This window comes from Lathyrus oleraceus, chromosome 2 (assembly GCF_024323335.1).
Source record: "Lathyrus oleraceus cultivar Zhongwan6 chromosome 2, CAAS_Psat_ZW6_1.0, whole genome shotgun sequence".
Lineage (NCBI taxonomy): Eukaryota > Viridiplantae > Streptophyta > Magnoliopsida > Fabales > Fabaceae > Lathyrus > Lathyrus oleraceus.
The window spans coordinates 389,023,210-389,095,298 of NC_066580.1; positions in this window are offsets into that span (position 1 = coordinate 389,023,210).

A 72,089-nucleotide genomic window follows, 5' to 3' on the forward strand; every position below is an offset into this window, starting at 1 on the left:
GAAAGATGAAAAGGGAAAATTAGGGGCTTGGCTTCTTGAGAAAATATGGCAATTAATGTGGAGTGGAAAAGGCAGGAAAAATATTGTCCTCCCAATGAAAAGAAAAAGCCACATTAATAATGAATCATCTCCTAGTATTGGAAATAGCATCCATTTGATTAGCACGCCCTGCCTGAATACAATTTTTTCTATCTTCATCATTCTACTCAGAGAACCTCTGCTAGGGCAAAAAAACTCTTCTCAGAAGTTCAACAACATGTCTCAACATCCATCAACATCCAGCTCAAAACCCTTTGATATAAGAACTTCCTCCATGGAAAGCTTAGATGAAGATCTGATTGACTTAACCCCTCTGCGCATGATACCAGGTGACGTTTCTGGCTCCCCTTCCATGGCCGAAGCTAAGCAAGGTAGCACTCCAGAAAAATCTCTTGATAAAAAGGACATGCACTCTACTGATCACATCATAAGAAACCTAGTTACTGAGATACTGAATGAAGAGCATGGAGTCAAGGACATTTTTACCCCTCTGTCCAGAAGGGACCCCTCTCCTGAGGAGGAAACCCAAGCTGAAAAAGATGATGACTCATCTAAAACAGAGAAGGAAGTAGCTGCTGAAGGACTATGTTCTCTTAAAAGAAACTTACCTAGCATGTCCCCTAATACTGCTCAGGACATTGAGGAAGAAAGGTCTGAGGAAGAAGATGACACGTTGGTCAATCTTGTGAAAACAAGTGTAGCAAAAAGACTGAGAAAAAGGAAGAGTATTGTTGAGATAAGAACAGATAGGAAAGAGAAAAGGGTTGCTGGTATAGGTCCCTCCAAAGCTTGGAGTAAAGTAGAGGTCAGGAAGAAGAAAGAAAGTGAGAGTTCTGAATCTGATGAGAATGTCGAAGACGATGTCCCAGACATCTCCTTTGACAAAAGAAAGGCTGTAAAGAAGTCTTCCAACAGAATTGCTGCTGAGCACCTAGACAAATGGAGGTTTGTCACTTAGAGAAGGGTTGCAGTTGAAAGAGAATTGGGGAAAGAAACTGTTGAAGTGAAGGAAGTAATGGAGTTAATCAAGGCAGTTGGTCTTATGAAAACTGTGACTGCTCTGCCTCAATGCTATGAGGGGTTAGTCAAAGAATTTATTGTAAACATTCCTGAGGAAAGTTATGAGGTCTGCAAAGTGGTTGTTAGGGGTAAGTGTGTAAAACTTTCACCAACCATCATCAACAGATTCCTAGGGAGAGGAACAAATGGAGGGGTAGATCTAGAGACCACAGATAATGAGATTTGTAGGATGATCACAGCTGGGCAGGTTAAGGAATGGCCTAGTAGGAAACACCTTTCAGCTAGTAACTGTCAAGTATGCCATCTTACACAAGATTGGTTCAGCAAATTGGATACCTACTAATCACATATCTACCATCTCCATTGCTCTTGGGAGGATCATTCATGCCATTGGAACTAAGATGAATTATGACTTTGGAAAGTTTATGTTTGATCAAACCATCAGACATGCCTCCACCAACACTATAAAGTTGCTTATTGCATTCCCTTCCATCATCTGTGGCATCATCCTGAATCAACAACCAGGATTTCTAAGTGCTAGTGATATTCCAAGCAGGAGGAAGACCCCTCTATCAATTCACTATAAGCTTTCTGAGGGTAGTCATGTCAATGATGTTGTCATGACATCTACAAGAAGGGAACCTGCATCTCAAGGGAACCTAATTGACCAACTAAGAGAAACCTGCAGGGAATTGGAGAATGGTATAAATGTGGCCAAAGCAAGAAAAGAAGCTTTGGAAGCTCTTATTTATAGCCTGGAAAAGGAGGAGATAGAAAAAGCTGGTAAGAACTCAGAGGCAAAAGCACAGTCCTGTACCAACTCTGAAAGCTCTGATGGCTCTGAAGATGAAGAAGAAGGCGAAGATGATACTTCTTTCTCTGATTGATGGTTCCTCCTCTTGTTTGTTAAAGAATGAAGACGGTGAAGCTGGTGGGTCTGATGTTCTGGGAGATGTTTTGCTGCTGCTGCAATATGGAGTTATTTGTTTTTGTATTTTGTGGCAGTCCTCTTGACGCCTGTTATGGGCTCTTAATGAGTTCCTTGGATTTGTTCATTATTCTAGCTATCACAGCTGTATTTAATGAGGTTGTGTACTTCCTGAATATTATGTTTTAACATGCTTAATGTTATATCATCAGTTTTAACTTTCTCTGCTAGGCTAATAGACATTTATTTTGTCTAATTGGTCGCCTTTGGTCAATTTTGACTAAAAAGGGGGAGAAGTGCTTGATATGGAAGTTGGATGTGGCTGAAGTACAACTATTATTGAAAGAGGTGCACAGGTGCTGATGTTGAAGCAGATGTCAGTATAACATTCTGGATGGTACAGGTGTTGGAGTTACAGTAGCTGTTATATTTGATGCATGCACAGATTTAGGGGGAGAAGAAGTACCCTGGTGCATTGTGCATTTGTGTGTCTTACTAGTTGCATCCATAACTAGTAATTTTGTTGATTGTTGCACAGATTGAGGGGGAGGAGAAGTACCCTTGTGCATGTGTGTATTACTAGTAGCCATAGCTACTAATTGTTTTGCTTCTACTGCTAATTAAACTACTGTTATATGGTTTAAACTGCTGATAGTTTGCCTTGTGAACAAAAAGGACAGATATATGTTTTAGCCAAAATTTGCCAAAGGGGGAGTTTGTTGATTCTAAGTGTTGGCAGCAATTTTGGTAAAACAAAGAGTGTTCACAAGATGTCTTGTGTAATATCTTAACATAAGATATCCTATGTACCTGCTGGAGTTAAAGAACATATGCAAGCAGGATTGTTTCAGAATGCCACATAAAATGACAAGGCTTCTGATATTGGTTGTACCTGCTGGAGCTTAACTGGAAGACATGTTCATGCAGGATTGTTTCAGATGACATACACAATGTCATGGTATCTGATATGGCTGTACATGCTTTAAAAGGAAATTGGATTATGCAGGATTTTTCCAGATGTCAGACCCGATGTCATGACATCCTGTACACAGAACATTCAGTATGAATGTTTGGTGTTTAGTGATTGCACAATTAATGGCAATCATTGGTTGATTGAAGATATGGCTAGCTGGCGCATTCTATCAGGGATTTCAACCAGATTTACTTATTTTCCAGGGAGATCTATACAGGTGTTATAGAAAGATTTGATTGGAAAATATATTTAGGGTTTTCAAGATGTCCAATGTTTCTATAAAAAGGGACTCAGAAAACCTGATTGTACACACAACCAAGACTGAGTGAAATTTAGAGAGAGAGCTAGGGTTTGTGTCTGTAGGTCATTCAAGTCATCCATTGATGATTGAATTGGACTGATTTGTCTTCTTGATCAAAGCTTTGAAGCAAGATCAAGAGTGTGTCTTCTTGATTGAAACTGTGAAGTAAAATCAAGAGTTTGTAATTGAAAAGTATTTTCTTTTCACAAGGAATTGTTGTTTAAGATCACGGGTTTGTGATTGTAAGGGAAGTGAGTGGGTTCTCATATCTAAGAGTGCTTAGGTAGAAATTGCACGGATAGAGATTAGGTGAGAAAGACTGTAACTTGGTGAAGTGTACGGATAGTCTTTGAACTAATTCTATTATAGTGAATTTCCTTCCTGGCTTGGTAGCCCCCAGACGTAGGTGAGTTGCACCGAACTGGGTTAACAATTTCTTGTGTGATTTACTTTACAATTCTGTTTAATTATCCATTGTGTATTAACAGATATTAGTGTCGTAACATCACCTTCGACATCTTATATCTGATACCAGAATTTCAATACTAGTTATACAATTTATACCATTCTATTTTAAACCTTTTATATAAGTTATACCAAACATTGAGATCACAAACAAAACTTGTTCATTAACATTTAAAAAGCACATAGCTTTGTTATTAACAAACATACAAAACAACATACTTGCAACAAAACATAAATTTGTTCTAACAAACATAGAAATAACAAAATGTGTGTTCTAACATACATAATTCACACAATATTAATCATAAATAAACTAAATTGTCTTCTTTTTTGGGGTAGTCCTCTTTGTGGAATTATCCTCCTCGTAATTAGTCCATCTGCATTCCTTGCTACACTTAATATGGTAGTGGGACCTGGGGATACACATGTTATTGGTGCCCTTCTGACATTCAAATTCTATGCTCTTCCTTGACTTGCTTGAGTATTTTGAATTCCTTGTATTTTATCTTCAAATTCTCCTTCGCCCTCTTCTCCTACTAGAGGTTTGGGACCATTTAAAACATTTGTATGCTCAAGCTAATTTTGCAAAATGGTATCAACTGGAGAATGATATTAGAGCTCTCAAACATAATAATATGACCATTCAGGAATTTTATTTAGCGATGACTAATTTTTGGGATCAATTGGCTCTTATGGAATCGACTGAATTGAAAGTGGTCAAAACGTACATTGATCAAAGAGAAGAGTAATGATTGGTTCAGTTTCTGATGGCACTTAGGGATAATTTTGAGGGCCTTCATGGGGGTGTTTTGCATTGTAATCCTCTTCTCAGTGTCGATTAAGTTTTTAATGAATTATTAGCAGAAGAAATTAGACTCAAGTTCCACTCTAACTTGATTCCAAATAAAGGAGTTCTCTCCACTCCTCAATTTGTTTTTGCTACTCCATTTCACAAAGGAAAACCTCAAGATAGGGTTAGGATTGATATTGATGAATTTTATTTTTGTAAGGAGAAAGGTCACTGCAAAGCACAATGTCTCGGGTCGAAAGCAAGTAAGAAAAATTTCAAAAGTCCATCATCCAATATTGTTGCTACTGCTTCCTCTACCATTGGCTCTGGTTCCGATCATGTATATTCATCTGAGACTACTTCTCAAATATATGATATTGAAGACGAACTCCAAAAGATTCTTTCCACTCAGTCATGTGCCATGTCTGACTCCTTTATTAAAGTTTGAACTCTTCTTATTTGTCAGGTATATCTCCTTCCATGTGGATTCTAGACTCAGTAGCATCACACTATATGTCATATGATACTAAATCATTATTTCTGGGAATACTTCACCATCTATGTTAGTTATGACTGCAGATGACACTCATATGCCATTAGCAGACATTGGTTGTGTCTCCACACCAAATTTGTCATTTTCTGATGTTTATTATATTCCTAACCTCACTTAGAGTCTTGCTTCTGTTAATCAATTGTGTGATTCTGGTTGCTCAGTTATGTTTTCTTCCACTTCTTGTTATGTGCAGGATCCTCATTCCGGGAGTTTGATTGGGATAAGCCGTAGACAAGTGGGACTTTATGTTTTAGATGAGTTGAGAGTTCCAGATACTGCATCGTCAACCTCTAGTTCCACAACTAATTTATTATCCTCTTTTCGTTTTCTTTGTCTTCTAGTTTTTATTTATGGCATTACCGTCTTGGACATGTCTCTGTTTCTAGATTAAAGTATTTGGCTTCTACTGGAGCTTTAGGAAAGTTACAAACCAGTGATATTTAAGATTTTTGTGGTTGTAAACTTGCTAAATTTTCAACTTTACCATTTTGTAAAAGTGTTTCCATTTTGTATGCACCATTTGAATTAGTTCACTATGATGTATGAGTTCCATCACAGCTTCTTACTGAGGGTGGATCTAGATATTATATTTTGTTTATTGATGACTATACTCGTTATTGTTGGGTTTATCTTATAAAAAATGATTCTGAATTTTTTGACATTTACTGTATCTTTCAAGCTATGGTTAAGACTCAACATAATGTTGTTATGAAGTTCTTAAATTGTGACTTAGGTGGTGAATATACATCTAATAAATTCTCTTAATTGCTTACTTTTTATGGTACAAATCATCAAACATCTTGTACTGATACTCCTCAACATAATGGAGTTTCTGAAAGAAAACATTGTCACATTATTGAGACTGCTCGTTCCCTTTTGTTGTTTGCTTCGAATCCTAGTGAATTTTGGGGTGAAGAAGTTCTTACTGCTATTCATGTTTTTAATAGAATCTCATTGTCTATCACATCAGATTTGTCTCCCTTTGAAAAATTGTATAATTATTTCCCAGATTATTCCAAATTGAAAGTGTTTGGTTCTACTTGTTTTATTCTTCGCCTACAAGTATAATGTAGTAAGTTATCTTCTCGTTCTACTATATGTATTTTTCTTGGTTATGGAGATATTCAAAAGGGTTATCGTTGTTATGATCCCAGTGCAAAGAAATTATATGTTTATTGTCATGTTGTGTTTCTTGAACGAATTATGTTTTACTCTCTTTCTTCTAATTATCATATTACTAGCAGTTCAAAACTCACCCATATTGATCCTTTTGGTCATAATGATAATGTTGCTAGTGATTATAATTTTGAGAACTGCAGGACTGATACTACTTCTACTCTATATATTGACATCCCTTTTGTCCCCACAGCTACCCAAGATCCTTCTGCGATTGTTGATCCTCCGCCTCCCCGTTATCCCTCTCGTGACCGTAAGTCTACTCAATTGCCTGATTTTGTCTATTACACTTACTCTACTTATTTTTCTTCTTTTCTAACCTTTATCCACAGTTTATCTGAGCCCTCTTCCTATAAAGAGGCTATTCTTGACCCTCTTTTGCAGCAGGCTATGACAGAAGAACTTTCTGCTTCGCATAAAACAAATACTTAGGAATTAGTACCTTTTCCTCTTGGAAAATGTGCTATTGTGTCTTGTTGGATATACAAGATCAAAACTAAGCCCGATGGGTCAGTTGAGCGCTATAAAGAATTTCTTGTTGCTAAGGGATTCTCTTAGCAATATGGTATGGATTATGAAGAAACTTTTTCTCCTGTTGCTAACATAACTACTACACGCACTCTAATTGCAGTTGCATCTGTTCGTCAATGGCATATTTCTCAAATGGATGTTAAAAATGCTTTTCTAAATGGTGGTCTTCAAGAGGAATTTTATACGGTACCCACATAAGGTGTCTCACATATTCAAGGGGAAATGTGTAAGTTAAAGAAATCTCTATATGGTCTGATACAAGCTCCACGAGCTTGGTTTCAGAAGTTTACCACTATGATTACATCTATTGGCTTTCAATCTAGTGTTCGTGATTCTGCGTTGTTTTTCAAGACCACTTGTCATGATAGTATTTTACTCTCATTATATGTTGATGATATGATTATTACAGGTGATGATATGGATGGAATTAATAATTTGAAATTATAGTTATCCAAATAGTTTGAGATGAAGGACTTAGGAACTCTTTGTTACTTCTTGGGCATTGAACATGCTTACTCTCCTAGAGGCTATCTTCTCTCTCAATCTAAGTATATTTCCAACATTCTTGAACAAACTCGCCTTTTTGATACCAGAGTAACAAATAGTCCTCTTGAGTTGAATGTGAAATATGCTCCATCTGATGGTGTTCCTCGGACAGATCCCATCTTATGTCATACTTTGGTTGGTAGCATGATGTACCTTAAAATTTCTATACCAGATATTGCTCATGTTGTTCATATTGTTAGTTAGTTTGTTGTCTCTCCTACTATAGTGCATTGTAGTTGTTCTTCTCATATGTTGTCATCTTCGAGGAACACAGTTTTAGATCCTTCTATTTCCCTTATCGTCCTCATTGGAACTGTGTGCTTACTCTGATGCTGATTGGGCTGGAGACCCCACAAATTGTAAGTCTACCACATGGTTTTGTATCTTTCTTGGAGACTCTCTTATTCATTGGAAGAGTAAGAAACAAGATATTGTCTCTCATTCTTCTACAGAAGATGAGTATCATGCTATGGCATCCACCACTATTGAAATAGTTTGATCGCATTGGTTACTTTCTGATATAAGTGTCATTCTTTTTGAACCAAATCCCATGTATTGTGATAACAAGAGTGTCACTCAAATTTCCCACAACTCGGTCTTTCACGAACATACCAAACACATTGAGATTGATTGTCACTTCACTCATCATCATCTTCAGCATGGGACAATTACTCTACTGTTTGTCTTCTCCGCTTTATAGGTTGCTGATTTATTTGCTAAGATGCATTCTATTAAACAATTTCGTTTTTTGATTGACAAACTCTCGATGCTTCCTACTAATGCATCTTGAGTTTGAGGGGATATATTATATATTATTATTATTATTATTATTATTATTATTATTATTATTATATTGTTTTATTGTATCTTTGTAAGGGAACTTTGGTATTTTCCTAGCATATAATATTATACTTTGGAGTAACCCTTATTATCTAGTTTTTTCTCATTCTATTGAAAACTTAAGCCAAAGAGTCTTTTTCCTTCTCTATGTTTCTATGTGTTCACTATTGTTAACATGAGACACCTTTGTTTGGTGGAGGAACAAGATGGGATTTTCCGTTCAAAGTTGTTACCAGGTTGTTGTTGTTGTTGATTATGGTTTGCAGGTTGAAGATAGCTTAATTCAAATGTTGAACAAACTTTGAATCACAAATGCTCCGAGGAAAATTCTGATTTTCAGCCGGAGGTTGCTATTGAATCGGTTACCAACTAGAGTATCATCGGCTAGAAGAGGAATCATCTTTGGAACTCATAGTATGGTATGTCCCTTATGTTTGGTTGAAGACGAGTCTTTTGCTCATCTATTTGTTAATTGTAGGAAGGTGTTATTAGTATGGGAAAATATATTTTTATGATTGGATATTTCATGTCAAAATCAGTTGGATGTTTCAAACACAAACTTTAGTTGCTTCTTGTCTTCCATAAAAGGTATGGTGAACAAACAACTTTGACTTCTTGTTTGGTTGGCGGTTTGTTGGTCAATTTGGATTAGCATAAATGAAATGGTTTTTAAGGGTGCTTCTTGTTAGAACAAGATTTGGTTCTGCATCTATACCTTGAGTTTTTATGATAACAATGTAGTATTTGTGTGAGAACAATTTTGGTACCCTAATGGTTTATTATTGTGTAGCTTTAACAACTAGTTATGATTCTGATTTTATGACGTGCAATGTCATCAGCTTCTGAAAAATTGTTCCAAATTCCGCTTATGCACTAATCACTCATGAAAAGTTCCAAAAGACACTAGTTTATTGCTGCAATGTTCTTTTTGCCTCTGCGCTGATTCACTCCTGAGAAGTTCTGGAAAGACGCTATGTTATTGCTGCAATGTTCTCTCCGCTTTTGCTTCTGGATGTGACTCCTATTCTCAAGCTTCTGAAGAATGGCAAGCTTCTGAAGTTTTGTTACTTAACTGAAGACTCTTGATATCTCAAGCAAGATACTGACATGGTCAAGGTTCTGACTGAAGATTCTGAAGTTTTGTTATTTAGATGAAGACTTTGAAGATCTCAAGCCAGGCGCTAACATGGTCAAGGTTCTGATTGAAGATTTTGATTTCAACTTTGTGTTTCTTGTTTTCATGCTTCATCAACTTTTCATCAAAAGTCAATGAATTTGAAGATAAGATCAAAGTGGAAACATGATCAAATAGTACACGGTACAAATCAAATATTCCTTCCACTCCCTGAAATCATGGGCGAAGGATAATATTATTCTTCACACATGTCACTAATCCGTTAGTGGACAAATTCATTTTTGGTATCCCCAAATTATCCTCCAATGGTACCTTTCTTATGCTATATAAGTAGGACTTGGAGACTTGAAGAAATATGCTACAACAATTTGACAAGTCTGTTTCTACGTGAAAAGATATCTACTTTGTGCATAGTTTTTCTTTAAGTGTTTGTATTTCATTTGTGTAAAATCAGCTTGTGTAAAAGTAACTTGTAACACAAAAAGCTTTATTCAAACTTATTTGTTTGTATTTCCTTAAGGAGACTAGGTTTTAGTCGGATCCTTGAGAGGACAAAGAAAGTTGTTCTTTGTGATTTCCCTTAAGGAGACTAGGTTATAGTCGGATCCTTGAGAAGACAAAGAAATTTATTCTTTGTGATTTTTCTGTAATCTGTTTGATTATAGTAGATTCAGTCCTTGTCTATAAGGCGAAATCACCTTGGCGGATGGACTGGAGTAGCTTTGATTTCAAGCGAACCAGGGTAAAAATCCTTTATTATTTCTCTTTTTGTTCTCTTGTTTGTGTGGAGTTTTTGAGGTTGTAAAAAGATTTTGTTTTTAAAACCCAATTCAAACCCCCCTTTCTTATGTTTTTCACACCTTCAATTGGCATCAGAGCTCCAGTTCTGATTGTGATAAAGTTTTATCAACACTTCATCGTATTCAGTACCAAACCATTATGTGTGAGAAACAATGGCCGCTTCTAATAACAAAATTTTCGTTGCTAAAAATAATGAGAGAGATCACTATAGCACTAACCACCATGTTTTAATGGTGAAAGATTTCATTATTGGAAAGATAGAATCAAAAGTTTCTTTGTTGGATATGATGTTGATCTCTGGGATCTTGTACTCGATGGCTACGTTCACCCAGTAAATGCTCAAGGAAACAATATAGCAAGAAGTGATATGAAAAATCAACAAATGAAGGATTTCAAGAATCATCATAAGGCTAGAACGATATTGCTTAATGCTATCTCTTATACTGAGTATGAGAAGATAACAAACAGAGATTCTGCTAAGTCTATCTTTGATTCTTTGAGAATGACTCATGAAGGTAATGCTCAAGTTAAGGAGATAATGGTTTTCCCTTAATACATAAATATGAGGCATTCAGAATGGAAGACGATGAAATCGTTGAGACTATGTTCTCAAGATTTGAAATGCTAGTCGCAGGACTCAAGGTTCTAGACAAAAGGTATTCTATGGTTGACCATGTCAAGAAAATCATCAGAAGTCTCCCAAAAAATGGAGACCTATGGAAACTGCCTTGAAGTTGGAAAAGGACTTGAACAACATTAGTTTTAAATAACTTGTTAGTTCTTTGAGAAGCCATGAAATAGAACTCGAGGAAGATGAACCTCAAAAGCAAGGTAAATTTATTGCCTTGAAGTCCAAGCCTGAGAAGACAAGGGCTTATAAAGCTGAGGAAGAATAAGAATATTTTGATGAAGACTCAGAAGATGATGATGACTTGTCTTTGGTTTCCAAGAGGGTCAACAGACTGTGGAGGCACAGGCAAAATGGTCAAGGAAATTTCAAAGAAGCTAGAAGGACTATTGGTCGTTATGATTCTTCATCTAGACCAAATAAGCAAGGTTCTGGTAAAGAGGTTATCCGCTACGAGTGCAAGGAGCCAGGCCACTATAAGAACGAGTGTCCTAAGCTGAAGAAGGACAAGAGGAACAAGAAAAAGCTTTCTAAAAGCAAGAAGGGGATGATGGCTACATGGGACGACTCAGAATCAAAATAAGAAGATTCTGATGAGGAACATGCCAACGTTGCATTGATGGAAACTACAGTTGATCCAGAAGGTTCTGAAGAACTAGAAGACAATATATTATCAAAATCAGAATCAAACTCCGATTTTAAAGAGGTATTTTCTAAACTATCTCGTTTTGATTTAGAGTTGTGTCTTTCTAAAATGCTGGAAAATTGCCAAAGTCTTTAGAGTAGGTACAAGGACCTTAAACAAGTCCTAGTAGTTGCTTTTGAAACTCGTTATGAGCTTGAGAATGATATTTCCTTAAACGAAAAAATATTTTCTTTAGAAACTAACAACTCTGCTTTGAAAAGAAAATTTTCAAAATTGAAGGAAGAAATAGTCTCAGAAGCCTCTGGTACTAATTGTATCATCAGATATGATAGAGCATTCCAGTACTTTTAGGATAAAAGCATAGATAGAAGCAAAATGGCTTCCATGATCTATGGAGTTAGCAGAAATGGCAAGAAAAGTCTAGGTTGTACAGAAACTGGAAAACCTGACGAAAGTCAGAAGGTAAAACTGAAACCACTCTATGAGCATTTTGTTCCTGCTAGAACTGAGATTGATTGTTCTGCATAGACACAGAAGAAGAACTTAGTTCTGAAACCTAAGTATCATGAAAAATTCCCCTTGATTATCCAGCTGCACAAAAACCCAAGGTTATAAAAAAATCTGGGAGAACTAACAAAAGAGGACACAGAAAGTGGGTGTCGCATCGCGCGAAAAACCGGCGGGAAAAGAAGACACAACAGAGCCGCCACCGTGCGTTATTTATCCCAAAAGAGGGAAAGGAAACGCTCGAAGTAAACCTGGAAAAGAACATGGTCTCGCGACCAAAGAGAATGGGTTCGGGAGTCGGTTATGCGAAGGGAAGGTATTAGCACCCCTACGCATCCGTAGTACTCTACGGGATCCACGCACAAAAGGAAGGAATATTGGTTGCTAAAACACTGCTCATAAACATCTACACACACTGGCTGAAAGAAACGCAAGAGACTGACTGAAACTGAACTCGGCAGGATGTCACATCCTGGGCCTACTTAGTCTGTCAGGCATAGACATCAGAGTCCAAGTAGTTCGGACTGGGGAAACGACACATGCTCGCTAGGATATCGCATCCTATGCATACGTATCTTCTCGGACGAGAGAAGAATCAGAGCATTCGTAGCTCGGCTGACACGCACACAAACAAACACAAATAGGCAAACGTGGAGCCCGACTGCCAATCACCGGACTTATGTCAGCATCCGAACCTAAACACACGCAAAGAGGCAAACATGGAGCCCAAATGCCAATCACTGGACTTACATTGACATCCGAACCTAAACAACACAACAGATAGATAGGGAGTCTGGGACTCGAGCCTGTAACTGTCAAACACACACAAACAAGACAGACAGCAAATGCTAAGGAGTCAGGGACTCGAGCCTAGCAAAGGTCAGACAGCACACACAAAAAGAAAAAAAAAGGGCGCCCGGAGAGATCAGCTCAATCTCCTGCCTACATACTTCATCTGGTATGAAGATCAGGGCGATGTAGTTCCCCTACGCAGGGAAAAAGGAGTAGCCTAACCAGATAACAGAGGGAGACACAACTCTAGGGAGACTACGACTCGAGCCTAGATGTTGTCATGCAAAATCAACCCTAAGTTATGGTTTCTAGCTAAATGGCACAAGGGCCAACCTATCCTAAGTATGGCTCACACAGGAAGCAAGCCACACACACTTAACTTGCACAGGAAGCAAGTCAAACTATCCTAACTTGCACAGGAAGCAAGTCAAACTATCCTAACTTGCACAGGAAGCAAGTCAAACTATCCTAACTTGCACAGGAAGCAAGTCAAACTATCCTAACTTGCACAGGAAGCAAGTCAAACAATCCTACAAGCACAGATAGCACACGCTATACACAAACAAGTGGCTCAAACAAGGGTTAGGTTTTAGTCAAGGGGTCATATCAACCTCGACAAACAAACCTCTGGAATGGGGTGAATGTGCTCTTAACCTTGCCATTGAGGGGCTAAGGTGAGGCAGATGAAAGGATGAAGTGAGGATGAGACCTCACAGCTCACATCCCTGGCCTGGGAGAGCTCAAGGCAAGAATGTGTGGGTTCAGAAAGTGGGAACCCTTCTACACATTTAAAACTGACTCAACTGTACAATTGTACAAGATCTTGGGTTTGTATCCGCAATGCATCAACACAGTGGTGTGAGCAAAGCAGATGACACACTGAATAGTGGGGGATAGATTGCATATCCCTACCTTCCACCAATTGCCTCTTCACTTAGGAGGACTTTGACTCTATGCAAGGACAAAAGTAAACAATCACAAACATTGCCTCTTAAGGAGGACTTCAGACAGTTGCCTGGCCAAGTAACAGGCCAGGTCTTCCAGACTACATGAAGTAAAGGAGGCATACCTCAATGCAAATTGCTTATACAAGCAAAGCAAAGCAAAAAGTTCACAAGGAACTAAGCAACTAAAGCACCTGAAACAGTCAAGCATATGTTAGTATGCGACTTCAAACAAAACAAACAGAAACAGAAACCAACAGTCAATTGGAGGCACATGGATGTGCAAGGCACAAGGCCTATGGCATGTGAGCCAAGCCACCTACAAAACAAAGAGGTTAGGCAATGATACTTGAGTAAGCTCAATCAAAAGAATTGGTCTTAATGGCCATTTGATGGTCAACCTGAAAACATAAGCTCAAAGGTGAGTAGCAGGACCACTAGGGCAAGCCTAGGGTCAAAAGTGAAAGAAAAAGTCAAGGCAGCAAGGAAAAGTAAACTCAAAGTCAAAGTCAACCAATTAGAAAGCAATTACAATTGGACCCACATTTATATCATGCATCATGGTCATTTCATAAGCCAAAGAAGTCAAAATATGGCAAAGAAAGCATACAAAAAGTCAACAGCAAGACTTCATTCAAAAGTCAACTCAAGCATTTTCCAAAAATCACCCAATAAATCATGATCAAACCTAACACATAGCATGGTAAGCATGTCAAATTTCATCCCATTTGGATGAGAGGAAGGCAGTCAATGAAAATCATGAAGTCAAACCAAATTCAAGCATGCACAAAGAAAGTCAACAAGCATGGGTCAACTTCAAAAAATCATATCAAATTGAAAACAGATGAGAAATGAATGAGATTAACACCAATGCCAAGCTTGAGATGTCTAGTCATCACATATCAAATTTCATGTCCATCTAATAAAGTATGAGAATTTCACAAATGAAATGGGAACATGTGTCACACAAAGTCAACTATTGACTAGGCAGGGAAGAAAAATCTCAAACAAATGGAAAATAGTTTAATTAAATCCAAGAAAATTCACAAGTCAACTAGACATACAATAGTAGGTTCATGCAAAAAATCAAGTCATTTGGATGTAAGGAAACATGTGAACAAAATTAGGGAAAATGCATGATCATGGTATGGCACCAAATGTAACACATGACTTCAAAAAATCATAACCAGCGAACCACAAATGGGAAATCCACAAACTTTATACCAAAATGAAGGTGAACATGTCTAGTTTCATCACAAAAAATTTCAAGCTCATTGGATGCAACATGAGTATTTCACAATTGAAATGGCAAGATGTATCATTTTTGTCACATTTCACAAACCCTAGAGCCATTTAATATCCACCCAAGCAAAAAATTAATAAAATTCCTGATAAAATAGAGGACATGCTTGTGAACATGATGAAAAAAGTTTCATAATTTTTGGATGAATAATGAATCAAATATGAATTATGGAAGTGGAGGAACAATTGGATGAAAACATGAACAAAAGCAATGGTCAACAAGGGTCAGCATGGCAATTTTGTAATTATGTATACCACTTAATAAAACACAGCGTTTTGGCAAGGGAAATGGAATAATGTGATTGGTTCTGGGGCGCGGGTACAGTAACAAGGCATGGAGGTTCAAAATTTCTGGGCAAAATCTCCCTAGGGTTTGAATGAACAGTGCTTCATCCCTAATTTGAGCTTTCACAATTTTCTCCAGAATTTAAAATTGGCCATACCAATGTGTTCATCAATCATCATACAACAACATTCAAGCATTGATTTTCAATAATTCGAGCTAGGCAAAGAGCAATGAATGAGACAAGTTTGGATCATCAATGTTCATTTCAAGACATCTTCATAATAACTCAACCATTTCCAAAACTAAGGCCATCATTAAACTCAGCAATGAAAGACCTATTCAAAACATGTGTCAATTTAAAAAAGGGTGGAAGTTGAAAAACTCACCAATTTGGAAGAGCAGTTATGTTGCTGATGCTTTTGATGGAATTGAAGTGAAATAAATGAAGTTCCAACTATGCCTTGATGAGGGAGGGAGATGCTTTGGCCAATGCTTCCAAGTGTGAAAGATGTGATTGCAATGGTTCACAATGTTGCCTTGATGATGCTAATGTGTTTTTGTTATATGGTTGATGACTATCTCAAGCCAGGCCAGGTCAGGTTTTTGTTCTGCTTGAGTTTCCCTTTTGACAGGTTGGAAGAATGCAAGTGGTTTTCTTGCTGCAGGGTGTTTCAGCACAAAATGCAAAGCTCAGGTTTTTTTTCTCTTGTAAAATGCCAAATGAGGTCTTTTGATGTGCAGTCAGGCAAGGTTCCCTTGCTGTTGGATGCTTGGCTGTAGTAATCCTCATGTGACAGTACAAATTGCCATGGAGGTATGGTGAAAACAGTTGCCAAGTGAAAAATGAATGAATGAATGCCAAGTGAAAAATGAATGAATCCTCTCTGGTTTTTTGCTGCAATATGACAAAAGCAATGAAGGTTATTGCTGGTTCACAATGCTGAGTGGAATGTGAAAAGTTGGTATTGTTGGCTAGTTCATGTTATGCTAGTCGTGGCAAGGCAATTGTGATTCAAAAGATGACAGCAGGTGAGGTTTTGGGTTGTATCCAAGTCAAGCCATGCTGTTGGGTACTGCTCTATGGTATGGCAGGTTTGGTTGCTTTGCCTTGGGACAGGAGAAATGAGATGCAAGATGAGGGTGAGTGCAGTTGGTCATGTTGGCTTGTGGCAGGTTTGTGAAGAAATGGCCAAGGATTTTCTGGTTGGAAGTTCAGTGAAGGTTCTTTTTGTGGTATGCTAGGTTTGAATTACTTGGAAACTTGGGCAGAAAATGCAAGGCAAGGGCAAGGTGGCTGTATTGGCAAGACAGTTTTTTGAACAGGCAAGGCAAATAGGTTTGAGAATGCTACTCAGGTTCAGCATGAGTGAATGAGGTTAGGTCCTGTCATGTTGGTTTGGTTGGCTCATGACAGAAAATGAGGGAGGGGTCTGATGTTAGGTCATAGCCAAGTTTTTGTTGACAGCCAGTTTGAAGAATCCCAAGGCCAAGTGAGAGCAAGGTGAAATGAAGGATTGGTTGGTCTGCTCCTTTTTTCACAAAGATCAAAATGCCATGCTTTTCTTCTGCTGCAGGGTATGGTGACAGGGAATTCTGAGGAGAAAAATGCCAATGGTGTTTGCTGCAGGATGTTGACTTTTGATGCTGCAGGATTTTGACAGTGTGGCTCCTTTTCACTGTTTGGCCAAAAGGTTTGTGGCTTGTTGGCTATGTTGGCAAAGCTTGGAAATGATGCAGAATAGAGATGACAAAACTATCATGGCTGGCAAGGCAGTGTTTAGAGTTAGGCAGGATGTTAACACACAAGGCAAGGCAAGGTTTAGGTAGGCTTTTTTGAGAGTGAATGAAGAGTGTTTGGTCTGTTTTGAGGTTATTCAGTTTTTTGACAGCCAAAGCCTAATGCCAAAAATCTTGTGATGCTGCTGTTACTTCTGCTGTTGGCTCTTAGCAGTTTTTTTGTATTCTTTGGAAGTTTTGATCACCTCCTTGTCTAAAATGGCCCAGGATGCGTTTCCACCACCTGCTGTGTAGAGGTATAGTCCTTTTGAATTGTACAGCAGGATGAGGTGTGAGAGGGTATGGTCCTTTACTGCTACTTGTTCACTTTCTTTGACAGAAAAAGTGAAGTCCAATTTCGCTGCTAGGCCAAAATGGTTTTTGTGTGATGCTCTTACTGTTGGTTGTGTTGGCAGACTTTTTAGGAGAAAGAACCAAAAAATGCCAAGGGTTGTTCTTGTTCTATGTGTGTGTGTATGACAGAAAATGATGGATGAAGTAATCTGCCATGTGGCAGCACAAGTATGGTATGGAAGTATTGTTTTGAGAAATTGCCAAGGCTTTCTATCTCCTGCTGCAGTATCGTGTGCTTGTGTGTTGCAGATTAGCAGGGCCAGGTTTTATGAAATGGCAAGGATGAGATCTTTTTGAGAATGAGTGGAAAGTGTTTTGTCTGCTAATGGTTTTTTGGACAGAAGAAAAATAATCAGATGCAAAATGTTAGTTTTGTGCTTTTGTTGCAAAGTCTTTTTTTGAATCCGTATGCCTTCCCCTCTCTTGCCTTGGCCAAGTGGTTTTTTGTGTTTGTGCTACTGCTGTCATGACAGAAAAAAATGGCCTCAATTCTGCTGCAGTACATGGCATGGTATTGGTTGTCCTTTGCACAGCAGGGTGATCCTTTGAGAGAGAGTGTGGTCTGCTGTTATATGTGTATCCAAACCATGATAAAATGTTGCACACCATTGCCACTAGGTCTGCTGCTGTAAGTACAAGGTATGGTGTTGGTCATCCTTTAAGTGCACAGCATGGTGTGTTTTGAGCCAATTGTCAAGAGTGTTTGGTCTGTTGCTATGTGTGTCCAAACAGAAAATGATGGCCCCCAAAAATTCTGCTATGTGAGAGTAGTACAAGGCAAGGTTGCAAGAGGTATGGTTCATGAATTGGACATGTCCTTTTGCCAAAACTCAAGTGAGCAAGCATGGCTATGTGTACTTGTTGGTTGTTTGGCTGCATAATGAGTTTATAATTGACAGTAAAATGGCCTTCTAATCTTCTGTTTTGAGAGTACAAACCATGGTATGGTGGATGCATAAACAAGTATGGTGCAAGTATGGTCAAAGGGTACTTTTCTTGTAATTCAAGCAACCAAACAAGATTCACATGTTCTGCATAATTTGGCTTTGCAAACACACTTAAAATGATATTTATGAGCTGTTCCAATTGGCCAAATGTTGAAAAAATGCTTGAGTCAAAAAGTCAACCCTTGGTCAAACTTTGAATTTAAATGAAAAAGGTCCAAAAATGCCATTTTGATTGGTAAGGTTTCAGGTCATGAAATTTATATTTTTGGAAAGAGGATGAAAAATGTGGTTTGTAGGAAAAAACCCCACCAAATTTGGCCAAACGGTTTGGGAGATATGGCCCTTTGAAGTTCAAGATTTTCTAAAATCGATTCGATCATAACTTGCCAACCATACATGGGAATTGAGAGTTCTAGGACTTTTTGGAAATGGGAGAACAAGATCTTCAACTTTCATGTTGGGCAAAAATTCATTTGAGGCTTGTATCATGATGTAAGTTTGAGGATCAAAACTTTCCATTTATGGCAAGTTTCAGTTACAGGCCCAGTTTCCGTTTTGGGAAATTCATGATCTGGCTTCAAATTCTTCCATGATGGTGTTTGGCATGATATATGATGACTATTTGGACATGAATGAACTCCCACAAACCAATTCCAATCATCAAATCTCTGATTAAATGGACAGTTGACCAACAGTTGACTATTAGGGTTTTTGTCTGATTATGCATTGACTGATGAATTCCAAACCCTAATTCCTTGAGAATTTGACTTCAAATGATGTCCCAAGTTGTATGAACTCTTGACTATTGACCATGGTGCCCAAATTCCACAAGAATGACCACCATCCACTACTTTGACTGACAGTTGACTTTCCTAGGGTTTTTGACTGTCTGTGCATGAACTGATGACCTCTGAGCCTTCAACCCTTGACCAAAATACTTCAAATAGACCTCTAAGCCATGTGAACTTGTTGGACAAACCTCAAGGCCTTGATTCAATGAGAAATTCCCTTGCTTGCTTGGTTGACTGATCAGGAGATTAGTTTGACCTAATTCTTGATTGCTTACTCTTGAGGCAACTGAGGGACAATGCAATGCTATGCAATGGACCATGATATGCCATGACCTAATGTGAAAATGTATGCATGATGATAGGTGCAAATTTGAGGTGCTACAGCTGCCCCTATTCAATCAGCTGGGAACCCGAATGGATGATAGCAACGGCTGTCAGACTTTCAGGGTAAACAGGGATTGAATACCAAAGAACCGTAGAATTTGCACAATACAGGGATCCACCAATGGAAACGTCCACTGGGATTTGATTTATTGCTGGGTATATATTTGTTTTTTTTGGTTTTCAAAGGGTATGGCCACATCCAGACATCACAACGATGGTGAATGGGAACAACAAATCACAACTAGATGCCAACGGACAACTAGGAAAAACTCGACGTTTATCGGGACCAACGGAGAGGTAACCAGACGCTATTGAATAACTGGGAGGGATACAACCATACGTCAACGGACGAAATGGGAAAAACTCAACGTTTACCAAGACCAACGGAGAGGTAACCAAACATTAATGAATGACTAGAAGAGATACAACCATACGTCAACGGACGAAATGGGAAAAACTCAACGTTTACCAAGACCAACGGAGAGGTAACCAACTGGGGACGACCAGGAAAAACTCGACGTTTATCGAAACCAACGGAGAGGTAACCAGACATTAATGAATGACTGGGGGGACTCGACCAGACATCAACGGATGAATGGGAGAAAACTCGACGTTTACCAAGACCAACGGAGAGGTAACCAACTGGGGACGACCAGGAAAAACTCGACGTTTATCGAAACCAACGGAGAGGTAACCAGACATTAATGAATGACTGGGGGGACTCGACCAGACATCAACGGATGAATGGGAGAAAACTCGACGTTTACAGACATCGGAAGATGATGTTTACAGACACCAAAAAGATCGACCAGACATTTACAGATGAATGGGAAAACTCGACGTTTACAGACATCGAAAGATGATGTTTACAGACACCAAAAAGATCGACCAGACATTTACAGATGAATGGGAATACTCGACGTTTACAGACATCGAAAGATGATGTTTACAGACACCAAAAGGATCGACCAGACATTTACAGATGAATGGGAATAAGAGAAACACAACCAGACGTCGACGGACGACTGGGAAAAACTCATCGTTTACCAGGACCAACGGAGAGGTAAATCTGCATGGAGAGGGGTACAACTAGACATCATTGGATAACTAGGAAAAACTCGACGTTTATCGAAACCAACGGAGAGGTAACTCTGCATGGAGAGGGGTACAACTAGACATCATTGGATAACTAGGAAAAACTCGACGTTTATCGAAACCAACGGAGAGGTAACTCTACTGGGGAGAGTGAACACAACCAAATCATCAACGGATGATTGGGAAAAACTCGACGTTTATCGACACCAACGGAGAGGAGAAAACTTCTTCGGTCTGAATACCGGAAAATTGGCCTTGTGCCATGAGTACATCGACCTGATCGTCGGAAACTCCTTCGGTCTGAATACCGGGAAATTATAAGTACATATTATCTATAGCCGTCAACACGTAGATAATACACTCGCACGGAAGATTATCCATAACCGGGTTGTAGGTTGTTAAATGAATAATCGACCGAAAAGGAAGGCATCTGGGTACCAGACTAGGTATGCAAAAGATGACCAATCAAAAGGGGATAAGGTTGCTAACTTGGAGCAAGTATCCAAAAGGAAAGTGAAGACCCAATGGGGACAATCCTGCTTGATCAAGGCAAGTATCCAGAGGGGAAAGAATATCAATATCACAAACCGGATACCGATGACTGTAAAGAGGGAATTACATCTACCGGTTTGTAGGCAGAAAACCACGGAAAAGTAACCAGTCATCATCGGGATGAGCACAAAGGGTTAATTCCAACACGGGGATGAAAGTGGGATTTTACAACTACCAGCTAGTAGGTAGAAAACCACAAAGATAGGACTTACAGCTACCAGTTTGGTGGTAGAGGCCAACAAATTCCGCTGAGGATGAAATGAATGAGTGCCGGTTAGTGAGCGACTATTCATTTATGCCCCAGGGCAACACAAGAGATAGTCAACAAGAAGCCAATTTAGGATCGATCCAAAAGGCAGACTGAATCAAGACTCATCCTAATGAGGAACGAACTCAATAGGGAAAACCCATCCCATTAGGGAGGGAACGGAAGCAACAGTCATCCACGAGGATGTATCTCAGTGGGGAAATGGTAGGAAAAGATTGACACTTTCTGCTTAAGGGGTAGACTCTACATGGAGAGATCAGACACACCCATATCTGCTTAAGGAAAAAAGATCCAAGCTGGCAAGACACTAACAATCGGGGAGTAACACTGCTGGGGATACCCACTCGACTGAGGAATCACTCGTTGGGAAAAACACCAACCTTTCAACCATGCTGATGAACCCAATTCTGAAACCGATCCAAGCGATGCTAAACTCTTTCCAACAACCCAAACTCGGCTGGTCACCACGGCCTAGGGCTAATGGATATGCTTGCAATGTTGATGCATGAGTTTTTTCCTTGCTTTACACAATGCCCCATGATTATGGAAATGTTATGTACTAATGATGCGATATGCTATGCTTATCTAAATGATGAATGCATAAACACACGTCTCCTTCAGAGACAACACCGGGAAACTCCAGGAACCGTGCTGGGGATCCTATAACCATGTCGACTTCCATCCTGCTGGGGAAAGACAAACTTTTGCTGGGGAAGAACCATCAACACAACCTCTGCTGGGAAGACAACTTCAGACTTGGAAAACAGTCACAACTCCGCTGGGGATGCCGATATCAGTCTACTACAGAAACCCGTCCAATCCACTGGTAGGATGAACTCTGCTGGAGAAATAAATGCTAATCCATTAGGGACGACCCAACCAATCCATATGTAGGAGAATCACTGCTGGAGATGTATTTCATGAGGCCCGCTCCACTCGGGGAACTTGCCGAGGAAAAAACACACCATTCTGCTGAGGAGAACGATCCTAGTGGAGAGATCAACCATAGTGGTGAGAGTAACAACTCTGTTGAGGATGATAACACGTCATATCATACTGGAGATGAATTCCCACAAACCTGCTTGGGATAGGCACTCACGGCCATGCTGGAGATAATAGCATCACAAAACCAATTGTTGGGGGACACACCAACGGTCTACAGATAAACTCCACTGGGGTGCTCCCGAGAAAAATAACCGTCAGGCGCTCAGCGGGGATTCTCAACTGGGGAAATCTGCAAGCATAGGCCTGCTGGGGAGAAGCAATCCTTAGATCTGCCGGGGAAAGAAGGTACCGTCCACAGGTATCTCTGCAGGGGAAAATAATTCTGATAGCTTCAATACTGGCTTGGGCTGGGGACGTGACAACCTTCAGGCTTGCTGAGGAGACAACGATCTCGAATCTGCCAGGGAGATCACACTCTTAATCCTCTGGGGAGATACAGCCTGTTTGACGGGGACGTCGGTCAACTCGTCGAACACTGGTGTCCATCATCCACCCATAGTGTTGACCTTTCCATTTTTAAGAACTCCCAGACTCTTCTGGACTTTTCTGCTCCATCATCTTGTATTCCCAACTCGTTCGTACTTCACGGAGGTTGAACTCTTGGGATTTATACATACTTTCCAATCATCAGACTTTGAAGAGTCTTCTTGATTAACTTTCCAGGTTCGTTGTCGTAATCCTTCACCGTCTTCTCACGGTTCATCTATCCCTTGCCCCTGGTTGGACTCTGAGGGGATCTCTTGTCAAAAAGATTCATATTACAACTGGCAAATGAATGAAGATGTCTAACAGCACCTGCACAAGAGATCGTCAGATACAAACGTGCCCCAGGTGTCCTGATATTTCAATACTTAGGTCACTCAGACTTCCAAGTAAGATTTCCAGATTTTAATCTCACGAGCATGCATCAAAAGGGACCCCTATGTTTCAAAATGCAAATATTCTTATCAAAATAAACGGATGTTTTCGTAATCAAAACAGTAATGACACAAAAACAAAATTTATTTGACCGAACCCACGCTTTACTGGAATAAAAGATGGCTCACAATTGAGCAACACACAGGAAGCAAACCCTGGAAAGAGGTGATTGCATATAAAAGAAAAAATCTATCCTAGTGGCAACGTGAAACTGCGATCTCATCGGGTTCCAACTCAGTTACACCTCATATGTCCTCAGGACTTTCCGCACCTCCTGTCTTCTGAACATGACGCTTCCGATCGCTCTCTGTCGGAGATTATCCAAGTCATCATGAGCACAAATGATTATGCTGGACGCGGTTGTTCGTTTCAATCCCTCTTTTGCCTGGACCGCCCTTTCGGGTTTCAGTCCACCGGGATACCCTTTTTTGCCCAAGTCGCCCTTGCGGGTTTTCAACTTGCCGGGTGTACATTTCTTTTCTTTTATTATCCCTAACTTTTTCCCGAACCTTTCTCTTTTTTCTTGGTTCGCCGGGATGCCCATTTTTTGCCTGGACTCTTTATTCTCTTTTTTTTTGTCCAGCGGGTTTCTTTCACGAAGTATTTTCTAACTGCGTCCGCATTCACAGGGAATGGAAAATCGTCGTCATCCGTGGTCATTAACAACAAGGTTCTGTCAGATGGGACCCTCTTGACCACGAACGGACATTCATAATTGTTTGTCCATTTGCCCCACAATCGTCTTGAGAAGGAAGGATCCTTTTCAACCAATTCTTCCGCGTGGCACGCGCGAGGTCACACTTCTTGGTTAACAACATGCTTCGTTCACTGGGTACAACCGCCCCATGCCAGGTAACTGTCAACGCTTTTTCCTCAATTGGACTTGACATGTCATTCTGAGTCCTTATCCATTCAGTCTTCTCTGATTTCTCATATATCTGTGAGGAAGTCACTGCCCCAAGTAGATGCACATCCCAAGATTCAATATCCAAGATACAGACTTTATGTTCAGCCACCATTGTTGGTGCAACCAACTGGGATTCGGGGAGCACTACCTCATTCACTTTACTTCCCCATCAGACATCGGAATCCGTTCGGATTCAGGGCCAGGCCCCTCCTCCGGGATCGGTCACTCTCAATCTTTCGATTTGAGTACCTCGAGATGTCCTCATCAGGGACCTCAAACTTCCTTGGTTGATAACCTTTCCATGGGTTGCTACTAGCTTCTCAAACACATATCTGATCAGATCCATTTTGGACATCCACAAAGTGGTATGAATCAACATACACTGTCTCAGTCGGCGAGCAGCCTATGCCAAAGTACATCAAGTTTTTCGAACAGCGGGTGTATGGTTTCACAGTCGATAAACTCTTTGCTTAGGTAAATTGCATACTCTTTTCGACAAGACTTAGTCATGCTGACTCAATACGCACCTCGTTGACCCCTCGAGGGTTATCAAGTACCGGATTAACAGTTATCTCTTTCACTGAGGTATCAAAATCAGAGGTTCCTGCAATTTATCTTTTCTTTTTTCTTTTTTTTTATTTTTTTTTTATTTTTTTTATTTTTTAGGAGGATTGACCTCGATTCCTCTGATTCGCTCACAACAAGCCTCGGTAGCTTGATGGACAACACTCCATAAGTGCACTGCTTCAGACTCAACAGTATGAGTTATCTAAAACGGTCAAACAACTTGCCCCAAGTCTACCGGATGCCCCTGTTCTGCTTGGGACTTTGCCATCATGTCATCAACATGGCTTTTGCTTTCACGATGAATCATCTCATGAAACAAAGTCACCGTAGACCTCTGATACGTGGCACTGGCTTCACGTGACGGAACGACATCAACTTAGAACAAGAAGGTGCCCCTTGTGTGATGGACCTGATTTACTTCATATCATCTGGAAATAATTCAATCTGGTCTTGGCCAAGAAGCCATCCATGAAGATAAACACTGAGACCTGAGCCATATGACCAACCAATACCTCATTGTGATGTACCGGGAATCCATCTTTCTGATAGTCCATTCACACCTTCTCTCTTTCTCATCCTTTGTCGGCCTCAGCTTTTGCTTTCTAACCTCGGCGGAGTTTGGAGTAACAATCTTGAATCGCTCCTCGTGCGGTTGAATCACCTTCTCCTCTTGTTTCAATGACCTGGCTAATTCCAGCAAATCACAATCTTCTTCGCCCTTTTCCTTTGGCATGATAGGTCGAATTGTCGAAGTCATACAGAGGTGTAACCGAATCGTTATCGGTGAGATCAGGAGAGTAATCACTTTGGAACGAGACAAAATCAAAAGGAAAGAGAATGAAAAAACGTTGCCATTTTTATTTGTTTTTTTTTCTTAAAATTGCAAAATTAAATGAAAAACAGGGAACACCGCTTTTAACTACAAAAACATCCATTCATTACTGATGCAAAATGTTGCATAATGAAACACATGAGATGGCCCTTACAATGGACCATTGCGTTTTGGGCAAAACGTATGGCTTTCATGCAAACAAAAATTGAAAAACAGAAATACTACTCTTCTGAATGAGTGACAGTGATGCTTTTGGAGGCCTTCCAGTTGCCTGGTACGCACGACTGTATCCACGCCTCAAGCTCGCGGTTGCTGTCGACATCTTCAACCACTGAACGGGCATGACCAGGATCCAACATTCCGGCACTGACGAAGGCGTATAGTGGACGACATCCTCTGTCTGGTCTGGACGACTCTAAATCTGGATGATAACCGACTCCAAACATGTCTGCTTTTGCCACGATGTCAATGATACTCCCCCAGCCTTGGGCCTCTTTGTTCTTTACCACTTCCAGAGCTTGTTTATAAGAAGAAATGGACAGCTTCTTCTTTTTCTCAGCGACAAAGGCATTCTCGACCTGGATGGTTTCAACTGCTAGACTGGGTGCTTTGCATCTTACATTATCCCCTTCTACCTTCTTCATCCTCTGGGTCGGGTCCTTTATCAACATACACTCTTCTGTAGTGACAGTTGCACAAGTATTATCAGCAGCAGGTAAGGCTCCATCCTGTAGCAGAAGTTTTGGAAACATAGCCTTTGGATCTTTTAGCTGACCCTCTTCAATCATTTCTACTCCTTTCTTGGCCTTCTTCACCATCTTGACTTTTACAGGACCCCTTCTGGGCGCAGGGCTGACATCCCCCTTCATAATCTGGGCCAAGTTAATGGTCTCGGAGTCCACCATGTCCTGGATGACATGCTTAAAAGCTCTACAGCCCTCAATGTTGTGTCCGGGTGCCCCAGAGTGAAACTCGCACTTGGCATTCTCATCATAGTTTGGTGGCCTCTTCTGCCGTTCTATGGGAATCAATATCCTCGGCCGTACTAAAGCAAGATCCATCAACCTTTGGAACAGAAGGGCGTAAGTCACGGGTGGTTCCTCAAACTGACGATCCTCTTTCTTCTTCTTCACCTGGCTTTCAGCTCCTGGTGTCTTCTGCTGAGGTGGCAGTTGTTGCTGTTGAGCAGGTGATTTGCTGACAGGAGTGGATACGGTGGCAGCGTAAGGATGATAACGATCTTTGCTACGTTCTTTCTTTGCAGGCACACCAACTGGCTCAACCTTCTTCTTGAATGGACCACTGTCGGAGGGTTTCTCTGCTACAGTACCAGAAGGTTTGTTCACTTCGGAGGACGGAGCCTTCCCCTGAACCTTTTCCATTATCAACCGTTTCTCGATCCTTTCCAATCTTTCAGACATGGCTTTCTGTCCCAAGGCAAGCCCTTGCACAACACTGAACAACTCCCTCATCATCTCTTTCAGCTCAAAGATGCCGGCGTTGAGAAGATCCATCAGCTTGGATTTGTTGACCCTCAGCAGGTTATCTGAACAGACGAGCTATGCGTACCGGTTGGATACTGAAACCTACAAAACAGCAAATGGGTTAGTATGACTCACACATGCAATGTTTGTCCGTACCAGGGATATTCAGTCCTCTTTTTTTTCGGTTTCATTGAGACAGATAAAATTTCATCAACAAAACTTTTTAACATCCGGATGTCTCTCAACCTGAGTCTTAGTTGAAAAATAATGGACCCTGAGTACGGACAGACATGAGTTGAATGCAGATGAATGCGAAATGATATGACGCAAATGCATGAATGCAGGCCTTTGTGCCACCAAGTCATCTGAAAGCCCAACATTTCTCTGAACCAGTCATATCTGTGGGATCAAGTCACCATAAATCCGACTTGGGGGGTTCCGAAATAAACGGAACCGGGGGCTATATCACTATCTTCACAGGAACAACCACTGAACGGGTGACAAACGGATCCTCTGAACAAGTACTTTCAATTCAGCCCCGGGGATCCGAAATAAACGGAACCCGCTGATAAACCATGGACAGAGCTCTGGCGTCCCAGAAATAAATGTCCACAATCCATAGTCACCATCAGTACCAAGAGTCACCAACAAGTCACCAACAAATCAGCAACTGTACCTGTAATGATCAAACCCTCCCCACTCACGGGTGTCGTCTAGGCCAGGGTAAGGTCGAGAGAAACGCAGCATAAATAACCTTTCGCAGAATATCATCCTGTGCACACCCGATGTATGCACCGATAATATCCCACCAGGGTCTGAACTGCTCGTGATATCAATGTTCCGCTAAGTGGCGCCATACCACCCGCTTCCCATGAATCACTCTATTCCTAGGTTTCCTAGATTTCACTCATAGCCTGGGTATTGGGCCTTTTACCTCAAGTAACTCCCACCCCCAAACAGAGAAACACAGACAGCACAGCAGATGAATATGAATGAAATGCAAACATTAATGCAAATAATAAATGCAAACAATAAATGCACATATATACAATGAATGCAATAAATAAAGCACAAAGCAACCAAAACCCTAACCTAGAGAGCGCTAGGAGAGACTCGCTTAGGGAAGATGGACCAGCATAGGTCAACTTCTCTATATATCCCCAGCAGAGTCGCCAGCTGTCGCATCGCGCGAAAAACCGGCGGGAAAAGAAGACACAACAGAGCCGCCACCGTGCGTTATTTATCCCAAAAGAGGGAAAGGAAACGCTCGAAGTAAACCTGGAAAAGAACATGGTCTCGCGACCAAAGAGAATGGGTTCGGGAGTCGGTTATGCGAAGGGAAGGTATTAGCACCCCTACGCATCCGTAGTACTCTACGGGATCCACGCACAAAAGGAAGGAATATTGGTTGCTAAAACACTGCTCATAAACATCTACACACACTGGCTGAAAGAAACGCAAGAGACTGACTGAAACTGAACTCGGCAGGATGTCACATCCTGGGCCTACTTAGTCTGTCAGGCATAGACATCAGAGTCCAAGTAGTTCGGACTGGGGAAACGACACATGCTCGCTAGGATATCGCATCCTATGCATACGTATCTTCTCGGACGAGAGAAGAATCAGAGCATTCGTAGCTCGGCTGACACGCACACAAACAAACACAAATAGGCAAACGTGGAGCCCGACTGCCAATCACCGGACTTATGTCAGCATCCGAACCTAAACACACGCAAAGAGGCAAACATGGAGCCCAAATGCCAATCACTGGACTTACATTGACATCCGAACCTAAACAACACAACAGATAGATAGGGAGTCTGGGACTCGAGCCTGTAACTGTCAAACACACACAAACAAGACAGACAGCAAATGCTAAGGAGTCAGGGACTCGAGCCTAGCAAAGGTCAGACAGCACACACAAAAAGAAAAAAAAAGGGCGCCCGGAGAGATCAGCTCAATCTCCTGCCTACATACTTCATCTGGTATGAAGATCAGGGCGATGTAGTTCCCCTACGCAGGGAAAAAGGAGTAGCCTAACCAGATAACAGAGGGAGACACAACTCTAGGGAGACTACGACTCGAGCCTAGATGTTGTCATGCAAAATCAACCCTAAGTTATGGTTTCTAGCTAAATGGCACAAGGGCCAACCTATCCTAAGTATGGCTCACACAGGAAGCAAGCCACACACACTTAACTTGCACAGGAAGCAAGTCAAACTATCCTAACTTGCACAGGAAGCAAGTCAAACTATCCTAACTTGCACAGGAAGCAAGTCAAACTATCCTAACTTGCACAGGAAGCAAGTCAAACTATCCTAACTTGCACAGGAAGCAAGTCAAACTATCCTAACTTGCACAGGAAGCAAGTCAAACAATCCTACAAGCACAGATAGCACACGCTATACACAAACAAGTGGCTCAAACAAGGGTTAGGTTTTAGTCAAGGGGTCATATCAACCTCGACAAACAAACCTCTGGAATGGGGTGAATGTGCTCTTAACCTTGCCATTGAGGGGCTAAGGTGAAGCAGATGAAAGGATGAAGTGAGGATGAGACCTCACAGCTCACATCCCTGGCCTGGGAGAGCTCAAGGCAAGAATGTGTGGGTTCAGAAAGTGGGAACCCTTCTACACATTTAAAACTGACTCAACTGTACAATTGTACAAGATCTTGGGTTTGTATCCGCAATGCATCAACACAGTGGTGTGAGCAAAGCAGATGACACACTGAATAGTGGGGGATAGATTGCATATCCCTACCTTCCACCAATTGCCTCTTCACTTAGGAGGACTTTGACTCTATGCAAGGACAAAAGTAAACAATCACAAACATTGCCTCTTAAGGAGGACTTCAGACAGTTGCCTGGCCAAGTAACAGGCCAGGTCTTCCAGACTACATGAAGTAAAGGAGGCATACCTCAATGCAAATTGCTTATACAAGCAAAGCAAAGCAAAAAGTTCACAAGGAACTAAGCAACTAAAGCACCTGAAACAGTCAAGCAGATGTTAGTATGCGACTTCAAACAAAACAAACAGAAACAGAAACCAACAGTCAATTGGAGGCACATGGATGTGCAAGGCACAAGGCCTATAGCATGTGAGCCAAGCCACCTACAAAACAAAGAGGTTAGGCAATGATACTTGAGTAAGCTCAATCAAAAGAATTGGTCTTAATGGCCATTTGATGGTCAACCTGAAAACATAAGCTCAAAGGTGAGTAGCAGGACCACTAGGGCAAGCCTAGGGTCAAAAGTGAAAGAAAAAGTCAAGGCAGCAAGGAAAAGTAAACTCAAAGTCAAAGTCAACCAATTAGAAAGCAATTACAATTGGACCCACATTTATATCATGCATCATGGTCATTTCATAAGCCAAAGAAGTCAAAATATGGCAAAGAAAGCATACAAAAAGTCAACAGCAAGACTTCATTCAAAAGTCAACTCAAGCATTTTCCAAAAATCACCCAATAAATCATGATCAAACCTAACACATAGCATGGTAAGCATGTCAAATTTCATCCCATTTGGATGAGAGGAAGGCAGTCAATGAAAATCATGAAGTCAAACCAAATTCAAGCATGCACAAAGAAAGTCAACAAGCATGGGTCAACTTCAAAAAATCATATCAAATTGAAAACAGATGAGAAATGAATGAGATTAACACCAATGCCAAGCTTGAGATGTCTAGTCATCACATATCAAATTTCATGTCCATCTAATAAAGTATGAGAATTTCACAAATGAAATGGGAACATGTGTCACACAAAGTCAACTATTGACTAGGCAGGGAAGAAAAATCTCAAACAAATGGAAAATAGTTTAATTAAATCCAAGAAAATTCACAAGTCAACTAGACATACAATAGTAGGTTCATGCAAAAAATCAAGTCATTTGGATGTAAGGAAACATGTGAACAAAATTAGGGAAAATGCATGATCATGGTATGGCACCAAATGTAACACATGACTTCAAAAAATCATAACCAGCGAACCACAAATGGGAAATCCACAAACTTTATACCAAAATGAAGGTGAACATGTCTAGTTTCATCACAAAAAATTTCAAGCTCATTGGATGCAACATGAGTATTTCACAATTGAAATGGCAAGATGTATCATTTTTGTCACATTTCACAAACCCTAGAGCCATTTAATATCCACCCAAGCAAAAAATTAATAAAATTCCTGATAAAATAGAGGACATGCTTGTGAACATGATGAAAAAAGTTTCATAATTTTTGGATGAATAATGAATCAAATATGAATTATGGAAGTGGAGGAACAATTGGATGAAAACATGAACAAAAGCAATGGTCAACAAGGGTCAGCATGGCAATTTTGTAATTATGTATACCACTTAATAAAACACAGCGTTTTGGCAAGGGAAATGGAATAATGTGATTGGTTCTGGGGCGCGGGTACAGTAACAAGGCATGGAGGTTCAAAATTTCTGGGCAAAATCTCCCTAGGGTTTGAATGAACAGTGCTTCATCCCTAATTTGAGCTTTCACAATTTTCTCCAGAATTTAAAATTGGCCATACCAATGTGTTCATCAATCATCATACAACAACATTCAAGCATTGATTTTCAATAATTCGAGCTAGGCAAAGAGCAATGAATGAGACAAGTTTGGATCATCAATGTTCATTTCAAGACATCTTCATAATAACTCAACCATTTCCAAAACTAAGGCCATCATTAAACTCAGCAATGAAAGACCTATTCAAAACATGTGTCAATTTAAAAAAGGGTGGAAGTTGAAAAACTCACCAATTTGGAAGAGCAGTTATGTTGCTGATGCTTTTGATGGAATTGAAGTGAAATAAATGAAGTTCCAACTATGCCTTGATGAGGGAGGGAGATGCTTTGGCCAATGCTTCCAAGTGTGAAAGATGTGATTGCAATGGTTCACAATGTTGCCTTGATGATGCTAATGTGTTTTTGTTATATGGTTGATGACTATCTCAAGCCAGGCCAGGTCAGGTTTTTGTTCTGCTTGAGTTTCCCTTTTGACAGGTTGGAAGAATGCAAGTGGTTTTCTTGCTGCAGGGTGTTTCAGCACAAAATGCAAAGCTCAGGTTTTTTTTCTCTTGTAAAATGCCAAATGAGGTCTTTTGATGTGCAGTCAGGCAAGGTTCCCTTGCTGTTGGATGCTTGGCTGTAGTAATCCTCATGTGACAGTACAAATTGCCATGGAGGTATGGTGAAAACAGTTGCCAAGTGAAAAATGAATGAATGAATGCCAAGTGAAAAATGAATGAATCCTCTCTGGTTTTTTGCTGCAATATGACAAAAGCAATGAAGGTTATTGCTGGTTCACAATGCTGAGTGGAATGTGAAAAGTTGGTATTGTTGGCTAGTTCATGTTATGCTAGTCGTGGCAAGGCAATTGTGATTCAAAAGATGACAGCAGGTGAGGTTTTGGGTTGTATCCAAGTCAAGCCATGCTGTTGGGTACTGCTCTATGGTATGGCAGGTTTGGTTGCTTTGCCTTGGGACAGGAGAAATGAGATGCAAGATGAGGGTGAGTGCAGTTGGTCATGTTGGCTTGTGGCAGGTTTGTGAAGAAATGGCCAAGGATTTTCTGGTTGGAAGTTCAGTGAAGGTTCTTTTTGTGGTATGCTAGGTTTGAATTACTTGGAAACTTGGGTAGAAAATGCAAGGCAAGGGCAAGGTGGCTGTATTGGCAAGACAGTTTTTTGAACAGGCAAGGCAAATAGGTTTGAGAATGCTACTCAGGTTCAGCATGAGTGAATGAGGTTAGGTCCTGTCATGTTGGTTTGGTTGGCTCATGACAGAAAATGAGGGAGGGGTCTGATGTTAGGTCATAGCCAAGTTTTTGTTGACAGCCAGTTTGAAGAATCCCAAGGCCAAGTGAGAGCAAGGTGAAATGAAGGATTGGTTGGTCTGCTCCTTTTTTCACAAAGATCAAAATGCCATGCTTTTCTTCTGCTGCAGGGTATGGTGACAGGGAATTCTGAGGAGAAAAATGCCAATGGTGTTTGCTGCAGGATGTTGACTTTTGATGCTGCAGGATTTTGACAGTGTGGCTCCTTTTCACTGTTTGGCCAAAAGGTTTGTGGCTTGTTGGCTATGTTGGCAAAGCTTGGAAATGATGCAGAATAGAGATGACAAAACTATCATGGCTGGCAAGGCAGTGTTTAGAGTTAGGCAGGATGTTAACACACAAGGCAAGGCAAGGTTTAGGTAGGCTTTTTTGAGAGTGAATGAAGAGTGTTTGGTCTGTTTTGAGGTTATTCAGTTTTTTGACAGCCAAAGCCTAATGCCAAAAATCTTGTGATGCTGCTGTTACTTCTGCTGTTGGCTCTTAGCAGTTTTTTTGTATTCTTTGGAAGTTTTGATCACCTCCTTGTCTAAAATGGCCCAGGATGCGTTTCCACCACCTGCTGTGTAGAGGTATAGTCCTTTTGAATTGTACAGCAGGATGAGGTGTGAGAGGGTATGGTCCTTTACTGCTACTTGTTCACTTTCTTTGACAGAAAAAGTGAAGTCCAATTTCGCTGCTAGGCCAAAATGGTTTTTGTGTGATGCTCTTACTGTTGGTTGTGTTGGCAGACTTTTTAGGAGAAAGAACCAAAAAATGCCAAGGGTTGTTCTTGTTCTATGTGTGTGTGTATGACAGAAAATGATGGATGAAGTAATCTGCCATGTGGCAGCACAAGTATGGTATGGAAGTATTGTTTTGAGAAATTGCCAAGGCTTTCTATCTCCTGCTGCAGTATCGTGTGCTTGTGTGTTGCAGATTAGCAGGGCCAGGTTTTATGAAATGGCAAGGATGAGATCTTTTTGAGAATGAGAGGAAAGTGTTTTGTCTGCTAATGGTTTTTTGGACAGAAGAAAAATAATCAGATGCAAAATGTTAGTTTTGTGCTTTTGTTGCAAAGTCTTTTTTTGAATCCGTATGCCTTCCCCTCTCTTGCCTTGGCCAAGTGGTTTTTTGTGTTTGTGCTACTGCTGTCATGACAGAAAAAAATGGCCTCAATTCTGCTGCAGTACATGGCATGGTATTGGTTGTCCTTTGCACAGCAGGGTGATCCTTTGAGAGAGAGTGTGGTCTGCTGTTATATGTGTATCCAAACCATGATAAAATGCTGCACACCATTGCCACTAGGTCTGCTGCTGTAAGTACAAGGTATGGTGTTGGTCATCCTTTAAGTGCACAGCATGGTGTGTTTTGAGCCAATTGTCAAGAGTGTTTGGTCTGTTGCTATGTGTGTCCAAACAGAAAATGATGGCCCCCAAAAATTCTGCTATGTGAGAGTAGTACAAGGCAAGGTTGCAAGAGGTATGGTTCATGAATTGGACATGTCCTTTTGCCAAAACTCAAGTGAGCAAGCATGGCTATGTGTACTTGTTGGTTGTTTGGCTGCATAATGAGTTTATAATTGACAGTAAAATGGCCTTCTAATCTTCTGTTTTGAGAGTACAAACCATGGTATGGTGGATGCATAAACAAGTATGGTGCAAGTATGGTCAAAGGGTACTTTTCTTGTAATTCAAGCAACCAAACAAGATTCACATGTTCTGCATAATTTGGCTTTGCAAACACACTTAAAATGATATTTATGAGCTGTTCCAATTGGCCAAATGTTGAAAAAATGCTTGAGTCAAAAAGTCAACCCTTGGTCAAACTTTGAATTTAAATGAAAAAGGTCCAAAAATGCCATTTTGATTGGTAAGGTTTCAGGTCATGAAATTTATATTTTTGGAAAGAGGATGAAAAATGTGGTTTGTAGGAAAAAACCCCACCAAATTTGGCCAAACGGTTTGGGAGATATGGCCCTTTGAAGTTCAAGATTTTCTAAAATCGATTCGATCATAACTTGCCAACCATACATGGGAATTGAGAGTTCTAGGACTTTTTGGAAATGGGAGAACAAGATCTTCAACTTTCATGTTGGGCAAAAATTCATTTGAGGCTTGTATCATGATGTAAGTTTGAGGATCAAAACTTTCCATTTATGGCAAGTTTCAGTTACAGGCCCAGTTTCCGTTTTGGGAAATTCATGATCTGGCTTCAAATTCTTCCATGATGGTGTTTGGCATGATATATGATGACTATTTGGACATGAATGAACTCCCACAAACCAATTCCAATCATCAAATCTCTGATTAAATGGACAGTTGACCAACAGTTGACTATTAGGGTTTTTGTCTGATTATGCATTGACTGATGAATTCCAAACCCTAATTCCTTGAGAATTTGACTTCAAATGATGTCCCAAGTTGTATGAACTCTTGACTATTGACCATGGTGCCCAAATTCCACAAGAATGACCACCATCCACTACTTTGACTGACAGTTGACTTTCCTAGGGTTTTTGACTGTCTGTGCATGAACTGATGACCTCTGAGCCTTCAACCCTTGACCAAAATACTTCAAATAGACCTCTAAGCCATGTGAACTTGTTGGACAAACCTCAAGGCCTTGATTCAATGAGAAATTCCCTTGCTTGCTTGGTTGACTGATCAGGAGATTAGTTTGACCTAATTCTTGATTGCTTACTCTTGAGGCAACTGAGGGACAATGCAATGCTATGCAATGGACCATGATATGCCATGACCTAATGTGAAAATGTATGCATGATGATAGGTGCAAATTTGAGGTGCTACAGTGGGTACCTAAGGATAAGATCCTTTATGTTGCAGACATACTTAGTAACTCAGTTGAGACACTAATCATGGTATCTAGACAGTGGATGATCGCGATACATGACGGGAAGAAGGCATATGTTCCAAGATTTGGAACTTAAGCCTGGAGGCTTTGTTGGTTTTGGAGGAAACCAGAAAGGGAAGATCATTGGCTCTAGAACTATTGGTAATGGTAATCTCCCTTCTATTACTAATGTACTTTTGGCCGATCGTTTGACGCATAACTTATTGTCTATTAGTCATCTTAGTGACAGTGATTATGATATCATTTTTAATTAAAAGTCCTATAAGGCTGTTTGCCAGAAAGATGACACATTCCTTTTTAACTGAAAGAGGAAGAACAACATTTATAAAATCAGACTTTCTGATCTTAAGGATCAAAATATTAAATGCTTAAGGTATGTTAATGAGGAGAAATGGGTATGGCATAGATGTTTGGGTCATGTTATCATTAGAAGGATTTCTCAGTTAAATAAGCCTGGATTAGTCAGAGGCTTACCTAACCTGAAGTTCACTTTAGATGCTCTTTGTGAAGCATGTCATTGTTGCACCCCAAAATTTGCCCTCTATTTTTAACTCTAACCAATTTTTTGTTTCACATTCATTTGCATCATCTTCATAGCATAACATTTTTTTCTGTCTTAATATTAGCCGGAATAATTTCTCGGAATTTACAAACAGACTGGTCAAATTAACTTTTTAACTGTGCCTAAAATTAGTCAACGAAAAAATGTCAAGTTTAAGTTTGCAAATGTCGGTAACATTAATCTGCGGTTCACGTGGTTTAATTTGACATGCTAAAAATATTTTTACGACTATTTTTGGTCATATGTTGATCAGTCTGAGCAGTTTAAACGGTCATAATTTTTATTTCAAAATCCGACCAAATGCTGTATTTTTCCGAGTCATTTATTTCGTGCTGATTATTTTGACGTGTTCATTTTATTTTTTCGAGTATTTTGGTGCCCGACTTTTTTTTTTGAGTCTATTTATTTTTATATTGGGTCTAGAATAAATAAATAGGTTAATTAGTTTTTATTTTTAACTATTTTAATTATTTAACTTTATTCAGTTTTTAATTTAATATTGGGTTGCAAAATAAACTTAGGCCCATTATCATTAACCTAATTTGTTCCTATATATATTTACTAGCATGACTGATAGAGGGAGGCAAAAAGACAGAACAAAAAAGAGAAACTGAGAGTGACTGATCTATACTATCGTACACACAGTTTGGTAATAGTTTATATATGATATATACTTTATCTATTTTGTTGATATATTTGTTATTGTGTTTCAAATACATGTTCATATGTGTGACTGTGTTATGTATTCCAGATACATGCGGTTTGGTTAAATATATCAGGATATCGCCGTTTTGCTTTTTTATGCACATAAGTATAACATGTATCATAATTTGGTTCATTGTATTATGTATTTGATGTGTTTGTTTTTATATAAGTTTTACATGTCTCATAATATATAATATAATATAATAATAATTTTGTTGTTAATAAAAATGCATATGGATCATATAATATATAATTTATAATATGTAACTAGTGTGTTAAATATATATGTATTTCTATTTTATGTTATAATTTGATTATGTTTTCGGATCGGATCGTGTCAATACGCCGTTTTCACATATACGTGTATGAGGCGTGACATTTGTGTTATCCGATCCAGTTGCGATGATCGCAATTTTGCGCTAGCAACGCCGTTTTTTTTTAATTCATATTTTTTTTTATATACATATATTTGGATCTACACATTTTTTTCATAACTAACTACCCTGATTTTTCCTAAACCCTGACAATTTCGCCACAAACTCTAAATTTCAAACCTAAAACTTTAACCGTGTTATTTCCTCTAAACCATAAACGTTTTCTTAAACCTTAACAAACCTTATTATTATTTCCTATTGTCGCTCATATTTATGTTATTCATACACTGTAACTGCTTCGCCCTTGTAATGTTTTAAGTTTTAACTTGTAATATTTTCAATTTTACTTTTCGCCATCTTTATTATGTAACTGCACCAAAGCGTTGTAATAATTAGAGTTTTATTTTCTGCCATTTTATTTTTCTGCCATTTAAATTCCTGCCATTGATCCTATATTAACTGCGTGGTTTAGTAATGTAGGGCGTGAAAACCTATTAAATTAATTATTCAATATTTTTCTATAACCTTTATATTTTTTATAAATAAATAATAAATACTAACTATTTTAATAACTTTTTTTATTACTTACTTATAATAATAAATCCTTATATATTTTGTAAATAAAATCTAATTGACCATTTTTCTAATTGAATAATAATAATAAACCTATTAATCTAATAATTTGATATTTTCTATAATCTTTATTTATTTTATAAATAACTAACTTAATATTTTTCATATAACTCTTTTATTTTATAATTTATACATTAATGTATTTTAAATTCTTTTATTATTACTAATTTATTTTAAACTCATATTTTTCTAATAACTTCTAAAAAAATCTAACTTGTTTAACCTAAAATAATTTCTTTTAAAATTCTAACCTTTTTATTATCACTTTATTATTATTGTTATTTTATTATTGCTTTATTACCATTGTTTATTTATTATTTTATTATTATTTGCTTTTATCTATTCTATTTTTGCTTCATTATTTTCCTTATTTTAATTTTGTTTTATTTATAATATTAGGAACAAATGTATAGGTTGTAAATTTATTCTTTCTCGCCTGATTATTATGTATCTGTCCCATAGCCATGTAATAGTTTAGGAATTTATTTTTCTTGCTTTTATTTTTGTAAATATTTATTGTGTGGTTAGTAATTTAGGGAGTGCAAAAAACTAACTGTAAATAATTGAACTTAGAAAATTAAATTCAAGACAAATATCTGAAAAATAACACTCACACACGTAGGTCGATCTTTGATCGCCATCTGTACTTCCTAGGGTATTCCTCTTGGTTGCCTTCCTTAAATGGTCAAGTCCCTCGAAAATAGGGGTGTCTTAAGCAAAGTCCCTTCAAACAGAAAAATCATCAAGTCCCTATAAACTTAAAAGATCAAGTCCCTACGAGGTTGCCTACGATATAATGATCTTATCCCTTCGGTAAATATGATGATAGTCCCTACGAGTTGCTAAAGACACCCCTTATGTTGCCTTCATTGACCATACGATGACCCTACGCCCGTCCCTTAAACACATCCAAGGTAATGACTACCTATTCCTTAATAATAGGGACAATCTTACCATTGAAAGAATATACGAGAACACGAAAGACTTAATCTAGGGTAGGTATCTCGTAGTTACTTGCTCACACTTTTCAAAATTACTTTTACACCTCACAATTTCTAAACTAGGCTTTGTATACACCCATACGAGGGTCATTACAAAGTACTTAAAGAAATTTTTCTAATCACACACTACACTCTTGCAAACAAACAAAGTGAGCTAAGTAACTAAGAGCCCATGGATAACCATGGATATAAAGGGTGTTAATACCTTCCCTTTGTATAACCTACCCCCCGAACTCAAAATCTTTTTAAGGTCTTTCCTGTTCTTTTATGTCCTTTCCTTTTGGATAAAATAAAAGTCGGCGGCGACTCTTGCTATCCGCAACATTTAACTAAAGTCAGTTCTCCCACCGTGTTACAGAACTGGCGACTCTGCTGGGGAATTAATAAAAGAGGGGTACCCTTAGGAATTAGATCACTTTAAAATTGTTTGCCTTGTTTGGTTTATACTTATCTGTTGGGTGCTCTTATGTGTGAAAGACCCTAACCCGGATCTAGTGTACCTTAGGTAAATGGCAATAGACCAAGGAAACTGTACGGCGTATATCGATATGGTTGATCTGGTGGCCATAGTTAGTGTGACTTCTCGGTTGGTGCTTATGTTCCTTAAGCAAGTTGAGGATAATATGAGGCTGCCATATGTTGTCAATACACTAACTGACTTTTAGAACCCTAGTCATCCCATCTTGGCCTTTAGAAGGTAGTAAGATAGCCGGCTTTGGTGAAGACTGAAGTTGGTTGATACTCGATACTACACTCATTGAGATCCTAAACTTGGAGGGTTTTGGTTGGCAAGTAAGTTGCCTACTGAACAACCACCCTTATGAAGGATCAATGATTTTGAGATCCCTTAGAACCTGGTTACTTTTGTAGGACAGGATGAATCAACTAAACTTCAGGGGAGGGTACTTACCTTTAAACCTCATGCAAGCCTTCAAACCTAGGGCTATTGTGTGACTTGTTTGTGTGTGCCACATGTTTGTGATTGAGCATAACATCATAGCATCATCATGCATCATAAGCATAGCATTTTCACTAACCATTTCAAGGACCAAAGGATTTATCTTTGTTCTTTGTTGCAGGTCATGGCTTCTGCTCGTAGGAATACTATCCGGATCAACTTTGTAGGAATACCTCCTAAGCTTAAGGAATTGGTCTCTCAAGTTTCTGAAAACTCCCAGTTCATCAAGAGGCATGGTCACCTACTGGATCTAGTCACTTCAAGGTTCAATGAAGACATGATGAGTGTCCTGTTTCAGTTCTTTGACCCTAAACATCATTGCTTCACATTTCCCGACTATCAGCTGGTTCCTACAATGGAAGAGTTCTCCAAGCTTCTGGGTATACCTATTCTTGATCAGAAACCCTTCACAGGCTTGGAAAAAGAGCCTAAACCTAAAGTCGTTGCTGCAGCCTTACATTTAAAGAAATCAGACATTGTCCTAGAAACAAGGAGTGGAGTTAAGGGTATTCTTGCTAAGGTATTGATGGAGAAAGCTCAAGTATTCCTGAAGGCTATGAGTTATGATGCTTTTGAGGAGATCTTAGCCCTATTGATTTATGGCTTAGTACTGTTCCCCAATCCAGACCAGTTCATAGACGTACACGCCATCAACATATTTCTGACTCGCAATCCAGTGCCTACATTACTTGGAGACATCTTACACTCTCTTCATGCCCGTACTACGAAGGCACGAGGAACTCTGATGTGTTGCATACCTCTATTATCTAGGTGGTTTATTTCTCACCTTCCTCGATCAGTGATGAAGAATGAACAAGGGTTCAGGTGGTCCAAGAGGATTATGTCACTTTCTCATTCAGATATTCATTGGTGCTCTAGATCTATGGAGAATGTTACCATCATTGACCGTTGTGGGGAGTTCCCTAATGTGCCACTCCTTGGCATAAGAGGGGGCATTACCTACAACCCTTCTTTAGCTCTACGTCAGTTTGGTTACGCTCGGACCGATGGTCCTCATGACATGCTTATTCAGGGTATTATGTTCGACTACGACAACGATCTTCAAGGTTACCGTCAAAGGTTCGTACGAGCATGGGGTAAAGTGAACAAGGTTGACAGCAAGACTCTGGAACCCAAGTACACTATTCCTATGGAACCATATCTCAGATGGGTACGATCTCGAGCTCAGACTCTTATGATGCCATATCCTGCTATCCTGCCAGTTACCATGGAGCCTGTTGCTGAAGGAGATACTTCTTACATCATTCTTCATCCAGACATGCCCACTGACATGGAAGAGTTACAGAGGTCCTGGATCCAGTTGAAGGAGCAAAGAGATACTTTTGAGACTCATTACAAGGCAAGTCAGGAAAGAATCCTGGAGCTAACAAAACAACTTCACGAGGAGCGAAATCTCAACTCATACCTCAACACAAAGAGGAAACGTCCATGGGAGACTTAAAACCCCATTTTTTGTATTCATTTCATTTTTATTGTAAGCCCAAGGGGCAAACAAGTTTATTACTAATAAAAGTTTACTTTTTGGTGGTTTAAACAAACTTAAATCCTACGGTCCTTGAAAACATTGCATAAGCATCTACATACCATATTATTGCATCACAGGTTTCGTATGAACATGTATCTTATCTTCTCGCTGTTTATTTCAGCAGAAATGGCTCTTGAACAGACTGTCAAAGATCTCCAGGCTCAGAATGCACAATTCCAAGAGTTGATTCTGAACTTGTCCAAGGGGCAAGATGAGTTGAAGACTGTTGCTGAAGTTAGAGTGCCTCCCATGATTATTACCACTCCTGGCCCTATTCCTTATACTTCTGATAAAGCTATACCCTGGAATTACAGTTCTGATGTTTATATCCATGGTGTTAAGCAGGAACCTTTGACTGATACACCTGTTACTGATGATAACCTTGATGTTGATAATATTGATGGATCTAGTAAGATCACCAGAAGTGGAAGAATTTTCTCTCCTCCAGCTACCTCAAAAATACAGTTCTTCCGACTACTACCTCCACTTCTGAGCCAAGTACTGATGCTCGAGGCAAAGGTCCTGTGGTTGAACCTGTGCAAGCGGAAGCACCGACTGCTGAAAATCTCTCTAAACAGATGGAAGAAGTGTTGAAGATCATTCGTAAGAGTGATTATGATATTGTTGACCAGTTGGGGCATACTCCCTCCAAAATTTCCATGTTGTCTTTGTTGCTGTGTTCTGAGGCTCATGCTAAAGCCTTGATCAAATTCTTAAGGACTGCTCATGTACCAAATGAAATTTCTGTGGATCAATTTGAAAATTGTGTTGCACATCTAACTTATGATAATGGGTTAGGTTTTTCTGATGCTGACTTGACTCCTGCCAAAAGAAACCATAACAGAGCTTTACATATCTCCATTGAATGTAGGGGCACTACCTTGTCTCATGTGTTGATAGACAATGGCTCTTCATTGAATGTACTTCCCAAAGAGGTTCTGAACAAGCTCAGTCCTGAAGATGCTGTGTTAAGATCAAGTAATATAGTGGTGAGAGCCTTTGATGGTTCAAAAAGAGTGGTGCATGGAGAAATAGATCTCCCGATCAAAGTAGGCTCTCAAGTCTTCGATTCTACCTTCTATGTAATGGATATTCATCCTGCGTACTCTTGTTTGCTTGGGCGCCCCTGGATCCACGGGGCAAGTGCTGTGACCTCCACTCTACATCAGAAGTTGAGATATCCAGTGAAGGGAAAGATCGTAACTGTTTATGGAGAGGAAGAATATATGGTCAGTCATGTGAATACATTTAAGTATGTTGAAGTGGAAGGTGAATATGTTGAGACTCCTTGCCAGACATTTGAAGTAGTTCCTTGGGTCGTTCCCGCTACTGAAGCTCCTCCTGTGGTTAAAAGAGTTCCTGTGGTTACTAGAGTACCTCCTACAATGGCTTCCCTCAAAGATGCTAGAGTTGTGGTTGAAGAAGGTGGTTGTACTATTTGGGGTCAGCTTCCCGACATTCCTTACAAGTCTGACAAGTTTGGTTTGGGTTTCACTACAGAGTCCCAGAAGGTTGTTCGTCGTGCTCGTGCTGTTCGTATCACCAATCCAGGGAACATGAAAGATCAAATCAATGTTGTGGGTGACTATAATGAAGACTACAATCTGGGTAACTGGATTTTTCCTACTGTGGGTGATGGGCTCAATAATTGGAAGACTGAAGACGTTATTCCTATCTCCTTTAAACAGGAGTAAATACTATTACTGTGTTGTTATTTTTAAACAATTAAACTTTTAAGCCTTGTGCCTTACCCGGGGCACAATGGTATGCTTGTTTCGGGATGTCATTTCATTTGCATACTTCATTCAATAAAAATCAATGGACGTTTCGTTTTCGTAAATATTGGGCTCTTTGTTTTTCTTTTATTTTATTTTCATCAGCTATGTGTTCTTACACACACCCACATCACTAAAATGAAGATCCTCATCCACTCTGGATCCTGTTGATAACAGTTCTACTATTGCCAATTATAATTTCGAGAATCCGATCTATCAAGCTGAAGATGGAAAGGATGAAGATTGTGAAGTACCTGTAGAGCTTGCTAGGTTATTACAACAAGAAGAGAAAGCTATACAGCCACATGAAGAGCCAATCGAAGTTGTGAATCTGGGAACTGAAGAAAACAGGAAAGAGGTCAAGATAGGAGCTGAATTAGAAGATGGTGTCAAGAGCAGATTAATTCAAATGTTACGTGATTATGTGGAAATCTTTGCTTGGTCCTATGAAGATATGCCAGGGTTGGATACGGACATTGTGGTTCACCGTTTACCGGTAAAAGAAGATTGTCGTCCAAAGAAGCAGAAGGTTCGTCGCATGCGTCCTGAAATGTCAGAAAAGATTAAAGCAGAGGTAATGAAACAATTTGGTGCAGGGTTCTTAGCTGTGACTTCTTATCCTCAATGGGTTGCAAATGTGGTACCGGTACCTAAGAAAGATGGTAAAGTACGTATGTGTGTAGACTACAGGGATTTGAATAAGGCCAGCCCCAAAGATGACTTTCCACTACCTCATATTGATGTTCTGGTAGACAACACTGCTCAGCATAAAGTATTCTCTTTCATGGATGGTTTCTCTGGTTACAATCTAATCAAGATGGCACCTAAAGATATGGAGAAGACTACATTTGTTACACAGTGGGGTACCTTTTGCTATAAAGTGATGCCATTTGGTTTGAAGAATGCCGGGGCAACATATCAGCGTGCTATGGTGGCTTTGTTTCACGATATGATTCATCATGAGATAGAGGTATATGTGGATGATATGATAGCCAGGTCCCAGAATGAAGAGCAACACCTTGATCATCTGCATAAGTTGTTTGAAAGGTTGAAGAAATACAAATTGAGATTGAACCCAAACAAGTGTACTTTTGGAGTTAGGTCTGGTAAACTCTTGGGTTTCATTGTCAGTGGAAAAGGTATTGAAGTAGACCCTGCAAAAGTGAAAGCTATACAAGAGATGCCAGCTCCCCGTACTGAGAAGGAAGTTAGAGGTTTCTTGGGACGATTGAATTACATTGCAAGATTTATTTCCCAATTAACTGCTACCTGTGAACCAATCTTCAAGTTGTTAAAGAAAGATCAGGTAATGAAGTGGAATGATGAGTGCCAGACAGCCTTTGATGAAATCAAGAGATATCTCCTAGAACCTCCATTTTTGATGCCACCAGTTGATGGAAGACCCTTGATTATGTACTTAACAGTATTAGACAACTCAATGGGGTGTGTGTTGGGGCAACCTGACGAGTCTGGTCGAAAAGAACAGGCAATATACTACCTTAGCAAAAAGTTTACCGACTGTGAAACAAGATACTCACTGCACGAGAAAACTTGCTGCGCTTTGGCATGGGCTGCTCGCCGACTAAGATAGTATATGTTGACTCATACTACCTTATTGATTTCGAAGATGGATCCAATCAAGTACATATTCGAGAAACCTGCTCTCTCCGGACGAATAGCGAGATGGCAAATGATCTTAACAGAATATGATATACAGTACACTACTCAGAAGGCCATTAAAGGAAGTGTTGTAGCTGATCATTTGGCTCATCAGGCAGTGGATGATTATCAGTCAATGAGTTTTGAATTCCCCGATGAAGACATTATGATTATTACCAAAGAACCTGGACAATATGACGGACCTGAACAAGGATCCCGATGGACTATGGTTTTTGATGGAGCTTCTAATGCACTTGGTAATGGTGTTGGTGTTGTGATCATTTCCCCTGAAGGTTGTCATACCCCGATTACTGCAAGACTTTGTTTCTATTGTACCAATAACATGGCTGAGTATGAGGCATGTATCCTGGGCATCAAAGCTGCCATTGATATGAAAATTCAGTTCCTGGACGTATATGGAGATTCAGCCCTGGTAGTGAGTCAGATTAAAGGAGATTGGGATACCAAGCATGAAAATCTTATTCCCTACAGAGAGCATGTGCTGTCTTTGATCCCACATTTTGAAGAGATTACCTTTGGACACATTCCACGAGGAGAGAATCAGTTGGCGGATGCATTAGCCACCATGGAATCTATGTTTGAGATTAGCTGGGATGATGAAGCTCCCAAGATTACTATTGATAAATTTGAGAAGCCTGCATACTGCAATGAGATTGATACTGAAGGAGGAGAGGAAAAGCCTTGGTTCTATAAAGTAAAAAGATATCTTGAAACTCAGGAGTTCCCTGAAGGGGCATCTGTCAAAGATAAGAAGTTTCTGAGGAGGTTTTCTGCTAAGTTCTTCTCGAGTAATGGAATTTTGTACAAACGCAATCATGATTCAACTTTGCTTCGTTGTGTGGATAAGAAGGAAGCAACAGAGATTATGGAAGACATGCATGATGGGATTTTTGGCACTCATTCTAGTGGTCATACTATGACAAAGAAGATATTGAGAGCAGGATACTATTGGTCTACCATGGAAGCTGACTGCTATCAACATTCCAAGACATGTCACAAGTGTCAAATCTATGCTGATAAAGTGCATATACCTCCGGCTCCATTAAATGTGTTGACTGCTCCTTGGCCTTTTGCCATGTGGGGCATTGATATGATTGGTGAGGTCAAGCCTACTGCTTCTAATGGGCATCGTTTCATCCTAGTTGCTATTGATTACTTTACAAAATGGGTAGAGGCAGCCTCATTCGCATCTGTTACCAAGAATGTTGTGGCTCGATTCATTAAGAATAATCTCATATGTAGGTATGGCATCCCTGAAAGGATTATCACAGACAATGGCTCTAATCTGAACAATACCATGATTACTGATCTCTGCATGCAGTTCAAGATTAAGCATCACAACTCTTCTCCGTATCGTCCGAAGATGAATGGGGCAGTAGAAGCTGCTAATAAGAACATTAAGAAGATTCTACAGAAGATGACTGTTACTTACAAGGATTGGTACGAGATGTTACCATTTGCTCTTCATGGTTATCGTACTACAGTACGTACTTCAACAGGGGCAACCCCATTCTCCTTAGTCTATGGTATGGAAGCAGTTCTGCCCATTGAAGTTCAGATCCCTTCCTTAAGAATCATGAAGGATGCAGGCTTGGATGAAGATGAGTGGATTCAGACTCGACTCGACCAGATAAATTTGATTGATGAGAAGAGGTTGGCAGCTGTTTGTCATGGTCAGATGTACCAGAAACGGATGATCAAAGCTTTCAATAAGAAGGTTAAGCCAAAGGTATATCAGGCTGGTGACTTGGTAATCAAGCGTATCATACAACCACAGGGTGATCCTAGGGGCAAGTGGACTCCTACATATGAAGGACCATTTGTGGTCAAAAGAGTATTCTCAGGAGGTGCCATGATGCTTACTACTATGGATGGTGAAGACTTTCCACAACCTGTAAACGCAGACATAGTTAAAAAATACTACGCATAAAAAGAGACCCGCTAGGTTGACTGGCCTAGGCAAAAATAAGGGCATCCCGGCAAACCAAAAGGGTTCGGGCAAAAATTAGGGATATATATAAAAAAAATGTACACCTGGCAAGTCGAAAACCTGAAAAGGCGGCTTGGGCAAAAAAGGGTATCCCGGTGGATTGAAAACCTGAAAGGGCAATCCAGGCAAAAGTTAGGGATTAAAGCGTATGACTATGTCTCGTTTGGATCACTCATGTAACTTCAACTGATGGTGCTACCTAAATCAAGTTCAAACAGATAAGGATCAATCCAATCGTTTCTGTCTCAACAGCAGAAGATGAGATATTTGAAGATAATGGCAATAGTAGAATTGAAACTCAATAGGATCATTTTTCACATAGCTGTTTTCTTTGTTTTATAAAAAATTTACGACGAATTCCTCTTACTAGGATTTCTGTCTCCTTGTACAAACTTGCCTATGTATAGGTCTCTTTGTGATATAAATAAAATTTCATCTTTGAATCCAGATTTACTTTTACTCTATTTACATAAGCGAAAACGTCCATTGGTTGTGTTTGAATGTATGTATGCTTTTCAATACGATTGATGTTTACCAGAAATGCATAAAATGCAGTAATAGTATTTACTAAGGACGAACGAGGGTAGTAGTTCAACGAAGCTTCGCCGGTTCATCCCCACTACAAATCCCTAGTAGAGCAAATCTATCTTTATAGATGCTTCGAATTACGTCTCCCCTTGAATTTATGTCCATCTCTTTTATCCTCAGTCGGGATACTCAGGAACTTATTCCTTCAATAGAAGTACGACGAACGAATACGGGAAGTGACAAATACTATACTATCAAACAAGACGGGAACGAGTTCCTCATATTCTTCAGCAACGAATCGGGATTTATTTTCCCTAGCCAGCAGTTGTTATACAAAGATATCCGGACGCTTCAGGCCGCATGATTCATACATACATCATTTACATCATACCATGGCATATCCATAAGTGCATAATACATTTACTTAGATGCACCATGCCATGCATCCATACATATTGCATAAACTAACCTTTTCCTTGCAGGATGGTTATATACATATAAAATACTATCAACAATTCACAACAAGTCAGAAACGATCTATACGAAGATCTAGTGCTGATACTTAATCATTACTCAAGGTGTCCTTGGATAGTAGGCAAACGGTCTATACGAAGATCTATTCCCTAGTCCAGGATGTTTTCAGGAGAGTTAATCCTGATACTCTTTTGTTCTTGGATAGTAGGCAAACGGTCTATACGAAGATCTATTCCCTAGTCCAGGATATTTTCAGGAGATTTCATCCTGACACTCTTTTGTTCTTGGATATTAGGCAAACGGTCTATACGAAGATCTATTCCCTAATCCAGGATATTTCCAGAAGGGATAATCATCACGAAGATTTATTTCTACTGGTTTATTCAACAATTCAAAACAGTTCAGAGACGATCTATACGAAGGTCTAGTGCTGATACTTAATTCAGAAAGAAATCGCCACGAAGATTTGGTTCTGACACTTAAATTAAAAGTATGTTCTTAGATACGATTCAGAGACGGCCTATACGAAGACCTAGTACTGATATCCAGTATCAACATCAAGATATTATCACCTCCTGATATTATGGATGACATCTATAAGCCCATCTCCAGTTCTTCCAAGTGGCATCTTCAAGCCCACTTAAGCATATACAACCAGTCATCAGTGTTACTTTACGCATCGGCGAGTGCAAATTTTTGGGCTTTTGTGTTCAATCCCCTTCAACCTTCCGAGTCACGAATGGCACACAGGCCAATCTAACTCCTCAGGTTTCAGAAAATTGAACAGGTGCAGCTGTTGCACCCCAAAATTTGCCCTCTATTTTTAACTCTAACCAATTTTTTGTTTCACATTCATTTGCATCATCTTCATAGCATAACATTTTTTTCTGTCTTAATATTAGCCGGAATAATTTCTCGGAATTTACAAACAGACTGGTCAAATTAACTTTTTAACTGTGCCTAAAATTAGTCAACGAAAAAATGTCAAGTTTAAGTTTGCAAATGTCGGTAACATTAATCTGCGGTTCACGTGGTTTAATTTGACATGCTAAAAATATTTTTACGACTATTTTTGGTCATATGTTGATCGGTCTGAGCAGTTTAAACGGTCATAATTTTTATTTCAAAATCCGACCAAACGCTGTATTTTTCCGAGTCATTTATTTCGCGCTGATTATTTTGACGTGTTCATTTTATTTTTTCGAGTATTTTGGTGCCCGACTTTTTTTTTTGAGTCTATTTATTTTTATATTGGGTCTAGAATAAATAAATAGGTTAATTAGTTTTTATTTTTAACTATTTTAATTATTTAACTTTATTCAGTTTTTAATTTAATATTGGGTTTCAAAATAAACTTAGGCCCATTATCATTAACCTAATTTGTTCCTATATATATTTACTAGCATGACTGATAGAGGGAGGCAAAAAGACAGAACAAAAAAGAGAAACTGAGAGTGACTGATCTATACTATCGTACACACAGTTTGGTAATAGTTTATATATGATATATACTTTATCTATTTTGTTGATATATTTGTTACTGTGTTTCAAATACATGTTCATATGTGTGACTGTGTTATGTATTCCAGATACATGCGGTTTGGTTAAATATATCAGGATATCGCCGTTTTGCTTTTTTATGCACATAAGTATAACATGTATAATAATTTGATTCATTGTATTATGTATTTGATGTGTTTGTTTTTATATAAGTTTTACATGTCTCATAATATATAATATAATATAATAATAATTTTGTTGTTAATAAAAATGCATATGGATCATATAATATATAATTTATAATATGTAACTAGTGTGTTAAATATATATATATTTCTATTTTATGTTATAATTTGATTATGTTTTCGGATCGGATCGTGTCAATACGCCGTTTTCACATATACGTGTATGAGGCGTGACATTTGTGTTATCCGATCCAGTTGTGATGATCGCAATTTTGCGCTAGCAACGCCGTTGTTTTTTTTAATTTATATTTTTTTTTATACACATATATTTGGATCTGCACATTTTTTTTCATAACTAACTACCCTGATTTTTCCTAAACCCTGACAATTTCGCCACAAACTCTAAATTTCAAACCTAAAACTTTAACCGTGTTATTTCCTCTAAACCATAAACCTTTTCTTAAACCTTAACAAACCTTATTATTATTTCCTATTTTCGCTCATATTTATGTTATTCATACACTGTAACTGCTTCGCCCTTGTAATATTTTAAGTTTTAACTTGTAATATTTTCAGTTTTACTTTTCGCCATCTTTATTATGTAACTGCACCAAAGCGTTGTAGTAATTAGGGTTTTATTTTCTGCCATTTTATTTTTCTGCCATTTAAATTCCTACCATTGATCCTATATTAACTGCGTGGTTTAGTAATGTAGGGCGTGAAAACCTATTAAATTAATTATTCAATATTTTTCTATAACCTTTATATTTTTTGTAAATAAATAATAAATACTAACTATTTTAATAACTTTTTTTTATTACTTACTTATAATAATAAATCCTTATATATTTTGTAAATAAAATCTAATTGACCATTTTTCTAATTGAATAATAATAATAAACCTATTAATCTAATAATTTGATATTTTTTATAATGCTTATTTATTTTGTAAATAACTAACTTAATATTTTTCATATAACTCTTTTATTTTATAATTTGTACATTAATGTATTTTAAATTCTTTTATTATTACTAATTTATTTTAAACTCATATTTTTCTAATAACTTCTAAAAAAATCTAACTTGTTTAACCTAAAATAATTTCTTTTAAAATTCTAACCTTTTTATTATCACTTTATTATTATTGTTATTTTATTATTGCTTTATTACCATTATTTATTTATTATTTTATTATTATTTGCTTTTATCTATTCTATTTTTGCTTCATTATTTTCCTTATTTTAATTTTGTTTTATTTATAATATTAGGAACAAATGTATAGGTTGTAAATTTATTCTTTCTCGCCTGATTATTATGTATCTGTCCCATAGCCATGTAAGAGTTTAGGAATTTATTTTTCTTGCTTTTATTTTTGTAAATATTTATTGCGTGGTTAGTAATTTAGGGAGTGCAAAAAACTAACTGTAAATAATTGAACTTAGAAAATTAAATTCAAGACAAATATCTGAAAAATAACACTCACACACGTAGGTCGATCTTTGATCGCCATCTGTACTTCCTAGGGTATTCCTCTTGGTTGCCTTCCTTAAATGGTCAAGTCCCTCGAAAATAGGGGTGTCTTAAGCAAAGTCCCTTCAAACAGAAAAATCATCAAGTCCCTATAAACTTAAAAGATCAAGTCCCTACGAGGTTGCCTACGATATAATGATCTTGTCCCTTCGGTAAATATGATGATAGTCCCTACGAGTTGCTAAAGACACCCCTTATGTTGCCTTCATTGACCATACGATGACCCTACGCCCGTCCCTTAAACACATCCAAGGTAATGACTACCTATTCCTTAATAATAGGGACAGTCTTACCATTGAAAGAATATACGAGAACACGAAAGACTTAATCTAGGGTAGGTATCTCATAGTTACTTGCTCACACTTTTCAAAATTACTTTTACACCTCACAATTTCTAAACTAGGCTTTGTATACACCCATACGAGGGTCATTACAAAGTACTTAAAGAAATTTTTCTAATCACACACTACACTCTTGCAAACAAACAAAGTGAGCTAAGTAACTAAGAGCCCATGGATAACCATGGATATAAAGGGTGCTAATACCTTCCCTTTGTATAACCTACCCCCCGAACTCAAAATCTTTTTAAGGTCTTTCCTGTTCTTTTATGTCCTTTCCTTTTGGATAAAATAAAAGTCGGTGGCGACTCTTGCTATCCGCAACATTTAACTAAAGTCAGTTCTCCCACCGTGTTACAGTCATAAAGACAAGTTTTCTAAAACTTCTTTCAAGGCAAAAATTGTTGTTTTTACCTCTAGATCGTTAGAGCTTCTGCATATTGATCTGTTTGGGCCAGGGAAAACTACCTCTATCAATGGTAAGAAGTATGGATTGGTCATAGTTGATGACTATAGTCGTTGGACATGGGTAAAGTTCTTAAAACACTAGGATGGGTCACATTTTATGTTCTCTACCTTCTGCTCACAAGTGCAACCAGAAATGGGTTGCAAGATAGTCAGAGTCAGAAGTGATCATGGTGGCGAGTTTGAAAATAAGTATTTTGAAAATATTTGTGATGCAAATGGAATTCACATGATTTCTCTTGTCCTAAAACTCCATATCAAAATGGGGTTGTATAAAGGAAGAATAAGACTTTGCAAGAAATGTCTCGCCCGCACCATGTTCCAAGAAATTGATATGGCTAAGCATTTTTAGCCAGAGGCAGTTAGCATAATGTGTTATATTCAGAACATGATTTCCACTAGACCTATTATGGGTAACCTTATGTATTGTGGAAGAACATAAAGCCCAAGATTTCTTATTTCCATCCTTTTGGCTATGATTGTTTTATGTTTATCACTAAAGAGAATCTTGGTAAGTTTGATTCTAAGGAACAAAAGTGATTATTGTTAGGATATTATGAACGCTCAAAACGCTACATAGTCTTTAACACTAAGACAATAATTGTCGAGGAATCAATTCATGTTAGATTAAATGATAAGCTTGACCCTGAAAAGTCAAAGCTAGTTGAGAAATTTGCATATATGAAGATCAATTTTTCAAAACCCAAAGATAAAGATTTTAGAGATAAAGACTCAAAAGGAAAAGCTAAGGACACTGAAGCAAAAGACTCAGAAGCAACTTAACCAGAAGTTGTCGTTGGTCTAACTCATCAGAAGAAGAGTAGAATGAGAACTTCTTATTCTGAAGAATTGATTCTGGGAGATAAAGTTGCACCAGTCAGAAGTCGGTCTTTGTTCAAACCTTTTAAAGAAACTCTTCTGGGTTTGGTATCTATGATAGAGCCCACATCTATTGATAAATATCTTCTGGATAATGAATGGATTCTGGCTATGCAAGAGGAACTGAATCAATTCACCATAAACGGCATTTGGGGTATTGTTCAGAAACCAAAGGGTTTCCATGTTATTGGAACCGAATGGGTGTTTCGAAAAAAGCTCAATGAGAAAGCTGAAATCGTTAGAAATAAGGCTCGACTGGTAGCACAAGGTTATAGTCAGCAAGAAGGTATAGACTATACAGAAACCTTGGAACCCATTTACAGGTTAGAGTCTATTCATCTTTTAGTTTCATTTGCACTAAATCATAACATCATTCTTTATCATACGAATATTAAGAGTGCATTCTTGAATGGATACATTTCCGAAGAAGTGTATGTGCACCAACCCCTTGGTTTTGAAAGTTCTTAAAATCTAGATTTTGTTTTCAAACTTAAAAAGTCGTTATATGGTCTGAAACAAGCTCCCAGAGCTTGGTATGAAAGACTAAGTAACTTCCTTTGGAAAATGATTTTACCAGAGGGAAAGTGGACACAACTTTTTTTTGCAAAACCTTTAAGAATGATATTATGGTTGTGAAAATTAATGTTGATGATATTATATTTGGTTTTACTAATGCTTTATTGTGCAAAGAGTTTTCTAAGTTAATGCAGACATAATTTGAAATGAGTCTGATGGGAGAACTTAGGTTCTTTTTGGGGATTCAAATTGATCAACGTTTAGAAGAAATGTACATCAACCAAACCAAGTATACAAAAGAACTTCTAAAGAAGTTTAACATTTTAGAATGCAAGCAAGAAAAAACTTAATGCATCCTACTTGCATTATGGAGAAGGAAAAGGTAAGCAGTAAGGTAAATCATATGCTATCTAGAGGTATGATAGGCTCTCTCCTTTATCTAACCGCTTCTAGACTTGATATTTTATTCAGTTTCTTTTTGTGTGCTCACTTCCAATCAGACCCTAGGGAGACTCACTTAATTGCTGTTAAGAGAATCTTTGGGTATCTGAAAGGTAGTACTAACCTCAGTTTGTTTTATAGAATATCAAGTGACTACAAGTTAGTAGGCTATTGTGACGCTGACTATGCTGGAGACAGAATAGAAAGGAAAAATACTTTTGGAAGTTGTCAATTTCTTGGAGATAATTTGATCTCATGGTCTAGCAAAAGGAAGTCAACAATTGCGCTTTCAATAGCCGAAGTTGAGTATACCACAACTTCTAGATGCAACACTTAGATAATCTAGATGAAGAGTCATCTGGAAGATTATCAGATATTTGAGAGTAACATTCTTATTCTGTGATAAAAATTATGTTATTTGTTTATATAAGAATCCCATCTTGCATTCTAGGGATAAACATATTGAGATTAAACATCACTTTTACGTGACTATATTTAGAAGGGTATTTTTCACTTAAAATTTGTTGATACAAACCATCAATGGGTTGATATCTTTACAAAACCCCTTGTTGAAGATAATTTTGTTTTCATTCTGAAAAACTTATTTATGGACTCTTATCCAGAATTAAAAGATGTTGTCATAATGTTAAGCTTCAAGAACTCTTGATTAGGTTCTGAGAATTTATTGTTGTTTGATTCTGAGACTTGAGCTTTCTGAAGTGACAAAGTTTCATGAATCAGAAAGATTCTGACTAGAAGGAATCTTATTGATTTGTCTTCTTGATTTTGAACAGTTATTGCATTAAATGGTTTTCTTTTCGTTTGATATCATGTGGTTCTTAGTGGTGACAATTGCCCCACTTTCTGAGCATGCGTGATGTTAGTGTGACACATTGGGTTTCATTTTATTGGAATTAGGTTAAAACTTTTACGTTTCCCTATGACGGTGTATCTCTTACTTTCATCATTACTAAATTTTCCTATATAAACCCGCTTCACTCACATTTTACACTACGCTCACATTATTTCCACACTTTTACTCTTTCCAACCTCCAAACTCTCTGTGACTGTTCATCATCTTAAACTTTCTTCAATGGATGAGAATCAACAACATCAATCTCCTAATCACTCCATTGCTGATGAAAATCACCCAATTTTGGAAGGGATTCTTTGAGAGACTGACGGGTCCAGTTTATCCAGTTCTTGTGAAGCAATTCTGGATTCATGCAGTTGCTGGAAAAACACAATCACTTCCTACATCATGACCAAGAAGTTTGTGATTATGGAAAATTATATTTCACATTTAATCTCTCATAATGGTTGTGGGAAAATGGTGTATAACATCAAATCTGATGCAAAGATAGATGCCATAGTAACATCAACTATCTTTAAGAAAGGAACAAAGGTTAATGACGAAAAGGGTCCAAGTGCCAAAGATTTGAATGATAATTTGAGGGTATGGTTCAAGATCATCCTGACTGCATTCATCACATACCAAACACCGACTATTCTGATTAAATCAACACCACTCAAAAGTTTATGTTTTTTTCTTCTTCTAGAAATAGGCTTCAAGTTGGCGCTTATAGCAATTTTGTTCAAGTTTCTCAAGGATTCCATAAGAGAAAATAGAATTGGAAGTTCTTCCAAAATAGGGAGGTTCATTTCCAATGGAAAATTAATTTCTAACCTTCTGGTGGAGAGTGGTCTTGTTAAAGACCTTCTAGTAAGTGGATTAACTGATGAGTTAGTCAAGAATGCTGAAAAAGTATTCTAAGGGAAGAATATAAAAAGCATGGATCTTATTTCTGAGGTTGTTAAGCCAGATTACCTTCCTACCAAGGAAGATATTTTTGGAACGAGGATTCCTGTTGATAATTTCCTAATTTTTACAAAGACTAATCCTCTAGAAGTTCTGGCATATTACCTTGACAGTTGTAATAAAGAAGGAATTGATCCATTTATTGATCCATTCAACCTTCCAGACACTTGCCCATATGCTTATGGGAAGAGAAGGAAAGATGCTCGTGGAGAAGGAACTTCTGGACCACAGAAGATGAAGGTAGCAATGTTTCTGGATGAAGATGATGTACCTCTCAGTGAGCGCTAGAAAGTTATGATTCTGAAGGATAATTTTGGTATTGTCTAGTAGTCTAAGGCCTCTACGGAAATGAACCTCCCATTCCTGGTAAGTCTTCTACGACCATAACTCTTTTTGTTTCTGATACTAATATTTCTGAAAGTATCTTACCAACACCATCTCCATCTTATAACAATTTCACCACTCCAAATCCAATTCCACAACCACCACCCATAAATATAACCATTATAGAAACCCCTATAGTTTTTAAAACTCAGTTGCAACAACATAAACCACAAACACCACCACATCCATAAATTCTATCTTCACCCATTCCACCACCATCTAAAGATGTTTCTTCTCCCCAACCATATAATCCAAATGAGCCACCAAAAAAATCTCATTCGAGAGATTCAAGTGACCCAGAGTCTGAGGGCACTCCCGAAGACTTGTTAAACTTCGAACCAAAGCATATTGTGTATGACTCTGATGCTGAATAATATTCAGACCTTCCATCTCTTGTTATCCCTAGTGTTTAAGGCCCCGTTCTTCACCCTAAAATCACTGATGTTTCTATCAAATATCACTGACGTGGTCAAGGTTCTGACTGAAGATTCTGATTTCAACTTTATATTGTTTTTCATGCTTCATCAACTTTTCATCAGAAGCCAATGAATTTGAAGATAAGACCAAAGTGAATACGTGATCAAATAATACATGGTACAAATCAAACATTCCTTCCACTACCTGAAATCGTGGGCGAAGGACAATACTATTCTTCACACATGTCACTAATCCGTTAGTGGACAACTACATTTTTTGTCTCCCCGAGTTGTCCTCCAACAACCCTTTCTTATGCTATATAAGTAGGACTTGGAGAATTGAAGAAAGCTGCTACAACCATTTGACAAGTCTGTTTCTACGTGAAAAACTATCAACTTTGTGCGCAGTTTTTCTTTAAGTATTTGCATTGTAACACAAAAAGCTTTATTCAAACTTATTTGTTTGTATTTCCTTAAGGAGACTAGGTTTTAGTCAGATCCTTGAGAAGACAAAGATAATTGTTCTTTGTGATTTTCCTTAACGAGACTAGGTTATAGTCGGATCCTTGAGAAGACAAAGAAAGTTGTTTTTTGTGATTTTTCTGTAATTTGTTTGATTATAGTGAATTAAGTCCTTGTGTATAAGGCGAAATCACTTTGGCGGGTGGACTGAAGTAACTTTGATTTCAAGCGAACCATGATAAAGATTCTTGTGTCTTTCTCTCTTTGCTCTCTTGTTTGTGTGGAGTTTTTGAGTTGAGAAAAAACTTTTATTTTTAACCCCTATTTCTTGTGTTTTTCACACCTTCACTTCTTTTCGGGTTAAAGATTTGGTGAGTAGGACTAAAATTTGTCTTGAGATTGGTTCATAGCTATAAATAAAGTATCGGTTGATTGTTGTTGGGCCGATTGATGCGCTAATCCGTTGTTTTATCTTGCAAATCTGATTGGATTTTCGATCTAGTTTGGAAATTGACATATTTCAATGTATTTCCTATGTTTTACAAGGGTTGAGTACTCTTAATACTCTTTCTCATTAATACAAGTGTTGCTTATAAAAAAAGTAATTTATTTTCGAAACAATTGATCTTGAAATCTTTTTAAAAGAAGTTCCATCCTTAATTCAAATATATTTTCATAGTTTGGAGATTGACACATTTCAACGTATTTCCCATGTTTTATAAGGATGGAGTACTCTTAATACTCTTTTTTATTATTACAAGTTTTACTTATAAAAAAATAATTTATTTTCGAAACAATTGATCTTGAAATCTTTTTAAAACAAATTCCATCCTTAATTCAAATATACTTTCAAAGTTATATCATACAGTTTGATCTTATGCAGTTGCACTATTTAAATATTTATTTGTCATTCATATTTCACACCCTAAACAATTACTCTAAAGGGTAAACACTTAACAAACCACTCGTAGAAAAGGCAACTAATTTTATTTGTAATAATGTAGATATTCCTCCACCATTTTTGAGAACAAAGACCATGCAACCCCACTTCTATTATAAAGCCTCAAATTTAACAAATCAACTTGTTGTTCACCTCATTAATAAAAAATTTCACCACCATTTGTCTTTTATCTCTATCCTTTACATAAGAATGACTTTCGAAATTAAAAACAAACATTTCAGAACTATTTTAGGAGCTGTAAAGTGTAAAGAATGAAAAGTAGCACAAGGGTACCATTTATGATAGTACTATTTTGCTGAACATAATTGTTTTTTTCTGATTAAAAAACTATCAAACTGTTACTATATATGCTAATAAAATAAATTAAATATTCATGCAATTTCTTAACATTAGGAATTCGACAAGAGAATGTAGTAGTGGGAGGTTAGAATATAATTCTAACCAAACACTTTAGAGTTATCTTGTAAAATATTCTATGATAATTATAAGCTATCAATACATCGTGCAACATAATCAAACAAATGTTAAAGACAAGTTAGTAAATATTATATGAAAGTGTGTAACCTAATAAAAAACTTAATATAGTTGTTTTTATCCTCTTACTATTAAAGTTTTATATTATGCTACAGACAAAAGGCTTTTATAAAAAAAACACTAGAGACGAACTTGACACAAGTTCAACTATAAATTTATAAATATATGAAGATCCCTAAAAAGTATTACTAATATATTGGGATTTTCAAAGAGCCATGAGAGGCCAAAGTGCCCAATTTGAAAAATAATGCAATAGAACGGCGTGGAAGGAAAAAGTTGTTAATACTGTTTTTGTCATCCTAAACAAAGTGAACACAAACAAAAGTTATTGTCCAAAAGATATAAATGATTGTGATGGGAGGAAATAATGTAGGTTCCTGTCCAATGTTTTCTTTGTCTTGGGGAAAAAGTTTCCTAAACCATCTCAAAAGTAAGGAACAATAAAACATGAAAAATCAATAAATAATTAGGTAACAAATCCCAGAGAGAAAGTTAGAATTTTTTTAAAAAATAAAACATTTCAAAAAAATATTCAAGTAACTAATATTTAAAAAAATTATCAAATAACTAATATTTTACAAAATTATCAAAGTAATCATTTTCTTATAAAAATTGCATCACATAGAGAACGTGGTCGCATGCACTCTAAATTGATCTTAGTCGTCATTACCTGTGGCACATCGTTGGGTGTTATGCTAATGAGAATGACGCATACATGCAAGCATTAGGAACATGGGTCATCCCTCTTGTCTCCTATGTTGTATTTGATTAATTTTTCAAAATTATTTTAACAAAATAATAATAATAAAAAAATGTTAAATAAAAAAATTAAATTATAGAATTACACAATATGCATTATCGTTGTTTTAGTAAGATGTTGTGGTGACATATGGTTTTTAGTGGTATGGGTCATGCTCTTGGTTTTCTGTTTGAGTGTGTGACATAAATTGGTCATGGGTTTGGGTGAATGTGGTTTCGTAATCATGTTTGGTTGATTGTTGGATGTATGGGATATGATAATATTGTGGGGTTGGTTGTTGGGTTTGGGCGAGTTGACAATGTTGTTGGCTTTGGTAATGTTGTGGGTTGGTTGTTGGGCGTATGATGATGAAGCTCGTAGGCGTGGGTCGATCAAATACCTCGAGTTAGACACAAATTATGTTGTTGTAACTGATTTGTACCAATTAATATAATTTTGAGTTGGTCTAACATCCTCTGGCATGATAGGTTTGTTTATGGTATGTTGATGTCGATGCTTCCATTGACGACACACCTCCCTAACGGAGTCTCTCCAATCATAAAATTTACATTGGACATAGGTTTTAGTTGATGTCATTGTCCCAAACACGTCGGGGGATATGAGATTTGTTGTTGCATGTCGAACTAGCGTGTAATGATGAGTTGTTTAGTTGTAATACACCATCTGGTCCAAGGTCATCAAGAAAATTTCGATAGACCGTTATAGCGTGTTTATGACATTTGTTGTAGTTCATCCCTCGAATGGACCACCTAAATTGAAAATAGTGAAAATAAATTATTTATAATAATTTGTAGTATAAAGTGAGTAAGTGGAAATAATGAGATAAACTTACTTTGTTGCATAGGGGAATGTGAAGTCGTTCTCGTTGACGGGGGCGAGTGATGACATTCTCGATCAACCCAATGCTTGGAGCAAAACATCACAAGAATAAAACGAACAAGTACCCTTTTGTAGGTTTTTACACAAATAACTATATATATGGGACAAAACAGTTGAACCTCAACTATATGTTCTTATTTTATTTATGTCTCTTAACAACGGTAAATACATAATATTTATAGTATTACCAGCAATTTCTGAAAATAAAAAGTTACCAAATAGTATCATAATATAATAGCGTGTTTTAATTATTTTTTCATTCTAGCTCGAATCTTCGGTTAATATCATATTTGTATAATGTTGTTTAAGGTACTTTAGATTAATACATTGGCCCCTTGTCGTGTCTTCAAACAAAACGACACCCAAAAGTTGCTCGCATGTTGCATTGTCTTGGTTAACTTGACCATTAACAGCATTATCTTTGATAGGTAGACCCAACAACATGTACACGTCCTCTAGTGTGACAGTACAATCATCAAACATAAGATAAAATGTGTGTGTCTCGGGTCTCCATCTTTCTACCAATCCGAAGATAAATTTGTAATCAACAAAGTAGGAGACTATATTTAGTAGATTACCAAAATCGGCATGTCGTAAATACGCTTCTATCAACTCGTCGTGTAGGGCATATTCATGTACACGACAATGAAATCTCTTTGGATCCTTACAAAAAATATTTAAGGAAAAGTAGAACATGTATAAGAGTATTGTTTTACAAAAAATTAGTAATGTAACGAAAAACATATATTATTGTGAAATAATAACTTACAAACTCCACAATGTTGTTGATGGTTCCTCTATGTATATCACCTATGGTCAATAGATCCATATTTTGGAATATTTATGTGTGTTTGTTGTTCATAAAAAGGATTAGAAATAATGTTTTTGTTGATGATGAAAATGTGTTAAGTTAGTTTGGTATTTATAGAGAGTTGATATATTCATGTGGAAATGCTTCTACATGTAAGGCAACACTCATGCACCATTACCTATGACGCATCCACATTTTTTTCCACATGCGCCAGTCAAAATTGTGAATCCAGGTTAATGCATGCATGAGCACCGTGGATACTTTGAAGGCTAGGGAGGCTAGGCAGTTAGCATGTCACATGTGTAGCTTTGCAGAACACATGAAATATCATTGCTAATGGCACCTATGTATAGGCTATAAGGTATGCGCCATATATAGTGGCACATTAGTTAATTTTGGCCCATTCTTTTTTCAACTATTTAAGTGAATGCGTCTTCCTTTCTGAACCAAGTCACATTGCTATCAAACCAAATTACACTACAAGCACACAAAAAATACACTACTAGCAAACCAAAGTTTTCACAAAATGGCTCCTTCACCATAATACATGATCAATTCTCACATTAATGGTGAGATATTTGACTGTGAAATATCCGATTTTAATTTTCTTAATATCTATATTACCCGGTTTATAATAAATAGAATATCAAATATCTCACATTTGAAAGAGAGAATATAGGCGAAGTTGTAGTCTGGTCTAGTGTCACAAATCATTTACAAAAATCATATTATTTTTTCCAACAACCAAGTCAAATTTTTCCAACTAAAGGTTCGAGATGATGAAGATGTTCAAAGTATGTTTCTAACTCATGAACATTTTGGATTCGATGATATTGAGTTATATATTTTACTACAACAAACTCAGTTGTCTCAGATTGTTGATTTGTCACAATTTTTGTGTGAAACGGACGGCGACAAACAAGCCTAACTCGATGTTGTTGATGAGGAAGAACAAGAAAAGATATTGGTTGATCATATGGTGAACGATGACACTGTAGACCACGAGCAAGAGCCATTACCTTTGAGCCATGTGTGTTGTCTGCCTCAAAATATGACAAACTTGAACTTGGGTGTAGACGAACCATCCTCAGATATCTTTTACAATCCGTATATGCAGGCGGAGGAAGCTTTAAAAGTGGGAGGCAAGTTTCACATAAAAGAAGATTGTGTGTGAGAGCTATAAAAAAGTTTGACATGGAAATCTCAGCTTATTATACCGTCGATTGCACTAATGCAACGAGGTACGTCATTTTGTGTCGTAACGTGCTCTGCGTGTTCAGGCTGGGAACATCTTATCATAAGAGGTGTGATTCCTTGGAGATAGGTTCTATGGATCCATCTCACACTTGCATTATCACCAATATGATGCGGGATCATTGTAAACTAAGCTCTCAGATAATATGCGATGAAATATTGCCTGTCATTAGCAAGGATCTATCATTGAAGGCGAGTACAATAATCTCTTATATTGTTACACGATACAATTATACTCCCTCATATAGGAAGCCATGAATATCTAGGACTAAGGTAGTTGAATGAGTATGCGAAAGTTGAGAGGATTCGTACAAAGAATTTCCATAATATTTTGTGGCACTTAAGCATTATGATCAAGGAACTGTTACAATTTTGGAGACATATGAACCATGCATCATAGGTTTTGCGTTCTGCAAACCTATTATTCAAAATGATGGGACATGGTAGGATATGAAATATAAAGGAACACTACTCATTGCAGTGGCACAAGATGACAACAACAATATTTTTAAAAGTGCCTTCACTCTGGTTGAAGGGGAGACTGCTGATGAATGAAGTTTGTTTCTCTGGAATCTCCAATTACACATTGCTCCGCAACCTAACCTATGTTTTATTTCAGAAAGACATCCATCTATTGAGAGTGAATACAATAACGTTGATAACTATTGTCAAGATCCTCATTTTACGCATGTATATTGCATTAGACACATCACCCAGACCTTCATGCGGGAGATAAAAGGCAAGATGATTCAGAAAAAAGTTATGAACACATGTATGCATTAACAGAACCATTATTCTAACGCTATTGTGAAGAGATCAGATTGACAAATGCAAATGCGTTAAGGTCGATCGATAATATTCTAGTGGAGAAGTGGACCATATAATTCAACAATGGTCAAGGATGGGGCCACATGACAACAAATATTATGGAATCAATGAACTATATCTTTAAAGGAATTAGAAACCTACTGATAACAACATTGGCGAGAGCCACCTATTTTAGGTTAGGGTCATTGTTCGAGACCAAAGGTTCAAAATGGACTTCAGTGTTATAATCATGGAATTTGTTTAATGAAAGTTGTATGAAATTTATTAAGGAGGAAACTGCCAAAGCTAACACACATGTGGTTACAATGTTTGACCGTTGTAGTTGTTACTTTAGTGTAGAAGAGACAATGGAGCATAATGAGGGGAGGCCAAGGGGATATTATCGGGTCGAACTAGATAGAGGTTAGTGCGATTGCGGTAAGTTTCAAGCCTTAAGTATGCCTTGAACCCATGTCATAATGGCATGTTCACATGATCGCCAAGACCCTTCCAATCTACTATCCGTTGTTTACAAAGTCATAAATGTATGTAATATGTACAAAAATAGATTTCCGGTGGTAACAAAGGAGGAGTATTGATCGAAGTACCAAGGGAACATAGTTTGGCACAACGAAAAATATTCGAATAAAGAAAAAGGGTCGCCCTAACAACACGCGTATTTGAACCGATATGGATAGGACGAACAAAATGTTAAAATTATGTAGTTCATGCCGTTAGCCCATACACAATCACGAAAACTCTCTCAATATTGGAGCAAGCTACAAAACATGATTATTGAGTCCACTTTTAGTCTTGCTTTTGATATGTAATTCATTTTATGTCACCATTTAATTTCATATTGAAAACAACATTATTTTCATAACGATTACAACTTTCGGTTACAACAATTAAAACAACAACACGAAAAACAAATAAAATGAATAAACACACCAACATTTCTATGTGATTACAATCATTGAGACAATATAATCTGAACTATGCATCATAATATGTCAATTACTGTCAGTTTTAACTGACTCCCAAACACGGTGTTCTCCATTATTGTTGAACATTGTAACAAGCCTTTCAATTCTTCTGATCATTTCACCGTTTCCAACGTCTCTATCTAATCAACGAATCAAGCTTCTCTGAAGATGATCGAAAGTCTCAGTGTTCCACAGTCGGATCTTCATTGGAGGCTTTACTACCAAATAAATCAAATTAGCATTTATTTTGATGATATAAGACATTTTGAAGAAAAATTTAAGGAGATGACGAATGCCTTTTGGTGAGGAGGAAATGACCTATTTATAAAAAGACAATACAACATATGGGCCAAGATGGATGGTGCATGCTCCTAATGCTTGCATTCACACGCCATTGCCATTGGTATGACATTCAAGTATGCACCACGGGAAATGGAACCTAAGACCATATTAGAGTGCATGTGCCACAGGCAGTGACACATACTCTATGTGATTGAATTTTTTAATTGAAAAGTGGTTACTTTGTAAATTTTTTGAAATGTTGGTTATTTGAGTATTTTGTTTGAAAAATTTATTTAAAAAAAACAAATTCAGAAAGCTAAGTTTGAGAATAATAAGTGACCCAAATATTTAAATATAAAAAATTATAAACATAAATTGACACGTAAGTAAGAGGAAAAACGATTCATCAAATTCTTGAAGATAGAAATATTAAGTGGTTTATCAAATTCTCGATTGAAATTATAAGGTCAATAAGGTTTGTACTATGACGTGTGATGAAGCAATATCCAATGAACCAACAAGACTTGCACTTAATTTTTATTGACTTGGAGAATACATATGATAAATTGTCTAGAGATATTTTGTATAAATCCCTAGAGAAGAAAGGGGGTTAGGATTGCATATATTTGAGCTATCCATGATATGTATGAAGGGGTATCGACTAGTATGCGAATACAGAGTGGCGAGACAAACTACTTCCCATTAGGATAGATTTGCATTAATGTTCAACCCTAAGCCTCTACCATTTTACCTTAATTTTGAATGTACTCGAAACACATTCAAGAGTTAGTACCGAGATGCATACTTACTGCATATGATATAGTCCTACTTGGAGAGACGAAAGAGGATTTACCTGAGAGATTGTAGAGACGAGTTTTAGAAACACATGGTTTTCACCTAAGCAATAGTAAGACAAATTATATGGAATGTAAGTTCAACAAAAGAATAAATGTTTCTAACCTAGAGGTGAAAGTTGGAGATCATATCATTCCTCAAGTCATACTCTTTAAATATATTTGTCCTTAATAAAAAATGATGGAGAAATAAAAGAGAATATAAACCATCAAATTCAAGTTGGATGACTGTAATTGAGGAGGGATTCAGGGGTTTTATGTGACGCAAAGGTACCACTCAAGTTAAAGGGAATTTTTTTATTTGACTACAGTAAGACTTGGGATGTTGTACAAGACAAAATGTTGGGCAGTTAAGAATCAACACGAGAGTAAAGTAAGAGTAGTAGATATGAGAATGTTGTGTTGGATTCATGGTAAGACTAGACATGATAGAATTAGAAATAAAAATATTAGAGAGAGTGTTGGGGCAACACCTATAAAGAAGATGATGGAAAATAGACTTAGGTAGTTTGGGCATGTATAAGAAGGTCGGTAGATTCTTTAGTAAGGAGAGTGGACCAAATAGAGAGAAGTTAAACAGCTAGAGGAAACTGAAGAACTAGAAACAATATAAGAAAGTTTATTAAGAAAGATATTGAGATTAACGATTTGTATAAAAATATGATTCTTAATAGAATATTAGGGTGAAAGTTGATATATGTAGGAGACCACACTTAGTGATATAAGACTTGATTATTATTATGGTATATGATTAATTAATTAATTTATTAATTAAGTCTTATTGTAGTTGTAATTTTATTATTATTATTATTATTATTATTATTATTATTATTATTATTATTATTGTTCGTATTTTATTATGATTATTATTATTATTACTATTATTATTATTATTTGAGTAAGAAGTACACATTTTTTTTATTATTAGCATTTAAAATTTCAGGTATTTTTCTTAAAAGTCTTTTATTATTACAAATAATAGATTAGATCTCTAATGCCAAATGAAATATGAGAAAACACAAGAAAATGGAGGTTTAAATATTTCTTAGGTTTTAATAAAATTAAGTTTATTTTAAACGAAACTTTTGTCAAACACGATAAAATTGACGTTTGAATTATGTTGATGTAGTTCGGCCCATGATGCATGTCTCTGCAACTATATAGTAAGTATAATTCCTTTTTATTTGTATGACTAATTAGGGTTACAACCTTACAAGCGCACGCGCGCGCGCACACACACACACACACACACACACGCACACGCACACGCACGCACACACACACACACACGCACACACACACACACACACACACACACACACACACACACACACACACACATATATATATATATATATATATATATATATATATATATGACTCAATTTACAATAATATCTCTTAAATTGTACTACGGGGCTTATTGCCCCCATACCTCTAAGCACCTATCCACAACAAACACTTAGGCCTAAGACACGTTTGGAATTTTCATATATTGTGCCCTTCTTTGTCTTAAATATAAGTCATACTCAACAATCTCCACCTTGGTGAATATCAAATCACATATGAAGACTTCCTACATGACGATCACATTCTAACAATTGGGGAGGTACAACTCTTGCTTAACACTGAGAAGCAAGTAAAAAGTCTAAGGAATTCTTGAACTTGTAATTGGTGACTGATTTGGTGAATATATTTGTTTCATTATCTAGAGTAAAAACTTTTTCAAGTAATGCCTGTACAGGTGCAAGTAACTTTGATCTTGTGAAACCTCACATCAATATGTTTGGTTCTGGTTCTATGTGTTGCGAAGGTAGCACCATGGTTTTGATAATGACAATTGTCAAGTATATTGATGACAATTGCCAAGTGTTGATAATAACTGTCAAGTGTGTTGATGACATCTTTCAAACAAGTTTTGAACATAATGATTCTTTCTAATGGTTCCTAATGATGGCTTATAATCAAAGAGGATATATTTCAAATCCTCGTCAGTCAAAGATATCATGTTTCTGTCAATGTGTTATACATTGGTGAATCAAGGAAATGAGCTTAAAGACTTGAAAATATGATCTTGAAACATGAAGGTATGAAAGTGGGAAAGCTTATTTGGTCATGCACTTAGGCTTTTATTTAGTCTTAATCAGTTTATTATAAAAGGAGCAAGAGTAAGTCTTGAGATACTAAGGAAATCACACACACACACACACACACACACACAAAAGATATTTTGAAACATCTCCTCTTTTGTTAAAACTTTTTTAAAATAAATTTGGGAAATCACTTAATTGATTTGAAGCTTTCTTAATTAGTTAGGAAGGTCAACATGCACTACCTACTCAACTAAAAGATCCATTTAATCGATTGAATTAAAGTGTAAGGCCTACTAGTTGATTAAGGAGTGTAAACATTGATTAATTCACGTAGATTTTCAAATTTTCCTTTTTTTTATGTTTAGTTAATTGAATAATTCTTGCATTTAATCGGTTAACTCATTAAATTGACACATGGATCCTTTGTATTTTAAGCCAAATTTTTTCCTATATAAAGGAGGTTTGTCCTCATTTCAAATCACACCAATTTTACGAATATAAAATCTCCTATCACTTCATTCTCTCATTACTTTTATAGTTTTGATTTTTCATTAAAGTTGCCTCAGTGCCGAGAGAGTGAAAAGTTCCTTCTAACAAATGTTGTATTGGTGTCATGCTAAAAATGCTTATTCAACAGTGTTATTTTCTAGTGATATATTTGTATTAAATTTGAAGGTTGCATGCTAAAATTGAAAAAAGCTTGAGTAAAAGTTTTTGATATGAGCTAGTAGAAAAGCTCTAGTTCGTGCAAAAGCACAAATTATTGTGAAAGTCCTATGGGTCGATCCTTTGAAAATATGAATTTTTATCTTAGTAGAAATCTAAAGAGAAAACTCTTGGGGACTGGAGTAGGCGAAGTGGTTTAGGCCGAACCAATATAACTCTCTAGTGTGATCTCTATATACCTTTTCTCTTTATTTCATGTTATTTATTTATTCAAGTGACTTCCTCTCTCTTATTTTATTTTTCCGACTCATCTATGTTTCTCTAGCATAAGAGAATTTAAATCAAAGAGTTTTTAATAAATATATTTTCCATGAAATTCAAATATAACAGTTCTCCCCCTACGGTGTTTGGAGTTATTTGGTCAACTCTTATATGATACACCTGATTGTTTGCCAAATAAATGGAACTCTGACTATCATAACGCAATTGAATCCACCTTTCTCAGTACCCAATTCTCTCACCAATCATTTATGCCCAAAATCTTATTTGGCATCTTCACGTGCCACAATGTACCCTTCTTCAGTTGTTGACACGGCCACTATGGATTAAATCGATGATTTCCAACAAATAGGTATTTATGATAATGTAATAACATACCCAATTGTAGACCTTATATCATTTATATCTCTAGCAGAGTCTGAATCAACATATCCTACAACCAAATGATTAACCTATTCAAACTAAAAATAATACTATGACCCATTGTACCCTTAGAGTACCTAAAAATCTACTTGATTACTTCCCAATGGAGCTTGCCCGTTTTGAACATAAACTTACAAAATTGGCTTATAGTTTGTGCCAAATCTAGTATAGTGCATACCATATCATACATTAAACAACCAACTACACTATCATAAGAAACATTTGACATATACTTAACTTCTACATCTGTCTTTAGATATTGATGTAATGCAAGCTTAGAGTGATTCATCAATGGAGTACTCACAACTTTCGAATTACTCATGTCAAACCTGTCTTGCATATTTTCAACATAGTTTTCTGAGAGAGACATAATTTTCTAGCACTTTTATCCTTGTAAATTTCCTTGCCAAGAATCATTTTAGCAACACCCAAGTATTTCATGTCTAACTCCTTTCCCAACATGGTTTTCATTTTATTTATATTATGTAAATATTAGCAACAATCAACATATCATCAACATACACTAACAGGAAAATAAAAGATCCATCATCAAGCCTCCTAGCATAAACACAACATTCATACTCACACCTTCTATAGCCAATCTGAAGCATGTATGAATCAAAGCGCTTGTACCATTGCCTTGTAGATTTCTCTAAACCATACAAAGACCTCTTCAATTTACAAAATAGTCTTGCATGTCTAGTTCCACTAAACCCCTTTGGTTTTTCCTTGTAAATTGTCTCATCTAGATTACAATTAAGAAATGTCGGCTTCACATACACATGCTCTAAATGCATTACCCGAATAGCTATCAAATCTAACATTGCTCTAATAAAAGTTCCATCATAGTCAATCTCTTTCAACTGTGAGTACCCCTTTTCTACAAGACGAGCCTTTAAATTTTTCTATTCTTTTTCTATTACTACCGGTTTTCTCTTGAACACTCACTTACAACTGATGTCCCTTTTCCCTTTAGGATGTTGAATAAGCTCCCATATGAATTTTTTTTGTTTAAGGACTTCATCTCCTCCACCATAGTCTCTCGAAATGTGGAAGGGTCTCCTTAACTAGTAATAAGTGCATATGCTTCCAAGTCTTCACACCCTATTTTTGGTGGTTTGCTTGATTATTTTTCTCTATCACTTACAATAATATAATCCTATACTCTACTTGAAACTTCAGGTTCATAGTCAATTTTAATACCGGATCCTGATTCACCTGTTTGCTAAAAAGTTTCTTCTTTAGATGTTGATACATTTGTTGTAACTGACTACTTCAACATTAATTTCTCATCATAACCAACATCTATGATGATTACCATATTCTTTTTAATCCGATCTCATAATTTAAACCCTTTCACCACTTTTTCATAAATGAATAAGACAACTTCTTTGACTTTAGATCAAGTTTGGATCGATCTTCATGAGATGTATGCACATAAGCTGGACACCCAAAATCCTTAAATTTTCAAGAAAAATAAGATTACATGTCCATACCTTATATGCAACCTTCCCATCTAACTAATAATATGGTGACCTATTGATAGGATAGCACACCATGTGAACTGCCTCTGCCCGAAACCTTTTGATAGTCCAATGTTTAACAAGATACCTATTTATTTTCTCTGCCACACAATTTTTATGTGGTGTCTTACGAAATTAGAAATGCTTTTGAATATTGTGTTCGCCATAAAACTATTGAAAATACTTGATTTTCTACCTACTTGATTCTCTACTTGTGTCTTCCATAACATGAATTTGGTAAAGACCATATTTATAATTCAAGAAATACATACAAACCTTTTGATAAAAATCATCAAAAAAGTCATAATATACCTATAACCAATCATGGAACCCTCGTTGGTAGGCCCTCACACATATGAACTCACATAGTCTAAAATTCCCTATGTTTTATGGTTTTCGGTCTTGAACCGAACACGACATTGTTTCCTAAGTACACTATACTTGTACAAATGCATCTTGAAACTATGAACGCTCTTCAATATATTTCTCTTATGAAGTCCCATCATTCCAAACTCGCTGAAATGATTCAAACGCATATGGTAGTGCTTGGTTCACCAACAAGTTGTAGATGTTATCTGCAGTCCTTCTTACTCTCATCACAATCAAGGCACCCTTGCTAACCTTTATAATATCCATAACTTTATCATACCTGTAGGATAAACCATTTTTCTATAGAGTACATAGGGAAATCAAGTTCTTCCTTAATCATGAAATATATCTGACATTGTTCAATATTCGCACACCACCATCTTCCAAGGAAATTGAAATTTGTCATATTCCAATGATAGTAAATGCTTTATTATCACCTAGATAAACAAATCCAAAATTACTTTACCTAAATGTAGTGAACCATTCTTGGTGTGATATCATGTGGTAAGAACAACCAAGATTCAATAATCCACACATTTTTACACTTCTTGGATGAAACACAAAGTATATATACTTCAATGCCATAATCACCAATTTTAAGTACATTTGCAAAATTGGATGAGCCATGCTTTTTGTTTTGACAATCCTTCTTCCAATACCCAATTTACTTTCAACTATTCTTGGATTTAGATATCTTATCTCCAAAATCACTTTTACCCTTTTCTACCCACGGTCTTGACCCCCTTCCCATACAGATCGTCGCCTTGAGCTCTTTCCTCTACACTTTGTCTACTTTATGAATGAGACAAAAGTGTTGCAATAATCACATCAAGAGTGATAATACCTTTCCTCGTATGTAAGAGTAATCACCAAGTGGTCATAAGAACCTAGTAACAAGAATAGAAAGATAATTATCGTATCTTTGTCATTAATCTTCACTACAAGCCTGACCAAATCAGTGATTATGCTGTTGAAAACATTGACATGTTGTTGCAAATCGGATCATTCTTTCATCTTAGACTATATATAGCTACTTCATGAATAATTTGTTCATCAACGTCTTTGTCATATACTGAATCTCCAAGTTGTTCCAAATCTCCTTCGGTGTTGTTAGGTCCATGATTTGATACATCACCTTGTCTGAAACACATATTTGAATCAATCCTGTAGTCTTATCCTTTATCTCTGCCCAATTTGTATTCTTAATGTTGGTCAATTTAATATCATGCATCGCCTTTTATAAACTTTGCTTAGCCAATAGATTATTAACCTTCCTTTCCCGTAATCCAAAATTCCCCATCCTATCGAACCTTATCATCTCGAATTTCAAACCAGGTTTAATTGCCACCTGATATCAATTGTTATAAAAATAATCCAATATAGAAGATTAAATAGAAACGAAAATAAAAGACAATGAACATGATCAATATTTGTTAATGCATTTATCTATTGATGTATACCTCTATGACTATATAGCATTTAGCATTCGTTTTTATTTATGTGATTAATCAGGATTATATTATTACAAGAAATATATAATACTAGTGAAGGAGAAGAGCGATCCAAAACGCAGCGGAATTTAAAATTTCTCCTTTAGTGATCCTTAAGAATGGGCATGGTCAGTGATAGAATCGTTACCTCTTGTGGCGATTGAAACCTTTGATGCAG